The sequence below is a fragment of the Mesoplodon mirus genome (assembly GCF_964341445.2).
Source record: "Mesoplodon mirus genome assembly, contig: HAP1_SCAFFOLD_806, whole genome shotgun sequence".
Classification (NCBI taxonomy): Eukaryota; Metazoa; Chordata; class Mammalia; order Artiodactyla; family Ziphiidae; genus Mesoplodon; species Mesoplodon mirus.
Window position 1 is genome coordinate 58,641 of NW_028295230.1, and position 72,089 is coordinate 130,729.

Below are 72,089 nucleotides of genomic sequence, written 5' to 3' on the forward strand. Positions count from 1 at the left end.
AGTGATATATGCTAGATATCATTAATATAATAGAAACACAATGTACTAAAAGTGTTTTGCAACTAAAAATCACTATACATTGTATGGCTTTAAAAAGGAATGAAATGCTGCTACATGCTATAACATGGATAAACTTTGAAAACATTATGTTAAGTGAAAGAAGCCAGACACAAAAGGACAACTATTATATGATTCCACTTATATGAGGTAGTTAGAATAGGCAAATTATAAACCCAGAAAATAGAATAGAGTTAACCAGAGGCTAAGGGGAGGGGAGAAATAAGGGGTTATTGTTTAGTGCGTACAGTTTCTGTTTGGGATAACAAGAAAGGTCTTAAAATGGATAATGGTAATGGTTGCTCAACATTGTGAATGTACTTAATACCAATAAATGATACACTTAAAAATGGTTAAAATGGTAAATTTTACATTATGGGACATTTTACCAAAATAAAAAATAAAAATATACTATAAAATAAAGTACAAATTTACCTCATACTAGGCATACTATGAAGTTTGCATAAAATTGCACTTATTTTAGGAGCTTATATGGTTATTATCATATTTGGGGACATGTAAAGAAAGCAACAGCTTAAGTAGTCCTCTTGAGTTCTTTCTCTCCATCTTTCCAACCTGGTGTTTTCTAGATTAATGGTTTTGTCACGCCTCTCTTTGAATACTAGCATCAGTAGGAATGCTAGCTAGTACTGGTTTCCTTAAGTATCAGCTAAAAAGTTTAATGTATTTTTATGCTGGTAATTGTTTTAGAACCTGGGAGGGATGTCATTGTTTTCTTAACTTGCCAAAAGCAAATATAGTACTGTAGACAGCATTACTAGAAAGAAATAGTAACTTTGAAGTAGACATATGTCCATCCTAAGCAAACTGAATATATTTCAAAGCAGACCACACCACTCAACTGCTGGCAATGTTCTTCCACATACTTGGCAGTATACTACTCGAAGTCTGAGAACTGTTTCTTTTTTGTAAAACTGATTTTGATTGGAAAACCCTGAATAAATCCTTTGGAATGTGTAACGTTTAGAGCTCCTTCTGGGATTCCTTTTCCATGAATCAAGGTTCTTTGATTCACTATCCTCCTTGGCACTTGCTTCCTAGTCATCTCAGCAGCCTTTGTGCCAGTGCTAATGAAGAGCTCCCAGTTTAGGTCCTAAAGCAGGGAGAACAATAAAAGGAGAACCTCATTTCAAGTACCAGAAATGTCTGGGCTATAAAGGACACACATATTGTCAAAGTAAGCCCAGAGTGGGGTGACATCACCAAGGTCATTCCTGGCTCCACGTCCCCCACAGGAGGAACAACTAACAATTATTTGGAAACAAGACACTATTTGAGAGAATCCTAGAACATGGAGGTGAGGCTGAAGCACCCCCGGGCACCACAGAGACCAAGACAGACTGCATTAGAAGGGTGAGAAAAGGAGCTACACGTTGACCACACTGCCCCTCCCCCAAGCCAGTGGAGCACCATGGGTGAGGTCTCCCCTGAACCTCTGGTTCCTCCAGTAGGAGAAGAGAACTGGGGGACAGCAAGCACCACCACTAGCATTGGGGTTGCTTTGTGGGAGCCACTGCTCTAACCTGCTCCACTGGGATTGCAGGGGAATCTGCAGGGTTTGACCACTAAAAGTTGGACTGTGATGAAGGGGGAAGGGGCATGCAACAGCCAGCACATGGATTGCGACCGATGGAATTCATACCTGCAGTGCCCAAGTAGTGATCACAACTGGCACCTTTGCTTATCTACAGAGCCAGGTTGGTGGGACACTACAACCGGGGAACTCAGCAGGGTACAGATCCACCTGATACGCATCTGGCCCTTGAACCTGGTTTGCCCATACCCAGGGAAAGAGCAGAGTCACAGCCCACCCACTGTGGAGAGTGTCTTCTGGCCATCTGACCAAAAGGGCTGGCAATAAATCCTGGAAGCCATTTGGCCCAGTCGTGCTCCAGCCAAGAGGCAGGCAGCCAGAGCTCATCACTGGCTCTGGTACAAAGCAGAGCCAGTATCAGGTGTGGAGGGATCCTGTACCATGCACAGGCAGGGAGATTCATTCATATCCAAGGCTGAGAGGAGCTCCCAGCTCCTCCCAACTGGGGAGCCTGTTTGAGAAATTAAGAGTCGCCTGGAGTGGTCCCTCCTCATCCCACCCAGGCAAAGGAACTGGGACTAGCCCCATCCCATCTGCTGTGGAGAGTGTCTTCCTGGCCCATCTGACTAGAAGGATTGGTGACAACTCCTAGAAACTGTGCGGCCAAGCAGTGCTCAAGCCTAGAGAAGGGTAGACAGAGCTGATAGTCTGCAAAGCAAAGCCAGTGGCCTTGTTCAGCCACAGAACGTGGAGTGTGGATCAGCTTGAGTTAAGACAACAAAGAGCTTTACTGGCTTTAGAGTTGCTTCTCCTGCTGCACCCAGGCAGGAAATCTAATTCATAGCCCTACTCATCGCTGAATACAGCCTTCAGCACGTCCAACTGGGGAACCTAACCAGAGAACATGGGAAGCTGTACAGCCCATTAAACAGCCCTAGATACAGTGGCACTTGAACAGACAGCACAGCCTGTGGCCTCCCCCTTCTGCAGGGCAAAACCAGTGCCCTCACCTGACCAGGGAATTAAGTGCACACTCTGGCCTGATTTGGGTTCCCAAACAATGAACTATCCAGGCTCTGGGTCCTGTCCAGAGCCAGGTCCTATACAAGCTCTGATTCTCTGCCAGGAAACTAATTCATAGCCCCATGTACTACTACTACTGAATATAATACCCAGTTAAGTCTGGAGGAAAAGCCCAATTATTCAGATATGCAGATACCAATGTAAGGAATCAAGGATCACAAAAATTAGGCAAATAGGACACCACCAAAGGAAAGTAATAAAACTCCAATAACTGACCTTAAAAAAATGAAGATCTGGGCTTCCCTGGTGGCGCAGTGGTTGAGAGTCCGCCTGCCGATGCAGGGGATGCGGGTTCGTGCCCCGGTCCGGGAGGATCCCACATGCCACAGAGCGGGCTGGGCCCATGAGCCATGGCTGCTGAGCCTGCACGTCCGGAGCCTGTGCTCCTCAACGGGAGAGGCCACAACAGTGAGAGGCCCACACACCACAAAAAAAAAAAAAAAAGAATATCTATGAACTGTCAAAGAATTCAGAATAATCCTCCTAAGGAAGTTTAGTGAACTACAAGAAAACACAGACAGCTAAGTGAAATTAGGAAAACAATGCTTGAACAAGACAAGAAGTTTGACAAGGAAGTAGCAACATCAAAGAAACAGGAACACTAGATTTTAAAAATACAATAACTGAACTGAAGAATTCAATAGAAAGTTTCAAAGGTAGATTCGACCATGCAGAAGAAAGAATCAGCAAACTGGAGGACAGGACTTTAGAAATTACCCAGTGAAAGGAACAAAAAGGAAAAGAATAAAAAGAGTGAAGAAAGCCTATGGAAATTATGGGACACAATAAAGTAAACAATGTTCATGTATGGGAATCCCAGAAGAAGAAAAGAGAGAGAGAAAGGGAAAAAAAAGTATATTTAAAGCAATAGTGGATGAAACCTTCCCAAACCTAGGATGAGAAATGGACATCCATATCCATGAAGTCCAAACAAGCCCAAATAGGTTGAACTCAAATAGGGCTACTCTGAGACACATTGCAATTAAATCATCAAAAGTCAAAAACAAAGAAAGAATTTTAAGACCAGCAAGAGAAAAGAGAGAAGTTACATACAAGGGAACCCTGGGATAATTGGATATTCACATGTAAAAGAATGAAATTGGACCAATATCTTATACCACTCACAAAACTAACTTGAATTGGATTAAAGACTCAAATGTAAGACCTGAAACTATGCAACTGCCAGAAGAAAACATAGGAATAAAGCTCATTACATGGGTTTGGTAATGACTTTTTGGATATGACACTGAAAACACAAACGACAAAATAAAAAATAAACAAATGGAACTACATCAAACTAAAAAGCTTCTGCACAGCAAACGAAAACAAAAACAAATCAACAAAGTGATTGAAAAGACAACCTATAGAATGCGAAAAACATATTTGTAAACCATATATCTGATAAGGGTTAATATCCAAAATAAATTAAAAATTCATACAAATCAATAGCAAAAAAAAATTACCCAATTAAAAAAAATGAGCAAAGGACCCGATTAGACATTCCTCCAAAGAAGACACACGAAAAGCCAACAGGTACATGAAAAGATGCTCAATACCACTAGTCATTAGGGAAATGCACATTAAAACCACATTGAGATATTACCTCACACCTGTTAGAACAGTCATCCTCAAAAATGTCAAGAGATAACAAATGCTCGTGAGGATGTGGAGAAAAGGGAAGCCTTGTGCTGTTGGTGGGATTGTAGATTGGTAAAGCCAGTATGGAAAACAGTATGGAGGATCCTCAAAAATTAAGACTAGAACTCCATATATCTAGCAACTCCACTTCTGGGAATATATCCAAAGAAAATGAAAACACTAACTCAAAAAGATATCTGCACCCCCATGTTCATAGCAGCATTATTTATAATAGCCAAGACAGGGAAACAATCTAAGTGCCCATTGATGGACAAATGGGTAAAGAGGTTGTTTTATATATTTATAGATATATACGTATGATATGTATATACACACACACACACTGAAATATTATTCATCTGTAAGAAAACAAAGAAATGCTACCATTTGAGACAACAGAAATGGACCTTGAAGGCTTTATGCTAAGTTAAATAAGTCAGAGAAAGAAAGGCAAACACTATATGATCTCACTTATATGTGGAACCTAAAAAAAAAGAAAACAATCATAGAAAAAGAGATCAGACCTGTGGTTACAGGAGACAGAGGGTCAGGGGAGGGGAAATTGGAGGAAGATGGTCAAAGGTACAAGCTTCCAATTGTAAGATAAATACATACTATGGACATAATGTACAACATGATGACTATAGCTAACACTGATGTGTGATATATAGAAAAATCGTTAAGAATAAATTCTAAGCATTCTCTTCACAGGAAAGTATTATTTGATCTCATTTATATAAATTTGTGTGTTTGTGTGAGAGAGAAGGACAGAATACAAAAATGCAAAAAGAAAAGTTGTAAAGTACGAAGCTGCTTAGGTTTATATCTCAACTATAACAGATAACAATGTGTTTAATTTTAATAGGTACAAATATAAATATTAAGCATAGAACAAGCAAAACGAAAAACTGAGCCCAGCGTAGATGTCCTTAAAGCACTTGCAAAGGAGGGCTTTATTAGGCCCGCGAACACCTGCAATTACAGGCAAAATTCTATGTGTGTGTGTTGTGTATGTACTTGGGGAGTGGACGCATAGCCTTTATTGAATTATTAAAGGGGATGTTAAGACCCAAAAGTTTAAAAAGCACTGGAAAGCCTGACCACAAAACCATTTTAAACTACTCTGATTATGTTTTTATAGTTTTCCTTCACTCGTTAACACTTCAAAGAACAGCATGTGAATGTGGAAAGAATCTCTGCCATTTAGGTAAGATCTCTGAGTCTCAGTGTAAAATTAGCATATAGTAGAAGGATGAAATTATACACCATAGATGAAAGTACCTAGCAGAGCGCTTTAAGACTAGTACTTATTTATGCAAGACATCTTCCCCTGCTTACTTGTTTTCCGTAGAATGAAAGCATACTGAAAGCTGGTACAATGTCTTCTTTAAAGTTTTCTTTTGTAATGCTTACTATGCTTTTTGATACGGATGAGCCAATATCCACTTAAGGGCATGTAAGCTCACAATAACTTTTGTTGAATATAACTGTTTGAATGTACTTTCACTATATTATTATATAGGGATTTTAAACTAAAATGTACCTGCACACACTATTTAGAGCCTAACTTGGATATTAGAGTAGCTGGATATACACCCCTGGAAAATAATAGCTAATTTCTTCACTAAAATCAAATTGCTGAACGTCTACTTTGCATATACATAGCTGGGCACTGTATTATGAGTTTCAGGTAATAAAAAGTTGTTAGTCAAAGACTCTGCTCCCTAGGGTTATTTTACAACAGCAAATCATTTTCAAACTAAAGGATAGACCAAAATAGAAAGTGCCACAGGCATTTAGACAAGGGAGAAACACATCTGAAATGAGAAGGAAGGTGGGTATGGGGAAGGGTTCATGGAAGAGGCAGTGTATGCTGTGAGCAAGGTTTCAACGTGTAGCAGGGTGAGTGAAAGGAACAAATGAAGACATATAGTCGTGATATCATGAGGCACAAACTAGAAATAAACAGCACTTGTTCTAGGCTGGTCATGAGGTAATTTAAGGGGATTAGTGAGAAACTAGATAAAGAGATATCTCTTTATGTATTACTTATTAATAATACTTTTGAACACAAGTATTTAATTTAAAAAAAAAGAACAATATAGGGACAGGAGACTAGGAGGTACAAACTATTATTATAAAATGAGCTATAAGGATATACTGCATAGCACAGAAAATATAGCCAATATTTTATAACTATAAATGGAGTATAACCTTTAAGAATTGTGAGTCACTATATTTTACACCTGTAACTTATATAATATTACACATCAACTATACTTCAATTAAAAATGCTATTTTAGTGAATAAAACACTAAGCAGTAAATTTTTTAAAAAAGAACTTAGAAGAGAACTTAAAAATAAAGGCATAAAGAGCAGGTTGAAACAGCGCAGAAATCTGGCAATTAAGAGGCCATTGATAACTTTCAAAATAGCACTTTTTCTACCCATTCTCAGTGGAGGCAAAGCCTTATGAATCCTACTATTTCTTTTTCTGTTTTTCAAAATCTCAGGATAAGTCTATTTCAATTGTAGCTAATGGCAGTAATGCAGCACCAGAAAATGCCTTTTGTAAAGAGAGGGCAACTTTGTGAATCCTAAGTGGGTACTCAAGTCTTAAATTACTGATAACACTGACCACCCACCAGACTACATGTTTTTTTTTTACGTGATTGGAAAGCAACAGATTGATTTCAATTCTATCTTGTCATATCTACAAAAAAGTTCCTACAGTTCATTTAGCAACTAATAGAATACATCCTTCTATTTGGTATTACTCCTCCTTAACACGGGGCAATTAATTTTTCCTTTCTCTGGGAAACGTTTTTAACAAAGGCAATAGAGTCATAAATTAGTTTCGGTTAGGAAATCATACAACTATTTCTACCTAGGGCTTTGAATTTAGAAACTTTCCTCAGAAATTGTTTAAATATAACGAAGTCCAAATTCAGAAATACCTTAAATTTAATTATCTTAGTTGCACTAAAATAACAAATTCTATTTTCTATCTTGTTTTCTTTCTTCCCCAGAAGGCTTCTCCAACCCTAATCCATAACTTAATGCATTCATCTCACCTATACAATCACTGGCAGGTATGATGCCGGCTTTGGCGGCTCCAGTCCCCTAATCCTGACCCATTTCTTGCCAAAGAACTCAGTTTCTTCAGAAACCAAGTAACAGACATTTCAATTTCTAACCATCATTAGCATATTTTCATGTACTAATACTCAACATAAAAACACCTTTCAAAATTACAGAAATTTTTACTGTACTTAAGATCAATTGCACTAACCTGTATTTCATAAACCTTGGGCTACTTTCTAAAAAATGAATTATTATTTTAATATGTTTTTCACTTATTATTCAGAATAATTATTCATATAATTAAATATTTTACAATTAGGTAAGAAAGGTGGAAAATAGTTTTGCTATTCTTGTTCTTTGTTCTCTCTTCTAGTCGGTGTGCCTGAGCCAAAATTTTAGAATATTGAAAATTTACTATTTCAAACCCAAACCACATTTAAAGATAATAATAACAACCAGCCAAAACAATATCGGTCCAGAGGTTTGCATGGTCCGGGGAACAGTTCTCTGAGGGGGCCATTTGGAGTGGGATTTGCCCACCCCCCTCCACTCCTTCTGCCTCATATACTGAAGATAGAGACAAAGAAACCAACTCAACTCTTTCCAAAGTGTATCTATAAATAGAGAATTTGTAATCAGAAAAACAATAACGATATATAATAGAAGTAACATGATTTTTCAGAACCAGTATCTTGTTCTAAAGCAATATTTATAAAAGAAGGTAAGAAGGTTAGCTATAAACCCTGGACCTCTTTTTCATTGGTCTCCTATTTTAATTTGTTAAAATAAAACCCATGGCCTTTTGAGTCAAACTGTCTCTTTAATTTCAGATTTAAAGATAACAAATCTCTTTTTAAATGGAATATTGGCACACAGACACCACACAGTCTGGCTTATTGCAACTGTTCTCTGTTGGTGAAGTGGCACATTTGTAATCCCCACCATAGCAATCTTCACCATTTCACAGAATATCATTCAATTGTACATCCCTAGGTGGGCAACAAGAATGGGCACTTGAGCTCAGCAGCAAAGCGTTTGTGGGGAAATCCTAGGTCAGAACCCCCAAAAGGGGAGACTAACTTGAGGATGCCCAAATAACCTGAGGTTTACCTTGGCCACCTCCCCTGGCTTTCTGACTGCCTGTGGGAAAAGCCTCTCTGGAATCTCTTTTGAGGTTATTGGGGGAATCCTAGGACAAACACACTGCTTGCTTTTGCAGGAGGACTTGCCCCATACCCTACCCAGCTAGGTGTCTCACAACCTAGCTGGACTAAAAAAGCTTCAAGAAAAACGGGACAGACTGACATTTGCATTTCTACTTCCACCTAGTCTTATGCACGTGGAGCAAAATATGTAGGTATAGCCCTCTTTCTCACACCCCAACAGATTCTGCTGTCCTCGAAACCCATCTGGTAGCTGCAGTGACTACAACGAAGGGAGTTATCGGAAACCATGTTGGTACTGGGTTTAAAGGATTTTTCATGCCATGCATTTTGGGGAAGGACACAGATAATAGTCCAAGCATGGTATAAGGCAATGTCCTTTCTGGGTCCTTGAAAAATCAGTCACGGAACAGAGGTGGTGGACAGGAGCTGACAAGAGCTGGCTTGTTAATGAGCACAGCATCCCCGGGGTGGGGGGTGGGGGAATCAATGAAATGATTGACAAGAGAAGATGGTAAATGAAGGGAGAAGTGGGGACAAGTGCTGCTCAACCCAAGCTGAACTCCAGGAGGTAAGTTTCTCCTCTAATTTGAGATTCTTTCTAAAGATTCAGTATTGAAGTGGGTGTTTGACGTTGAAATGTGCAGACCCATTCTAATAACTGGAAAGGGAGAAGACTGAGGAAGGCAAAAGGAGAGGGAAGATTTCCGATTACTTCTCTAGGCTGCTGACAAGAACCTGCTGCTCGCAAACCAGAAATTAACCAAGCGAAGGTTGAAGGTAGCAACGTAAAAGTGAAACTCAAATTATTTTCCATTCTGAATCCTCTTCAATATCGAAGCGAGTGTGGCACAGCAATGGTTGATTATCTTAAGATTACAGAGGCTGACCGCCTTCTTTGTTTGCCCAGTAACACCGCTCCTCCAATCATCTCAAGCACTTGGCTGATTAATATTTCAATTCCAGTTGCTGCTCCTTTTCCCATTGCAGAAGGCGGCAGGGATATTCCCCTTCTTCCCTCTGTATTACAAACCCCATTACTAACCAAGCAGAAAGCACCGCGCAGTGTGGCCGAGGCTAATAATAGCCGGGCTGCTTACCTTCTCCGGAGGGATCGAATCAGCGCATGTCCCCGCGCCGGCTGCCCCGGGGCCGCAGTGCCGCCGCGCCGGGTCTGTGCTTGGTCAGTTCGGCCGGCCCCCACCCCACCTGCCAGCTGCAGCAGCTGCTCCCGCCGCTCCCGCCGCCGAGCTCCGGCCGCAGGAAGTCATCCCCCGCGCCGGGCCGGATCGCCACATTCCGCGCCAGCCGCGGGGGGAGAGGGGCCTCTCCCTGCTGCGGGGACCGGCTCCTGGAAACTGCGCTCAAAGATCGCTACCCTTCCCGGTTGTAGGGTTATTTTCTAGGAATGCTTTTACAGAAGAAGCGTCGCCGGCTGGTGGACCGAGAGAGAAGAGCCAGAGTGACTTTCTCTGCAGAGCGCCTTACCTCTGAGTGCTCCCCTGTCACTCCCGCGGCATGGACAGCTCCATTCCGCTGTGTGGGTTTTCCACCCTCTTCATCTTCCTTGTCTGTATTGTTCATTTCGCTGAATTTGAGAGTGGGATTAGCTTTGAAGATATCATTCAAACACTCCGAAAATATTTTAAATTGGCGACTAGTTTTTCTAAGCCCCTGTAGCAAGCTCCACTTTCCCTCAACACACACACACACACACACACACACACACACACACACAGTTACTCGCACGAACACACCCAGCCAAACCACTCACAATTAGGAAAGCTGGGACCTCTCGCCCTCTTGCCTACGTAATGGAACAGGAAACTCCCAAAGGAGTGGGGAAGTAGGACCGGCTAGCGAAAGCACTCGAGGAAAGAGAGAGGGGTCGCCCCAAGATTTTGTTGCTGTTCAGTAGTGTCCTTAGTGGACAGATGTTCCCCCTCTAACCCCCGGGCCCCGCCCCAAGTGGAATGGCTGGTCTGGTGACCGCTGTAACATTTGGAAACAAAGAAGCTGAAGCCACATTAACAGGTGGCTGCATCTCTTTCTTTCCCGAAGGATTTATCAGAATTGGCTTTAGGAATAATATTAGCATATACGTATATAATAAACCCTTTCCTTCTCTCTTTAAATTGGCACCAGCTATTAACAGGTTTCTCTCTCTCTCTCATTTTCCTCCCTCCCTCCTTCCCTCCCTCCCTCTCCTAAGCTGACCAGATCATCAGTTTCCGGACTTAAGGGGGAAAAAAGGCCAAGGATGTGCTCTCTTTACAGCTGAACCAGGGCTTATTTTCCCGGTGTTCAGCCATTCCCAAGTAGAGAGGCTTTTTGACACTAGGGTTCTCTGTGAGTGAACTTCTCACATTCAGCTTGCTTTTGGAATTGCCCATCACTAGGTCCAGGCCAGTTTTATCCTTGGATTTGTCCAGCAACCTAAACAGTATAATTGCACAAGGCCAAGGCAGTACTTTTAATCTAGGAAGAGTTCCCAGCTCTCTGTTTAGCAGTTCCAAAATTAGGAGGTAGTGTAGCAAACAGTTTCAACAAGGCTCAGTAAGAATTCTTGACCCTAGAATGCGGGCTTTTTAAAAGCTGGAACAACCTAATTCATCTCTCTGAGTTTCACTTTCATAAAATTAGACCTCACCAAAGAGCAGGGGATTCTTAATATGTATCAAAGTGTATGTGGAATCTGGATGGGAATATTACATCTTTAATTTCACTAACCTCTAGCTGCAATTTAGTATTTAGCATGTCCTTTAAATCTAAATGCAGACAATAAACCACAATAATATTAGGAGTACCCGTGACTATATCCCCAGCAGATACCACAGACAATTTCCTAAGGCAGTTTTTATAGTTATCTCAAAGTATCACTAGTCTGATGTTACAATCAAATCATCATTACCTTTTTTTGTTTTATCTAATAGACTATATCTATTTTAGAATGGTTTTAGATATACAGAAAAATTAAGGGGATAATACAGAGTTCTTATATATCTCATTCCCAATTTCCTCGATTATTGACACCGTACACTCGTGTGGTACCTTTTTTACAATTAACGAGCCAATATTAATACAATAATATTAACCAGAGTCTGTACTTTATTCAGATTTCCTTGGCTTTTGCCTAGTGTCCTTAATTCCATTTCAGGCTTCCATCCAGGACACCACATTACATTTAGTTATCAAGCCCCCTTAGGCTCCTCTGAGCTGTGGTAGTTTCTCAGGCTTTTCTTGTTTTTGATAACCTTGACAGTTTCTTTTTTAAATGTATTTATTTAATTTATTTATTTTTGGCTGTGTTGGGTGTTCGTTGCTGCGCGTGGGCTTTCTCTAGTTGCGGAAAACAGGGGCTACTCTTGGTTGCAGTGCGCAGGCCTCTCATTTCAGTGGCCTCTCTCGTTGTGGAGCACGGGCTGTAGGCACGTGGGCCTCCGTAGTTGCAGCACATGGGCTCAGTAGTTGTGGTTCACGGTCTCTAGAGCGCAGGCTCAGTACTTGTGGCGCACGGGTTTAGTTGCTCCCTGGCATGTGGGATCTGCCCAGGCCAGGGCTCGAACCCGTGTCCCCTGCATTGGCAGGCGGACTCTCAACCACTGCGCCACCAGGGAAGCCCCAACCTTGACGGTTTTGAGGAGCAGTGATCAAGTGTTTTGTAGCATACCTCACTAATGTAAACTGTCCAATGCTTTTCTCATGGTAAGACTGGGATTATGGTTTATTGGGAGGACAACCAGATAAAGTGCCTTTTTTATAACATCTTATCAAGGGTCCATGCTATCAACGTGATTTGCCTGTTGATGTTGACCTTGATAACCTGGCTGAGGTCGTGTCTCAGATTTCTCCACTGTAAAGTTACTCCTCCACCCCTTCCACACTACACTTGTTGGAAGGAAGTCACTATGTGAAGCACAAACCCAAAGAGTGGAGAGTTATGATCCACCTCCTTGAGGACAGAGTATGTACATAAAGTATTTGGAATTCTTCCACACAGATTTGTCTATTTTCCCCTAAACATTAATTTATTCAATTATTGATATTTATTTATATCAGTATAGACTCATGGATATCTATTTTATCCTTTGGGTTATAATCCAATACTACTTTATTTTGTTGTTTGAATTGTTCCAGCTTTGGCCATTGGGAGCGTTTGCTTTTGGCGCCTGTGCTCCTTTGACATACTCCCTTTGGGGTGTGTGAGTTTGTGTGTGTGTGTGTGTATCTGTGTTTAGCATGCATGTTTGTGTGTGTGTTTAACACTTCCTGACTTTCTGGTACCACAAGATGCTCCAGGCTCATTTTGTGTATTTCCTGCCCCAGTCCTAGAATCAGTCATTTCTCTGAGGAGCCCTGATTCCTTTAATTGGAGAGTAGTAATAGAAACCAAGATCTGGGCTCTAGATGTGCTGTTGCTAATGGGCTATTATTTGATTAGGCTCTCTTGACTGAGAGAACAAAGAAATATATATGTACACTAACCCATGTATATACACATATCAGTAAATATTTCTATATATAACTATCTATATCTATATTGAGCTGAGTGTATACTGATGTCTGCAACTATAATGCATTAACGCTGAGATTAGTTTAGCCTCCTCCTCTTGTTTATCTGTAAATTCATACTTCAATATTGAGAAATGTGGCTACCACCATCCACCATCTATTTATTTAATTGTTCAATTTCAGTACACATGTATCAGAGTTGTGAACCCATCTCCCCAACATCACTATTTTTAAGTATAGTAGTTAATAGAGTCTCTGTTGTATCTCGTTATTTAATGAGTTTAAATACCCATTCGTTTCTATATCACAAATTTGGTTTTTAAAATATTCTAATGACTGCACTTAAAGCATAGTAACTAGTTTCTTTTGAGATTCTATGTATTATATTTTATGAATTTAAAAGTGTTATTTTAAGACTCTTTAAATGGGCCACTCCATATTGTCAAAGGGATCCACAGTAAAAAGAAGGTTAGGACCCCAACCTCACAAAGATTATTGTCAGTTTATAATGAGATGATGTGAAATTGTCTGGTGCAAATGTTGGGAGCTCATGCTTGATAAGTGTTAGCTTTGTCCACTTGGGCAGGCTTCTTTCTCCTTTAAAGTTCTAAATACCTTGGAAGAGAGAACATGCTAAACCTTATGGTTAATAATTTATAATGTAGTGGAAGGATTTGCTAGGTATCAGGGTTGGAGGTAAAGGTCCATATAAGGTTGACGGAGGATGAGTGATTCCACTGCAGAAGTTTGTACTTGATATAAATTAATATAAGTGCAAGCAATGTATTTTAAGTTCATTCTAGAGGAGTAGTTCAGAATAGCTTCACAGAGGAGAAGACCTGAGCTATCTTGGGAGATGTTTAAACAGATGAGGAGTGGAGCCGGAGTTGGGAAGGCAAAGGCAGTGTAGCCTTAGAATGCAAATGTTCACAGACATGATCTTGTGGCTTATTCACCATCCTTACCAACCTAATAAGGACACCTGCTGGTAGCTGCATCATCATCATCATCACCATCAACATCATCACCATCATGTTAATAAAGAATGGATATATTTGCCAGGTAGTCAAACAAGCTCTTTGCACGTAGCACCTAGATGTTTTCTACGATCCGCCTTATGAGTTCAATCATTGTAATTATTCTCATTTTTCACATACAAAAATGAAGACTTAGAGAGATTAAGTAATTTGTTCAAATCTTGGTGTGTGCCCTCTCAACTCCATGCTCTTTACCTCTGTGCTTAACAGGCTAGGATGATTTGCCCATATTAAGGGCTCAAATATTGGTTGATAAGTATAATAATCTCATAAAAGGAAAAGTGAAGTAATCTACTTTGATGTTTATGATGCAGTTTGGTGAATGCACTTAAGTGCCAATAGATGAATAATAAAAGTTAGAAACACACAAACATAGAGAAGAAAAATTCATATGTGTATGTCTGCTGGGAACAAAAAATCCTCCTGAATGTCTAACTTCTTAGTAAATATCAGGATATCACATACACATCATTAGGCAGCATCAATGGAGGATCCTCTGTACCCTGCAAGAGGGCACTGTTATAGATACACAGAAAGAAAATTCATATTTCCTGTACATTATAAATAAGGACATACTATGATCACTCTTCAAGAATGAAGTAATTTGAGTTTTTAAATTTTCCTTATCAATTGGTGTATATGAATCATGTTAGGTGAAGAATTATTGGTTGATTGGACATTTTATGTTTTAATTCTTTACAGAAAACAGTAAACAAATCCTTTTAGGCTTAAAATATCACATTCAGCAAATGAGTTATTATACTGAAGAAAGTGATGAATTCAGTAAAGTGTCTGGAATCTAAAATAAGAAGTAATTGAAGGAACTGGGAATAGATGACATGAAGCAAGACCAGGAGAGAAGTAGGTGGTCGCTCTAAACGATTTTAGGAGTTGTCCTATGAAAAAGGGTTTAGACTGTCCCACACTGAAGATTTTAGACCAAGTAGACAGGTTTAGGTTGATAAAAGGATGAATATTTTGACAAGTAGAACCTTTCAACTATAAAATGGACCGACTGCATTTTAAACTCAAGAACTCCCTGTTACTGAAGTGCTTTAACAGAGGTTGAAGTTAAGCAGTTGGAAAAGTAAGAGCCTTTACAGTGAGGAAATTCTATGATTCTATGGTTTTCAACTCATAAATTTGTGTAGTTCATCCATTTTACTCATTGTATACACTTAAGTATATTGTTCCTTGAAATGGCCATTCAAAGTTGTTTCCTGTGCCACACACTATGAATGTTAGGGTTGGTCCTGTGTAAATCTTACCCCCATTGAATTAGTATTAACCCTAAACAAGCAGCTTTCTTCCATAAGGAAACAAAAAAAGAGGTTCAGAAATGTCCAAACTAAGTTTTTATAAAACTGTGTTATCAAATCTAATTTATCAAAAAACTTCAAACAGGGGCTTCCCTGGTGGCGCAGTGGTTGCGAGTCCACCTGCTGATGCAGGGGACACGGGTTCGTGCCCCAGTCCGGGAAGATCCCAAATGCCGTGGAGCGGCTGGGCCCGTGAGCCACGGCCGCTGAGCCTGCGCCTCCGGAGCCTGTGCTCCACAACGGGAGAGGCCACAATGGTGAGAGGCCCGCGTACCGCAAAAAAATAAAAATAAAAGGAAGATGCAGACCTGTATGCTTCAGGATTTTCTCACCAAAACCCCACACAATTTCTTTACTATTCCAGCCAAGTATGGCCTAGCCCTACCCTCATCCCTGTTTTTCTTGGTTTAGTAATAAAGAAAGAGATGGGAATAAAGAAGAGATATCAGGTAGAAAGATATAAAATAGTGGGGAAAATAATATAAGTGAAGTCAAGTACCACCATCATTTACTAGAAGTGAACTTTCAGCACCAGCATTAATATTTTTTCCTGTTATATCTGTAAATGATAATAACTAATATGTACATAACAATTTTCAATTTAAACAAATCTCATTTTTATAACTAACTACTTCGCAACAAGTAACATGCTAAGGCAACATCAATAGATGAAAAACGGTAGTCCCTGGCCCCAAGGAATGTTGCCCAGGAGAACACAGATATATGTAAACAACACAATCACAATACAGTGTAGCGAGTGCAACAATCAGGCATGCAGAAGTGCAAGGGTAGCAAAAAGGAGCATGTGATCACAACACTAAAAAGAAGCCTGCACAAAAGACATAATATGTAAACTGAGGTTTGAAAAATGAAGTGGGTTTCCCAGGTGCCCCATAGGGAGAAAGGAATTCTTGGAGGAGGGAAAAGCATAAATGAAGACAGTGAATTGTTCATATAATCCAGAAGTGAAGTAGGCAATGGCAGGAGAAATGATTGGACACAGGCGTCATGAATACTTGCATGTCTGCATTTTAGCAAGTCCATTCTAAAGGAAACTTTGAGGATCAACTCGGGTGTGGGGGGCTGCAGGGGGGACAGAACTAGTCATTGCTGCCAGAAACACGGGAACCACTTTCTACCAACCCACCAAAATAACGACTTCAAAGGCAACATGGTATCACAGAAAAGGTTTGTTTTTTTGTTTGTTTGTTTTTAGTTCATTAGGTCTCACTTAAAATTCTGATTCCACGATGCACTTGCTTTGGGATCTTGAACAACACTCATAAGCTCTGCAAGTTTCAGTGTAGTAAGTTTATGTGATTACCTTCATCTGTAATATCCCTGTGTTGCAATCTTAATGGAAACTCAAGTTCAGGTCAAAGACAAGTTTCTCTGTGACCTCTCCTCTGAATTGATTCAAAAGCCGTCTCGCCCGTCCTCATTTGGCTTCTCTTATGGAATCTCATAAAAACTTCTATGACCTCTTTCGGGTTTTTTTGTTGTTGTTGTTGTCTGTTTGTTTGTTTTTTAATTTAAGTATAGTTGATTTACAATGTTGTGTTACTTTCAGGTGTACAGCACAGTGATTCCTTTTTCACATTCTTTTCCCTTATAAGTTATTACAAAATATTGAGTAGAGTTCCCTGTGCCAATAAGGAGATCCTTGTTGTATCTATTCTATGCCTTATTTGAATGACCGTAGCACTCGTTGTCTGTATCATTTTTATGTCTCTGGTTGCTTTGTGACTGAAAATGAAAAATGTCTATTTGTTCATTCCCTGGCCCTTCCTTAAAAATGTGTTCATTTATGTATTTCATATTTATTGACTACATCTTAGACACCGTGTTAACTGCTGGTTCTAGATGTTAGTAAAATATAGACCTTCCTGCTCAAAAGGTCACAGTATTTGTGGGAAAACGAAAAAATGAACAACCTATATCTCAAAGAGCTTTGTACTTCCCAAAGAGAACACACCTAGTAGGTACAATAAATACATGTATCATACATAAATGTATAAATAGTTAATGGGATTAAAAACTAGAGATAACTGCTTTTCGATTCTGAGGAAATGATGATTATATTTCACCAGGAGCTCAATACCACTCTGAGAATGAGGGCTTAACCCCCGTCCTGACTCACTGCATTGCTTTTCTGTATAAAAATACACAAGTCTGTATATGCGCTCTAGAAAAAGGCTTATCTGGCATGAATTTCAGAGAGCAAGAAGAAAACTTCAAAAAGTTCAGAGAAGCATCCAGAAGCTCAGATGATTGGCACTAATACAACTTGCTTGACAGGAAAATAGAGCTGTAAATCTCACAAAATTAGATGATCTTTGAAGAATTTCAAAACCTCCTGCTATTAATTGGAAATCCTAGAAGAACCGCTTCTTTTAAAGCATACTGATAATATGGTTTACAGCTTAATATTCAGAAGGCTATGTTTTGGCTAAGTGAGCTTCAGGAAAGAAGGAAACTTGTGGTTCAGTTCCATCTACTCTGCAACCTCTGGTCAAGACATCTACTTCTGTGCTCAGCCATCTTATCATCTTTGAAATGGAGGCAACTCTAAGAAAACATAGTTACAGAGATGTGGCACAGTTTCATGTGTCATTGTCTTCATTTGTTTCAGAAAACCAATAACATCTAAGCTACTACTGCAAAGAGTACAATGTTACCTGGGGTCATCTAGTGCAGCTCTGTCAAAGTAAAGAAAAGGAAAGGGGCCTAGAATAACTATAATTTTCCCAAGAGGACACTATTATTTTATGGTAACTCTGGGACAAGAACCCTGATCTCTTTGATGCCATTCCATTGTTCTTTCGTTGGGTTCTGAACAACCCAGAGAAAGAAAGAGAAATGAAACTCCTATGTGCTGTGTCACTGGTACAGGACGTGGCAAGATTGGAATTGGAGCACTACATATTAACAGGTATTTGGGGAATTCTTCAAACTAATTAAGATATATACCAGGTCCATAAAAAACAGTATGTTTTCTGAAGATGATTCTGTGGCATGAACAGAACTGGTAACTGAAGGTGTCTGTGTGCTGCAGTTCCAAACAGCATGGATGAATGCTTGTTTTCTGGCACCTTGAAGACTCCATCCCAACATACACATTAAAATAAAATTAACATTTCAACTGGGTCATATTTAATTATGCATGCTCTTGTAAGTCAGCAAAATATTCCATATATCATTTAAGTTGTCACTCATTTTCTTTTTTTTTTTTTTTGCAGTACACGGGCCTCTCACTGTTGTGGCCTCTCCCGTTGCTGAGCAGAGGTTCTGGACGCGCAGGCTCAGCGGCCATGGCTCACGGGCCCAGCCACTCCACGGCCTGTGGGATCTTCCCGGTCCGGGGCACGAATCTGTGTCCCCTGCATCGGCAGGCGGACTCTCAACCACTGCGCCACCAGGGAAGCCCCATATCTGATTTTCGTATTAGGACTCTTCTAATTTTTTATATATATTGGAAAATAACTGATGTCTTTCTAAGGTGTATATCTTTGATTATGTTTTCTATTTTCATAAAGCTTCTTGTATTCTCTACTCAAAACAGGAGTAAATAATGGCTGCATATAACTAATAATGATCAGCCATTTTGTCCAGATTTTTAGATGTGTTGGTATAAAGCTACCATAGTATTCTTTTGTAATTAAAAAAAAATTCTCTCTGTTTTATAGCTAGTCCCATCTCTATCATATTTGCCAAATATGGCTTATTTTATTGGTGTTTGTAAAGAGCAAGCTTTTGGTTTTCTTTGTCACGTTTACTGCTTTTCTTCTCTATTTTTGACTTTTCTCTTGATTAATTTTGTCCTTCCACTCTTTGGCATTTACCTTGTTCTTTTTCTATGTCTACTGTCCATTTCCTGTAGCTTCAAGAGCCATTTTCCAAAACTCAACGAGCTCTGCCGGCTGTGTCATGGCCACTTCATCATATGCCATTAAAACTTAATCTCATACACTGGGTGAAGACTCAGCAGACTTATTTTGCTTTCAAAATTGTTCTATAGCCTTGGATCCTTCTTCTTCTCCTAAATTAGCACTATCATCAGGGAAAATTCTAGTGGGCCTAGAATTCTAGGCTTCCTTTCCTGCAGTTTCATAATCAAAGAAAAAAACATTTCCACCCTTTTTTTGATGTTGATCAAAAATTTAGCAACACTTCTTTGCACTGTATTCAAATCCCCAAATATAAGCAAGCCTTCATGTACACAGGCTCACTGAAATGTCATAACTTTAAACTATGTATGACCTTGAACAATGACCTTTCCAGATACTCCACACTCTTTCTAGGTGTTCAGACTTTTTCATTCCTACAACATCTTTTACATATGGTCGATTTGTGTCATAAGTTCTTCCTCACTCCCACTTCTGAGTATATATCCAAAGGAAATATCATCATAATTTGAAGAGATATCTGTACTCCCATGTTTATTGTAGCATTATGCACAAGAGCCAAGGTATGGAAACCACCCAAGTGTCCATAGTAGATTAATGGAGAAAGGAAATATGGTATATATATAGAATAGAATATTATTCAACCTTAAAAAAGAAGAAAATCCTATCATTTAAGTCAACATGGATAAAACTGGAGGCCACGATGCTAAGTGAAATAAGACAAAGACAAATAGTGCATGATGTCACTTTTATGTGGACTCTAAAAAAATAATGAAATAAATCAACTCTTCCCTCCCTGGACATTTTCCTCAGCAGAATCTAGCAGCCTCTACTATGAGTCTTATCTCTTTTCTTTTTATTGTTTGTACCAGATCACAACCCCAGGGAACCTATGTATTTACTGATGTATATCTACATTACAGTTTACCATTGTTCTTTTCCTTTGTAATTCATTCCTTCCACTTCTGGCCTCAGAACCTCATTTTTACTTTGGAGAAGTCCTTGTGATTCAGGTAGGCTGTGTGTCTCCTTCCTAGGCTGTGTGACTTGGGGCTGGCTAGACACAGTGTTTCACATATACTCTATATGTCTTAAGTACTTATTTCTCTGTTTTCCATCATTTTCCCTCCAAATTTTTGTGTAGTTATTTTTTAATTGACATTTGTATTCCTTTCTTTTGTTTGACTAAGGTACTGTTCAACCAATCTTCTGAGTGCTTAATTTCAACTTTTTTTAATTCTAGAAGTTTCTTTTGGTGGCATTTCACAGATAATTTTTGCTTAAATTGTACATGTTGCCCTTCTTTTAATACATTAATCATAATTTTAAATAATAGTTTCATTGAGATATAATTTACTTTCCATATTATTTAAAGTGTACAATTTCATGTGTTATGCATCTACCACCACAATCAATTTTAGAACTTTCATCCACCCACCAAAAGAAAAAGAATCTATTATAGGTCACTCACTCCCCCATTTCTCCAAACCCTAGGCAGCCACTAATATACTTTGTCTCTACAGATTTGTCTAGACTGGACATTGCATACAAATGGAATCATACAATTACTTAGCATGTTTTCAAGGTTCATCCATGTTGTAGCATGCATCAGTACTTGATGTCTTTTTATGGCTGAATAATATTCCATGGTGTGGATATTACTATGTTTCATTTATCCATTCACAGTAAATGGCCATTTGGTTATTTCCACTTTGGGGCTCTTATGAATAATGCTGCTGTGGTTGGATTTACGTGCAAGTTATGTATGCAGGTCTAGATTTGTTTTTTCAATTAACAGACTATTTCGGAGCAGTTTCTGGTTTACAGAAAAATTAAGCAGAAAGGACAGAGTTCTCGTACCTCCTTAGCTCTCTAGCCAGTTTCCCCTATTATTAACATCTTACATTAGCGTAAGATGTTTGTGATAGTTAATGAACCCATATTGATACATTATTACTAACTAATGTCCATGGTTTACATTAGACTTCACTCTTTGTTTTGTACATTATATGATTTTTGATAAATGTGCAATAACCTGTATCCACCATTACAGAACCATACACAGGAAGTCTCTTTGCCTTTAAAATTCCACGCTTCACCCATCCTTTTCTCCCTCCCCGCAACCTCTGGCAACCATTGATCTTTTGACTGTCTCCACACTTTGGCCTTTTCCTAAATTTCATATAGCTGCAATCATATAATATGCATGTAGCCTTTGCAGATTGGCTTTTTTTCACTTAGCAATATGCATGTAAGCTTCTTCCATGTCTTTTCATGGCTTCATAGCATTTTCTCTTTATTGCTCAATGCTATTCCTTTGTACCGATATACCATAGTTTGTTTATCCATTCACCTATTGAAAAACATCTTGGTTGATGTCAAGTTTTGGCAATTATGAAAGAAACTGTTATAAACATCCATGTGCAGGTTTTTATGCGGACATAACTTTTCAGTTCCTATGGGTAAATACCAAAGAGCATGATTACTAGATCACTGTATGGTAAAAGTATGTTTAGTTTTGTAAGAAACTGCCAAGTACCCTGCTAGCAGCAAATGAGAATTTCAGTTGTTCTGCATCATCAACAACTTTGGTATTTCATTATTTGGATTTTAGCTATTTGAATAGGTGTGTAGTGGTATCTCGTTATTCTAATTTAAAATTCCCTGATGACATGGAATGTGTAGCATCTTTTCATATGCTTATTTGCCATGTGTCTATTTTCTTTGTTTAATCATAGTTGTTTTCTTTTGTTTTTTACCCAATGCCTACTCACTCTTGTCCTCCTGTGTCTATTTATATTGTCTTTTTTCTTTCTTTCTTTCTTTCTTTTTTGAGCTTTTGATCAGTTAGTCTTTTTCCTGGTATGTCCAATTATTTTTTCTATTAAAATTGGGCTTAACTTATTTTAGGAAACTATAAAGATACCTCCACATTCTGGATGTTGTTATTGTTCTCTTGAAAAGATTTCCTTTTGCCCATGGCAGACAGTTACTATAGGGACTGGAAACCTTAGTCCATTCTCAGTTTGAGCTCATTCAAAGCCTTTTTTTCCATCTGTGTGAAGGGTGCTCTATTTCTGTCTTGTCCTTCCTCTACGGGTGTTGCCCTTTGGGCTTAACCGTGTGAAAGTTTGGATTCTCCCTATTCCCAACTACCCTTGTATTTGTTAGGCTTTAAATGTAATGGTTCCCGCAGCCCTGTGAGACTAAGGATACGTGTAGCTTGTCATTCCATTAGTTGTTGCCTTTAGCTTGAGCTCTTGCCGTTTGGCTTCTGTGGTTACAGTCTTTTGAACTCCTTGGCTTTTCAGCTCCTAGGCTGTAACATTTGAATCAGCAAATGCCCCAAGGAGAAAAGCTGCACCAAATGTCAAGCTTGCATCTGTGTTTCCCTTCTCTCCAGAACTTGGCCCACATGTCTTGGTGTCTCTCTAACATTCGGATGCTGGCGAACAGATGTTTTCTTACTGTATCCAGGTTTTCTAAAATTTCTTTAGACCTCACCTGATCTTATGTTATTATTGAAGTATCATCTCAATTAGCCCTAGGAAGAAAGTTTACAATTTTATGTTTTTTTAAATTTTCTATATTACCTCAGTTTCTGTAGAGACCTTTTACCTGATAGTTCAGTCTAGTTCCTGTGTTACCAGTAAGATGGAGATAGGTGGAGGCTAAGAATATTGGGGGGAAAATCACTGATGAATGATATGGCTCGTTCTTTTGTTTTTCCTCTCCTTATTTACTCTGGCAGCCTACATTTGCCCTTCTTGATTTGACCCAGTTGCCCAGATAAGCAACCCACTCTGGCAAAGACATGACTTTACTCTCATAAATGTCTGCATGTTAGGATAAGTTAGATGATGAACACCATGCCAAAGTTCTTTCTGTGACCAGTCAGAATGGCCATCATCAAAAAATCTACAAACACTAAATGCTGGAGAGGGTGTGGAGAAAAGGGAACCCTCTTGCACTGTTGGTGGGAATGTACATTGATACAGCCACTATTGAGTACAGTATGGAGGTTCCCTAAAAAACTAAAAATAGAACTACCGTACGACCCAGCAATCCCACTACTGGGCATATACCCTAATAAAACCATAATTCGAAAAGAGACATGTACCACCATGTTCATTGTGGCAGTATTTACAATCGCCAGGACATGGAAACAACCTAAGTGTCCATCGACAGATGAATGATAAAGAAGATGTGGCACATATATACAGTAGAATATTACTCAGCCATAAAAAGAAATGAAATTGAGTTATTTGCAGTGAGGTGGATGGACCTAGAGACTGTCATACAGAGTGAAGTAAGTCAGAAAGAGAAAAACAAATACCGTATGCTAACACAGATATATGGAATCTGAAAAAAAAAATTCTTCTGAAGAACCTAGGGGCAGGACAGGAATAAAGACGCAGACGTAGAGAATGGACTTGAGGACACGGGGAGGGGGAAGGGTAAGGTGGGATGAAGTGACAGAGTGGCTTGGACATATATACACTCCCAAATGTAAAACACAAACTAGTGGGAGGCAGCCACATAGCACAGGGAGATCAGCTCGGTGCTTTGTGACCACCTAGAGGGGTGGGGTAGGGAGGGTGGGAGGGAGACGCAAGAGGGAGGAGATATGGGGATATATGTATATGTATAGCTGATTCACTTTGTTATAAAGCAGAAACTAACACAGCATTGTAAAGCAATTCTACTCCAATAAAGATGTTAAAAAAACAAAAAGTTAGAGAGTAAAAAAATTCAAAAGAATTGGCCACACTCCTCCAATAGATTCTCTAACCTTTAGCAGAACAGAATTCACACTGAATCTGGTTTATGAGTAAAAGACAAGTCAACTTTAAAGTGGATCAGAGATGACAACATTTCTTTTCCATGTGGCTGCTTTGGAGCCATATTTCTGCTGACCACTCAAAACCTTCCTCTTGCGTATTCTGTGATATATTAGAACCAGGAATAAGGGGTGTTAGTGCTGGAAGCGTCAGACAGTGGTCTGCGATTTAATTCACATAGCCTTTCTGCACCAGACTCTTTAAGATCATTGAGTTATCCTAAGAATTCTGAAGCTGTAGAATTCACGACAGTACATTACAATATGCCAATATTACTATTCTCCTGCTCTGACATTCTCCACTGATGGACAGATGAAGGAGAAGGAAGGGCAGTCAGCAGTAACTGAGAGTAAATGAAACCGGAATATTATAATTCAGTATCATTTGAGTGACTGAATTGGCTGGCAGAGTGTTCTCCAGTTAAGGGTGAGGGAAGATTAATTCTGCACATGACACCACTACTGTATTTATACAAGTCTACTGGGACAGTTGTTTGCCTTGATTTGTTTTCTTCATTCATTTCAGTCAGACAGTTGTGTTGACTGATTTTCCTTTTTGATGTATGAAATGACTGTTTGACTGAATTTACCATTTACTTTACACTAGTGCACTGGAAAAATGATACATTCGTCAAATTGGATTGGCAGGTATGAAAATGTTTACCCCAGAACTAGACAGAAATATAATATTGCCTTCTACAGAAATGTAAGTCATATGCCCTGGATTTTGGGGAAATGTTCCAATTTTAACTATTTTGCCAAATTTCAAAAATGTAGGGTAACTGATCCCATAGTAAAAATAAGAAGATCTGTGAAGTCCAGGTAAAAATAGTTTGGTGTGACTCTGACAATCACATAACACAAAAGAAAAACGTATTATGAGATAAATTTTAGTGATTTTCATACTTATTAAGAGGTGTTTCTATGTTAAACTTTTGAGTCTTATTCTAGAAATTCTTTAGGAACAAACACTTCAAATATATTCATAGAAAACCCTCTTTATTTATAATTCCATTCTTCCAATATTTATAGTTACTATGACAGGCCATTTCTCCACATCCCATCCCATGATTCTCTGCTCCTATTGAACATTTGGAAATTGGTGGCATGAGCAGGAAAGTGAAGCAGTTTTTGAGAGTACTGAATAATGCTGATTTTATAAAGACTGCTTTCTTCCATTGTTGACAAACTTATTATGGTACCGATGGTTGGATACTACTCTTAGAGATGAAAAAGGTCTTAAGGAATCTTCCATATTCCATTCACCAATCTGTGTTCTTGTTCAAAGCAAAATTAATTCCTTTCAAAATTAACATATTAGCTTAATAATAATTTTTCATCTTAAAATAATCTATCTGTGAGAATGGGAATTTTTGGTGGGAAAACGTGACAGAAGATGGGACGAAAAGAGAGTTCATAGAAAGACAAAACAGCATTTTTTAAATGGTGGGTATGAACTTCTGTTTCCAACTATATCAGTTTACCTTAGGAAAACATACTAGAAAGGCCAGATAAATCATAAGCAACATTTGACTGTGAGCGTTAGAAAGCTACTGAGGTAGCCATGACCTAGAAAAGTAAAATAGAGAAAGAAACTCACTGAAGTGAGAACAATATTCTGCACATGCTTTTCTAGCCCAGTCATTTAGAAACTACTGATGAAGAGCAAAAGGCTGAGAAACCAAATGTGGCTCCTAAGAGGTAGAAAAGCCAGCAGATCTTAGGACAATGTCATAGGACTAAGGAAACCAGAATTGGAATTGAGAAATAACAAGGAAGCTAGAACTTTAAGGACCAAAATCACAGAGAGAGTAAAGATTCAGAGAGCGGAGCTGGATTCAGCAACAGTGTTCCCTTGCAGTATTTTCCATGTATAATAGGTAGACAAGGCAAGATGCTAAGAAGTCAAACAAAAGCTAACTGAAGTCAAAGCAAAGACTTAGTTGGTTCATAATGCTGAAGAGACAAAATTGGGGTTCAGAACCTATGAAAGATTTGTGGCCCAATGGTAAACTAATGATATGAATTAGGACATTGAAATCTCTACGTGTGTGTGTGTGTCTGTGTTTGTGTGTGTGTGTGTGTGTGTGTGTGTTAGGAAGGTTGAGGCAACATCTACATTGAACCTTATAAAGAAGGAAAATGAGTATGAAGTTGGTCCAGTGACTGAGGTGATCTTCCCCTCTGCTCCCTACCTAAGAATAGGAAATTCTCTCCTCAAGAAAATACAGTTGACCCTTGAACAATGTAGGGGTTAGAGACACTTACTCCCTGTGCAGTCAAAAATCCACATATAACTTTATGGTCGGCCCTTCTTATCTGTGGTTCTGAATCTGAGGATTCAACCAACCACACATCATGTAGTACTGTATTACTTATTGAAAAAAAATCCATGTATAAGTGCATCTGTGCAGTTCAAACCCAGGTTGTTCAAAGGGCAACTGTAATGTCATTCAGATTCTATACAACTTGTCATATCCCAAGTCTGGTATTCGCTGAAGAGCCACCAAGACTACCAAGAAAAGGAGAATTAGAATAAAAAAAAAACAGAATCAGAATCATAGATGACCTAAACATTAAAGTTCATACATATTTTGGTAAATATTATCAAGTTCAAGAAAATAGATGACAAGGTGGAGAACTTAACTTGACGACAAGAAACTATAAACTGATTGAAGTTGAACTGATAGAATTAAAAACTATACGAAATTTAAAACTCGGTACTGGATTGGACACAGGTAAAGAGAGGTAAGTGAACTGGAAGATAGAGTAGTAACAATATTAAGACTAAGGCATGCGAAACGAAAAGAATAAAAAGTAGACAAAAGCGCATTTGAGACACATGGGCCACAGTAAATATTTTTTATCATATGTGTAAACTGGAGTCCAAGGAAAAAAGGAGAGAGACATTGGGATGAAAACAATATTTCAGAAATATTAACAGCTGAGAGTTCTCTAAAACTAAAAAGAATATATGGAGCCATAAATTCAATAAGCATTAAAAAATGCAACAAGAACAAATCCAAAGAAAACCACACCTGAGATCACCACAGTACAATTCATGAATAGCAAAGAAAAACATGACATCTTAAAAGCTGCCCGACGAAAAAGAGAGAGATTACTTTCAAAGGAACAATAGGATTAAGATTACAGCTTTCTTCTCAACGAAACTGACTGGATACTAGAAAATAATGGAATAACATTTTTAAGTGCTAAAGAAAAGAACTGCCCATTGGGAATTCTAGAGGCAGAGAAAATGTTGTTTGGAAGGAAAGATGAAATAAGGAAAGTTGCAGACAAACAAAATTTAGAAAATATGTTCTCATCAGAACTGACTGAATTAAATTATACAGGGAGACCCGCAGGCTGAAGGAAGATTATCATAGACGAAAATAAGGACTTTATAAAGAATTATGTATAACAGAAGGAATAAATAAGTGGATAAACCTAAATAAAATCTAACAGCACAAAAAAGTAATAATAAAATATATCAAAAATTAAAATGCATTAAAACAAATGGAAGAGAAAAAGTAGTAAAAGATATTTAAGATCTCAGCATTGCTTGAGAAGCAGTAAAAGAGCTAATAAGTCATGGTACATGTGTAACTGCTACTTATGTAAAAATAACAAGCTAATACAAGGGAAAATGGAATTTGAAGAAATCTAAAAGGAAGAAAGAAGAGCAAAAGGAACATAACAAGGTGGGACAGAGAGTAAACGAGGAGTAAACGGTCTACAAGAAAATACCTTAACTGTAAATACTCAAATTAAAGGACAAGGATTATTAAAACAAAAAACGTAATTCTATGCCACCTACAAGAGACAAGAGTCAGATTGAAAATTAAAGGATTCAAAAATTATGTCCTAACAACAATAAGTAAAATTGAAGAAGATTTTTTAATGTTAACATAAATTTGAAAGCAAAAAGTATCACTGGCGATAAGGCAGGATAATAAAACCCACTGTTACTTTACAAGGAATATATTATAAATCTAAACTTCAATGCAATAGATGAAGGGAAATTCCAAAAAACTAAGTAGAAATAGAAAAATCTAAATTACCTAGATCAGTAACATAGAATCACAACAGCAAATCAGCAGATTAGAGAAGATCTGAATACCAACATTAAAAACTTTGGCCTAAATTTACAGAAAACACTGCAACAACAATGATGGAATATATATATTATGCAGAAAATTATAGGTGCACATGGCACATTTATAAAATTGACTATATTCCGGTTATAAAACAAGACTCCGAATAAGCAAGAAATTTAAAAATATATAACCAATATTTTACCAAATAGTTGGATATTAAAAACATACTTCTGATCATTATGTAGGTCAAAGATAAAGTCACAATGGGAATTAGAATTTTATTAATTGAATGATAATGAAAATATGCCATAACCAAACCTGTGGGTTGCAAATAAAGCTGTGGCCACAGAGAAGTTTATGTATTCAAATTATATTTTCTAAATGTAAAAGGGAAAGGAATAAAGCAACTAGAAGATAACCTATCACCCTGAGGTAGGCAGCTCCTGAACTGTACCTGGTGGGGAAGGCAGGGCAGAACTTCAGGAGGCCAGCTGAGAGCACGGTGAACACCACGTCAGGAGCAGTCTCCAAGAAAGAGCATTTAATGTACAAAGGGATGACTGAAATATTTTTAAGAGCTAGCACCCTGACTCCTCTTAAGGATGACTTAACTTTGCTGGGGAAAAAACAAGAAGTGCTCGATGTAGAAGGGGAATAGCTTTATAATTCCCAGGAGAATCTTGGTACCAGGACCACACAATGAAGAACTTGGAGTCCCCGTGGCTAATCCAGCAGAGAGAAAAGGAGAAACAGAGATGCGAGAGAAAATAAAGGGAACTCTTGGTGCAGTTTGGTGCTGCTGCAGGCCCAAGTCCAGGTATGTGCTCTCTAGCTCCCCATCTTAAATAAAAGCCACCATGTTCCTCAGTCTTTCAGGTACTTAGAATTTCTCTTTAGAACCTGAAAATGGGGTCAGGTTTCCTGTCTGCATTGCTACAGTCCAAAATAGAGGCAGGATGTTTGAAATAGTTCTCTATCTGGCAGAGGAGGCCTTGAAGCTGTGAGCCACTCACTGCAAACCAGCAGGACATGAAAGATTCTTGAGCAGACCTGAAGCTACTGGGAGGCCTTTCGGGAGTTAAATCCCATAGTAAATACTGTACCTTCATTGGCCCCTTCTCCCTCTCTGTCCAGTCTTCCTCCACTCCCATGGGGGCCCAAAGGGGTTAAATGTGCACTCTTTGACTTGTACTTGGTGGTCCCAGAACTTGACTTGGGCTTGGAGACTTCCATGAAAAGTCTGCCTTCCACCTACTGGCTTGGGTTTCTTGGTCTCTCTGCTCCAGGCTAATCCCTTCAACCTGCTTTTTCCATTTCTGCCAATAAGCCCCCTCTCCAGACCTTCCTAATGCTCTTCTGGGGCGGGAGGAGACTTACTGAGGGCAATGTTTATTTCTAGAGGGAGAGGTGACCACATGACCTCACAGTGGTCATCCCCTTGATTACTCAGTTTCTGTCTAGATTAGTCGTGGGTGTCTGTGCACCCCAGCCTCACCCCCAGGAGGCTTTAGATCACTGTCCTTATCTCAGCCCTGAGCCTCTCTCTATCCTCCTTCCCTCTCTCTCCTTACCCATCTTTACCCACAGACTCGCAGACTTTCTGGACCTCTGAGGATGACAAGCACTTCACAGAACCTCTGCTACAGAGCCAAACATACTGAAATGACTCTTTACAAAGCTATTGAAACAACAGAAAAAGAATACATGAGGATTGTTTCTCCTGAGCGTTCAATTACCTAGGGGGCCTTTAGTAAACTTTGATTGATAAATCTAACCTTTCCTTCCTTGGCAATAGTTGATCACACTGTGAGGAAAACAAGTTAGAGAAAGGAAAAATAATATTTGGATTTCAAGGAAATAATAAAGATGCAGGGACTATCTTTGACTTTTGCAAGCTGAGAAGAGGTTTACATTTTGATTATTTGATGGCAGGAATCCCTTTTAAAACAGGGCCAGTCTGCATGATGCATTGAAAAATCAACCTTTTCAAATAGAGCCATAACCCCCACAAGACTTCCTGGTTTCTCTGGGGTCAGATAAACCATCACATTTCACAGTGGTGCCCTGTATATGAAAGTGATAAACATAATCTGGAAGCACGGCAGTGGCTAAAAATATGGAGCTGGAAGGCATTCGTTGAAATGATTTTTTGCTTTTAATTCATTGCATAAAATGCTAATGTCCAAATTCAGGCAAGTAGATCTTACTAACCATCAAGAGCTTCAACCCTGCTAACAGCTAAGTGTGCACTTTTAAACCCTACTTTGACTGCTCTAGAAACTTACTGGGTTTCTTTACTGCCTCTGTTACTATTTCCTTTGTGTCATTTTGCTTTTCTTTAAAAACATAGCTGTATGACCTTGGGGAAGTTATATCATTTCCTTGAGACTTGGTTGCCTTCTCTGTGAATATCTGGGTATAATTTTAGTATTGCTCAATAGAATTTTTGGTGATAATGAAAATATTCTGTATCTGTACTATGCAAAGCAGTATTCAATAGCTACATGGAGCTAATAAACATCTTTGAAATATGGCAAATGCAACTGAGGAACTGAATTTTTAACCTTATTTTAAAATTTGTTTCCATATAAATAATGCCACGTGGCTAGCATCTGTTGACAGTACAGATCTACATAATATTTTAAGAACACTCTCCACTCAAAAACTCTATCATTCATTAAGTCAACCTAAATAATTTTGCCCTCTGACAAACAGAAAATAATTTATGCTTCCCTTGAAATTATCTGTCAAGACCTTTATCAGTTAGGGGACATTATATTCTTAAAATTGACTTTGCTTTATGAAACTTTAATAATGTTGGAGTTCTCTGCCCTTGGTACCACCTTTGTGATGATGGGAAATACTGTGGATGATCAAGGACTATTTCAAGAGATCATGGAGAGAAACCGTCTGGATTCAGTTTCATTATGAGGATGTTAAAATGTTAAACTACTTAAAATAAAACCCATACTGTTTTTATGCTAAGTTATATTCTACATGTAGCTGGAAAAATGTTAAAAATATTTTTAAAGAACTACACATCTGGGCTTCCCTGGTGGTGCAGTGGTTGAGAGTCTGCCTGCCGATGCAGGGGACACTGGTTCGTGCCCCGGTCCGGGAAGATCCCACATGCCGTGGAGTGGCTGGACCCATGAGCCATGGCCCTGGGCCTGCGTGTCCGAGCCTGTGCTCTGCAACGGGAGAGGCCACAACAGTGAGAGGCCTGCATACCACAAAAAAAAAAAAGAAAAAAAAAGAAAATTAGAAGTATCTGAAATAAGCCTAAATTCAGAGTTAATCAGATTGGCCTGCTTTCTCAGGGGGACTGGAATTCACTGCTCTTTCCCCTCAACTCCCTGATGTCAGTGGCACTTTCCACAGATGAGGTGGCCTTCTCTGCCTACTGCGGAAGCTCAGTTCCCCCAGGCCCACTCCCTGTCTGAATCCCACCCTCGAGGCCAGGTGCCACCCTTCCCAGAACATTCGTGGTCTCATTTCAGTTTTTGACCTGCTCAGATTGAGTCCCTGTAGACTCTTTCTCAGCTTGAAACCTGATCTTCAACCCCTTTCCCTGACCTCGATGGTTACCTTCCTACTTTAGGTCTCAGGTGCTTTAGCTATAAAATGATATAGTTGCCCTTAATTCTAAAGTCTTCTTTCTAAAGCTCTACAATGTGGTGGCTCCTTGAAAATGTTTCTCTTTGTTGGTTTTAATTTTGTAGAGAATTAAAACCACAGCTACTCTAAAAGACGGTATGTTACATTGGATAAGGAAAGTGTGTTTTTGTAGTTAGATTAACAGGGATGGAAGACGACTTAGCATGTTTTAAGATACTCATGATCCATTCTCGTGAGAGTCAGGAGAAGAAGGGGAAGAGAGTTAATAAAATACCAAACCATTGTGACAAATTAAGTTAACAAAGATGTAGCTGATTAGTTACTACTTGAATAAGCCACACATATCCAATTCAAGTTTTCCTTTATTTTTCTAAGGAGGGATCCCAGTGAACTGAGTCCCATGTTCAGGAACTCCACGTTCAATGGCTTAGTCTTTAAAAACTGTTATGTTGCTGGAAGAAGAAATATTTCCCATCAAGTCCTAATTGATGTTTAGCTATCACGCACATTTGAAATAAATTTATTACTTTGCCTGATCTCAGTGTAATACATTCCAAAGGGGCAAAGAGCACACGAAAATTTATGGAGTCTCCATCTTCTACACTAAAGTGTGCAATAAATTACATAATATTGGGCCGTGAAATTCACAAGCCATAGAAACCACACCATTAGCAATGTATACAGTGGTAAACAGCAGGTAATGATAATCATATAAAACAAAATAGACTGTGTGTGTTGGCACTGCTGCCAATAAAGCAATCATTAAATGCATTCATATGCATCTACGCTAGGTAAGCTCTTTGAGGGCAATTGCTATGAATTCTACATACCTGTCAGGATATTATATAGAGCCCAGTTTCTATGGCCTTTATTCAGAGAGGCTGAGAAACGGTTACTGTGGGTAAATTCAGACCTTTTCTCAATATAGAATTTGGTCAACATGCATTCTGAACAGCAAAATTTCACACTGCTTTCAATTTTCCTACAGTAATTGCCACCTCAACAAATGCAGGATTAAGTATAATGGATTATAAGAAGTTAGAAAGGAAAGATGGAAGAAAAGAAGGAAGGTAGAAAAAAGTTGCGTATGGAGTACATCAACATTTACGTAAAGACTGGACCTAAAACTAACCTGAGGTTACCCTAAACTATTAGCGTATGACATAGAAGCGTAAGTGAAAAAAAAAAAAAAAACAGCAAGGAAAACTCAAAGATTCTTTGTTTTTTCACTTTACTGCATATACACGTCCATCTTAAACAATCTATATGCTTATATCCAATAAGAGCATTGTTTTGCAAGGCTATTTGGGTTCTATCAGCATGTGAAGGTCGGACAACTCAACTTTAGCAGAGTTAGCCTTCAGGTGAATAATTGCTTCTTTCAGGTTGTGAGCATTTCAATTTTCCAGAAATGTTCCCCAAAAAATGAAAACTAAAAGAGTCCTAGGACAGCGTCCTTTAGAAGTTTTATAGTATCAAGGTTTTTGGAGGAAGAGTATCCTTGTCGATTATCAACACAATGATTCCAAGCAGGTCAATTTATGCTGAGAATATTATATAACAGACCCCACTTCACCTCCATTATACTGACAATGATCTTCCTTACTTCAACCTTGTGCTTCTTAGTAAAGTTGAAAATACTGAGCCAAGAACAGACAGTGACAATGCCAGAGACTCAGATGTACCTATAAGGTGCCTTCAGACAACATCAGCCACCCAGGCTAAAGTCCTGGTTTAAAACATCCCAACATGAATGAATCTCAAAAACCATATGCTGAGCAAGTGAAGCCAGATCAAAAGGGCACCTACTGTATTATTCAACTTACATGAAATTCTAAACTGGGCAAAATTCATCTCTAAAGATAAAAATCAGATCCGTGGTTGCCTTGGGGTGGGAGATGGGGATACTTTTGCAAAAGCCTAGGAGGAAACTTTCTAGGGTTTTAGAATTGTTATCGATCTTATGGGGGTGGTAGTTATACAAATGTGTACATTAATTAAAAGTCATTGAACCGTTGACTAAAAATGTCTGCATTTTATTGTGTGTAAATGATACCTTAATAAAGTTGATTACAAAATGAACCAAAAACAAAACAAAGAAGAAGAAAAACCTCTCAAGACCTCAAAGGAAATACACTGTTTTCTTCCAGCGTACCAGATTGGAAATGAGGCACTGGTCTGTTCTACCCTCAGATTATCCCGAGGATTATCTAGTCTATTTTAAAGCACTAGAGTCCCCTATCAGAAAAACTCACCGCATGTTTAATTACTTTGATTTCTTCTCTGCCTCTTCTCTCACACGGTGAAGTCATTTACGGAAGAAAAACCAGCTTTTTCCAACTTTGCATCATCACATGTTCTTTCCAAAGCTACTATTTATGAAACAAAATTTGGCTACACTTTGTAAAAATCTAGTTTTTTGAGCCTGACAAATCTTAACAGTTAACCTATTGCCTCCTTTGGAATTTGGAAAAAAAATTATTTTGAAAATGAATAGCTGAGATTTGACATTTTTGTTTTTTGTGATTTTCTCTTCCCCTAAGAGAGAAGTGAGTAGGAATGAGAAACACATACATAAAGAAAAAACAAGTTATCTTGCTGCCTTTGCATGGTTATAATTTATAGGAGGCCCTTTTCAACAATAATCTATTATCAGAATCAATAAAAATAATCTCCATGAAGGCCAGGCCAGGATATTTGTCTCTTTTTCAGCAGATTGCAATACAAACCACATTCATGGATATGCTTCTTCATGATCTTTGTAATACTGTAACAGCTGACCATTTCCTCATGCCTCTTCACCTTAACTTAAACCTGGTTTTTCATTAATGACCTCACATTTCCTTCTCTATCACTTGGTTGTCGGCCTCTTTTCCAACTCCAACTCCAACCCGCATTTCACTCTGGAACCAAAGGAAGACTCACACCTTCCTGCTTTTTAGTGGTACCTCAAGGTCATTACCATATTGTGATCACCCTGAAGAACAGCCAGACAATTGTTATTGCAGAGCCATCTGACAGTTTGTAGCTCTAAAAATTAACTAAGGACCGCATTTGTCAAAAATACCCTAGTTTAAGATTTTGGTAATATAGCAACAATAATTCCGAAGTCATTTATGACGATCAGTGTGGGAAGCACCTTCCTCTGGGAAGATCCTTTGCCATACAATACACTTACCCTGTCAGGTACTAAGGAAGCACGGCCGTGGAAATTAAACTTTTGTGGAAAGAAATACTTGGCTTCGAGAAGGTTTGAAGTTCATACATTTTTCTTGAATTAGATTCCCCATTAATTACATTATCCACAGAGAGGTAATTATCAGAATTATGTAAGCAATTAAGGAGATGCTACTCCACATTCTTTCAGCTTGTTGACCTTTCTCACTTTATTTCATGTGGCTATCTGAAACATCAGTGATTGACATGTCTTTCTTTTTTTTAACAGATTTCTGTGTGTGTGTGTGTGTGTGTGTGTGTGTCCCCATGATGAAAACATCATTAAAATAAAATATCATGAATAGCCTCTTAAGAAGCAGAGTCTACTTAAAGTCCTGGAAAATGTGAAAGCACTAATATTCATGGACAACTCTACGCTCTGAACGCTACTTCAAATTTTATTGATCTCTATTTTGTCTAGGAGTTTTTCAAATTTTCTACCATGATCATTTGTTAGTTTTATAATTACATAATAAAGGCATTACATCATACAATCTTTTGTTATCCATTGCAGTTTTAAAACTATTCCTTTCCTTGTCCTCAGCAGATGTGTCATAGATTATTAGTACACAAGCAAAGACTTTCAACGTAACAGTACTTTATAGTGAGAAGAACTATACTGAGCTATCTCTATCCTAAGACAATGCACTAGGAAAGCACTAGGAATTCTTAAGCACTAGGAATACAGAGACAATCAAGGGGCAAGTTCCTTGCCTTCGAGTATACATAATCATTATAGCAAATGCTTAAATAGCACTTAGTATATAACTCACCACAGCAGTCTTATTATACTCCTTTTAAATAGGTGAGCAGAGGAAGCCACAGGGAAGTCATAGGGTAAAGCCAGAATTTGAACCTAGGTAGACTAGTACACTGTCCACATTTTGGAGGAACATTTTGGCTCCCAAATCCTAAAGCCATTCTGATTATGCCTGGGTCATCATGGGGACATCATCGGAACTACCAGAGGACTGGCAGAAATACCAGTGGTCTGGCCAGCTTATAAATTAGAAATTATACAGAATCCAAGTTTATTTTTTTGTTAAGTAATTCCTATGAGGTTTTTGGGATGTCAATGTAAAGTCCTTTGATGTGTAATCTTTATCCATTAGATAGGGAACAATGCCAATCCCCATCATAAATACGTTCCCAATCTGACACTGAAAATCCACTGTAGGGCATAGGACCTGCAAATAGGATATGAATCACACACATCCATCCACTCATTCAGACAATCCACAAATATTCATTTTTAAGTCTACTATATGCCAATAATGTACCGGGCTCTAAGATGCTAAACCATGCTAAATGCTGAAACAGACATACTCAGTTCTGGCCCTCCTGGAACTTATGACCTACAGAAGTGCCTTCATTGTAAATAGTCAGGACTCAGCCAATGCTATTATCATCAGCAGGTGACCAAATGATAGAGCTTGCTTTCTAAACAAGCTCCACACTCTTTGCTTCCAACATTTTTGCTTTCCTTCAAGCCACATAATCCAGTGGTCAGTTTCTCCCAGTTAGTGAGGTTTGGGGAAAATGTACCCAGTGAACAATTCCTTGTGGCCTCACTCTTTCCTCACACTCTCCTCTGTGCTCTTGAGCTAAAGAGACCTGGATTCAAGTCACTTGCTCTAACCTTATTATTTTAAAATAGGGCTGCTCCTGCTTTGAGGATTTCCACGGGATCAACACAGTAGCAAAGCAGCACTGAATCAGAAGCAGGTACATTTCAAAATGACAGCTCTAAAAATATCCACTCTCCTTTTGTTCTCCTCCTATCCCTTTGCTCTGAACACCTCTGCTCTGAGGCTTTGCCTTTACCCTTCTCTGATTACTGCGCCAAAAGGGTTTCCAAGAACCGGGAGTATTTATGGTTTCACTTGCTCCCAAGTCCTTGGTGGAAAAGGATGCTTGCTTTCTGATTCTTACTAATTCCACACTCACATTGTTAACACAAAAATCATCATTTAAAAAAAAATTTCCCCAGCTTCATATTTCATCTGGGCCAACACTGAAAGAATATTTTCAAAGAAACAATATCCTCTCTCCTTTGCTCTTCTGAGTTTCACATTTTTACCTCCAGTCTCATTTTCAACCCTTATTACGGGATGCATCACCAAAATAGAAGAAAGTTCTTTCTGCTTTCCCTGTACCAGCCAATTATTCTACTTTGTTCTGTCTCTAACGAACAGAATGCGAAATCAACACAAAGCCTGATTATGCGACCTCTTCCAAGGGAAAGGTCTGAGAGTTGTCTATTTACTAATGAAGCTCAGTGTGTATTAAGGGTTGACTGAAGCAATCATCAGGAATTTTCATCCCTTAAATTAGTGTTTTCCACCAGAGGCACATCGTTCATTTCAGATAATATAACTTTTAAGTTCAGGATACAACTGGACAAAAGAAAAGAAAAAAAAGTAACCAACACAACATTTGCAGTAATAACACAGTAACAGCTATCATCCTTCCCTGAGGAATTCAGCCTACTTTATGGACACAATTTAGTACAAACTCACAAGAAAGCTAACAAAGCCCAAAACTACTTCACAAGAGTGTAGAGAGGTAAAGGTCAAAACTTATTACTGCCAGGCCCAGCAGACAATGGCACCTACCGGAAAGAGCACAGGACGGGAAAACCTGGAAGCCTGTGTTCCAGTTTCGGTTATTCCTGTAAGCATTGGTATGATCTGAGTGAACTCAGCCTGCCCTGCTTTTTCCGTTTATAAAAACCTACATCATCCTCTCATTAGAATGAAATGCCGCATCTGAAAAGTTGCAGATCTCTTTAGGAAAGAAACAAAACTCATGTTTCTAACCAAAATGGAATAATTCAGTCAATGGAGACATAATAAAAATCTGCCATAAAGCAACTGTTTACTTGAAATCTATCTTTTGTGGTGTATTTATATGGGTAAGGAGTGTAAGGATATCATAAGTAGAGTTACCAATTCTTCCAGAAATCAAGGTCATTGAGTTCAGATTTCAACTTTGACCTTGACCCAGGCTTACAGAGATGTAACATGTGCCAATACCTCATATCCACCATACATGGGAGAAACAAGGTATGCAGACAGATCTTCTTCTAAGTATCCCATATGTAGTGGTTTTAATACAGGGTCTCAGATTCGTTGCCATTCTTCACATCCAGACGTGGGCCTTTCCCCTTGAATTTGGGCAGGCTTTCCATGGCTTCAAACAGTAGAGCAGGGGTCAGTAAATTATGGCTGGTGGGCCAAATCTAGGCCTCTACCGGCTTTTATAAATGAAGCTTGATTGGAACACAGCCATGTTCCTTAGTATATGTATTGTTTGTGTCTGTTTTCACATCACAGCAGCGGAGCTAAGTAGTTGCAAAAGAGACTGTATGGCGTGTAAAGCCTAAAATATTGACCGCCTGACACTTTATGGAAAAAGGTCTCCAATGCCTGCAATAGTATAAAGTGATGCTATGTAACATCTAAGACTAGGTCATAAAAGGTCATGCAGCTTTTGCATGATTCTCCTGGAATGCTTCAACCCTGAACGCTCATTCTTGGGATACTCTATCTTGAATCCTAACTACCACGTTATGAGAAGTCCAAGCCACATGGGCAGCCATCTATAGGCACTCCAGGCAACAGTGCTTGTTGGGCGCAGTGTTCAAGTCATCCCATCTCAAGGGCCAGACATGTGAATTAAAATTATCTAGATGATTGCAGCCCCAGCCATTTGAATCCTCATGAGCTGAGGTTTCAGACATCAGTCACAGAGTAGAGACAAGCCATCTCCTCTGCGTACTGTTTGAATTGCTGACCCACAGAATCTGGGCACATATTAAAATTTTTGTTTATTTCATCACTAAGTTTGGACTTCTTTATTATGTAGCAATAGATAACTACAGCACTGTGTCTGTACACAGGAGATCTACATTTCACAGAGCACATACTTTTATTTATTTATTTATTTATTTGCTTTAAAACAAATTTAATCAGTTATACATATACATATTTTCCCATATCCCCTCCCTTTTGCGTCTCCCTCCCTCCCCCCCATCCCACCCCTCCAGGCGGTCACAAAGCACCGAGCTGATCTCCCTGGAGCACATACTTTTAGATGTGAATGTTGACTGCTCAATTTCTAAGAAGAACGTATACACACATATAGGTACAAAATAGTTATGTATATGTAAATATTAGACCTATATAAACTAATCTATATTATCCATAAAATGAGGGGCCCTTGATAATGGCTAACATTTCTTTTCAGTATTTATTGTGTTCCAAGAACTGATAAATTCTTGCATTGTATGAATTTTCTCTTTTAACCCTCATAGCAACTCGCTGAGAGAAGTAATGTTATCTCTATATTATAGATGAGAAAACTGAGGCAGAAACAGATAACATGCTCAAGAGTACTCAACAAGTAAATTTTAGAGTCAAGATTGGAACCCAAGTTCTCAAGGTTTAGATCCCTTACTCTTAGTCACCAAGCTATATACTGAGTAAGGAGATGAAAGCTGAAGCCATTACCTCATGCTCAAGAAGTTAGACAGAAACTTAGCAGGCATGGTTGAAAGAAAACAGGACTTGGAGTCGTAAGTCCAGAGCCTGAGTTATGAAATGAATTCTCCTCTCATCTAGATATAGGTTTGTTTTTAGAAAATGAAAAAGATCACTGCATATTTTGATGGTTAATTTCTGTACTTAATGATTACAAAAGAATGGAATTTTACCAGGGAGCTATTTTGCAATGACATAACTTATTGATTCAAAATCAAACCTTTATTATAAATTCTTGATTCAAAAGCAAGTCTTTATTAAGTCTCCGTTGCATCAGAAGTCTTTCCCATTCTTCATTTCTTTTAAAACCCTTTCCTGTCTACTCTTGGCCAAAGCTTGAAGCCTAATTTAACATTTGGAAATAAAATAATGAAATAGTCATAACACAGCAATTCCAATGCCTACTGAAATGGAAGCTCTAAATAATTTTTCAGATAATTTAGGAAATTAAAAATATTTACATCATAGATGCAAAGAGATAAGTTACTTGTGTAATAAAATAAATGGTGAGACAAAAAGCTTCTGGTCAAGTAGGTTTGTTTAAATATGAACACTAATTTGAGCTCTATCCCGATGCTAAAACCCAGTGACAGGTTGCATACAGTTTCTAAAGGGATAGTTCAGTGCATTGGGTCAAATTCATGCCCTAAAATGTGGTATTATTAGTAGTACTAGAAGACAGAGTGTGACTGTCTTCTTTGGGACATAGATAAAGACCCCAAGTTAGACAATATCAAGGACAAGTTATGTAGAATAAGATATTGTCTCAGTCCTTGGAACATGTCATCCAGGATTGAACAAGAGGTAGATTTATTATGAAGTACATGAAGCCAGAGACAGTAAGCAATGAGTGGTAGTTGGTTAAAATAGACAGGTTTTAGAAGTAGAGGCAGGGATGTAGAAAACAAACTTAGGGTTACCAGGGGATTGTGGTGGGGAGGCTAAATTGGGAGATTGGGGCTGAAATATACACACTGCTATACATAAAATAGATAACTAATAAGAACCTGCTCTTCTTATTAGCACAGGGAACTCCACTCAATACTCTGTAACGGGCTATTTGGAAGTGACTCTAAAAAAAAATAAAAGTGGATATATGTATATGTATAACGGATTCACTTTGCTGTACACGTGAAATTAACACAACACTGTAAATCAACTATATTCCAATAAAAAATTTTTTAAAAATAGGTTTTAAGAACCATAGTCAGGGAGCAGTGTGGATTGGAAAGACCTGGCAAGAAATATTTCTGCATCCTCAGACAATGCTCCCCAAGCTGGCTATTGCAAGGGTGAGCATTTAAGAGATCTTTGACATAAGGAGGACAGGAGATTAACAATCAACCCCAATGTGCATGAATTATTCTCCTCTGTGTTATCAGAAATCAGATGGCATCCTAGAGCAAGGGTCAGCAGATCTTTTCTGTAAAGGGTCAGATAGTAAATATTTTGGATTTTGTGTACCATACCTCTCCGTTGCAACTGCCTATCTGCTGCTGTAGCACAGAAACAGCCATGCACCATACGTTAATGAATGGGTGTGGCTGTGTTCAAGCAAAATGTTATGTACAAAACCAGGAGTCAAGCGAGATCTGATCAGTGGGCCAGAGTTTGCAGACCCCAGCTCTGGGTCAGTGTTCACAGCTGAATGAGTCATGAGGCCTTAAGTTCCAGTTCTCATTGTACTACTTTCTACCTGGGTGAACTTGGGTTCATCCTTTTATTTATATGGGCCACTATATTAGTCAAGCTTCTCCAGGAAAACAGAACCAACAGCATGTGTATACAATGTGCCCATATATATTGATAGATCTAGATCTAGATATCAATATTGATACCTAGATCTATATCCATATCTATATAAAGATAGAGAAAGAGAGAGAGAGATTTTAAACAATTGGTTCACACAATAATAGAGGCTTGGTCAATTCAAAATCTGCAGGTTAGGCTGTCTAGAGACTCTAGGAAGAGTTGCAGTTCAATTTCTGTAAATCTTCTGGCAGAATTCCTTTTTGCGACAGGGAGGTCAGTCTTTGTTTTATTAAGAGCTTCAACTGATTGGATGAGGCGCACCCATACTATGGAGGATAATCTGCTGTACTCAAAGTCCAACACCAATTTAAATATGAATTTCATCCAAAAACACCATCACAGAGACTACCCTGGTGGCGCAGTGGTTAAGAATCCGCCTGCAAATGCAGGGGACACAGGTTTGAGCCCTGGTCTGGGAAGATCCCATGTGCCGTGGAGCAAATAAGCCCGTGGACCACAGCTACTGAGCCCGTGCACCTAGAGCCCATGCTCTGCAACAAGAGAAGCCACCGCAATGAGAAGCCTGCACACCACAACAAAGAGTAGCCCTCACTTGCTGCAAATAGAGAAAGCCCACGTGTGACAATGAAGACCCAACACAGCCAAAAATATAAATAAATAAATGAAATTGTAAAAAACACGAAAACACCATCACAGAAATATCCAGAATAATATCTGACCAAATAACTGGGCATGGTGGCCCAGACAAATTGACATAGAAAATTAACCACCTAAGCCATAGTTTTGTCATCTTTTACTGAGAAATTTGACTTATCTGAACTATTTTGATAACTAGAAGATACCTTCTAGAGGTAACACCCTCAGGTTTTTACATGGTAGGCAGCAGAGGGAAAGAGCCCATTTGTCCAGTCAGATGACACCTAAAGATAAAATTCTGTCTTCTCTTTCCAACCCACAAGGATGAATGCCAAAAATACATCACTTATATCTGCTTTAGCTAACATAGGATAGGTCTGGAACAGACCTATGCTCCCAGTAAGCCTCATGAAATGCTATTTCATGAAGGGGAGACTTTACTTGCTAAGATTAGAAGCAAAAGAGGGTGGTGGATGAAACACTGCCCAAGGATATAAGTTCATGCAAGGAAGCAGGAGAGAGAATGGGTATCCGAAGATGTGCGCTCTAAGCCAACACTAATTCCACAGCATCAGGTTATAATTCAGGGAGCACAACTGCTGGGGTTTATTTCCCCCTCTTTTTTTCCCCCAAAGAGGGACAAATCAAGCATACTGACAAAGGAAGAGCATTAGTCACCACAGATAAATTCCTTTTTAGAGGTGATCTTGCAAATAATTTGGCTCAGTGTAGACTATGATTTGGTTCCAAAAACCATAAGCTAGAGCATTTCATTCCAGGTCCCTCCTCAAATATCCATGATAGGTAGAAATTTGGCATCAGTAGTCCTTGAAATCTCCCCAGGTGATTATAATATGCAACCAGGGCCGAGAATCTGGAGACGTAGAGAGAATTTAAATTCAACTTTAGTTAAACAGTAAAACGAGCTCTGACTCTACTGGCTGGAGCTAGAAAAGGGATATGCATTTACTGGGATGAGAAGATAAAGAAAACCAGGGAGTAAATCAAATGCTTTACACCTGTGCTTAGCTAATTGTTACTCAGATAATTCAGACAATCTTACAGCACCTGAACCCTGAAATTCCTTAGTTCTGTTTAAAAAAAAAGTAACTCTTCAAGTAACTGAACTCTGAGAATCATGTAAATCATAAAGAAAAAGAAGAAATCTTATTTTTTGAATTAGTTGATTTCATATATACTGTTTCACTTTCATGATGTTAACTAGTTAGCTTTCTTTCCATTTTATGTTTGAGGAAAGTAAGGCTTTAAAAATCTCAGTAATTTTCTCAAGGTCACTTGTTAAGGGTGTGGTAGGGAGCATAATGGCTCCGAAAAATGCCCTCACCCTAATCCCTAGAACCTATTAATATGTTCCCTTACATGGTGAAGAGGACTTTGCAGATATGACTGAAGTTATAGACCTTGAGATAGAAAGATTATCCTGGATTACCTCATGGAACAAATCTAATTGCATGAGTCCTTAAAAGTAGAAAACCATTCCCAACTGTAGAAAGAGAAAGAGAGACATGTCCTAATAGAAGCAGAATCAGAGCGATTCAACATTTTGGGTTTTCTGGGTGGAGAAAGGGGACTCTGAGTCAAGGACTACAAGTGACCACTGGAAGCGGATAAAGTACAGGGAACAGAAACACCCCTAAGAGCCTCCAGAAAAGAATGTAGCTCTGCCAACACTTTTTTTTTCTTTTTAACCATCTATATTGGAGTATAACTGATTTACAATGGTGTGTTAGTTTCTGCTTCATAACAAAGTGAATCAGCTATACGTATACATATATCCCCATATCTCCTCCCTCTTGCATCTCCCTACCACCCTCCATTCCCGATCGCACCCCTGTAGGTGGACACAAAGCACAGAGCTGATCTCCCTGTGCTTTGCGGCTGCTTCCCACTAGCTATCTATTTTACATTTGGTAGTGTATATATGTCCATGACACTCTCTCACTTCATCCCAGATTACCCTTTCCCCTCCCTGTGTCCACAAGTCCACTCTCTATGGCTGCGTCTTTATTCCTGCCCTGCCCCCTAGGTTCCTCATAACCATTTTTTCTTTTTTTTAGATTCCATATATATGTGTTAGCATACCGTATTTGTTTTTCTCTTTCTGACTTACTTCACTCTGTATGACAGTCTCTAGGTCAATCCACCTCACTACAAATAAATCAATTTCATTTCTTTTTATGGCTAAGTAATATTCCATTGTATATATCTGCCACATCTTTATCCATTCATCTGTAGATCCTGCCAACACTTTTACTTTACTCAATTGAGACCAATGTCAGACTTGTAAGGTAATAAATCTACATTGTTTTGAGTCACTATATTTGTGGTCATTTGTATGAAAGCAATAAAAAACTATTACAGGGGTCCTACAGGAATCAGGCTATATATTTATACTTAAGTATTTCTGAAATGAATTTAACCTTGTGATTGACAGCAGCTTCCAAGGGATCCCACCACACACCTGAGGCAAAAGCAGCCTAATACAAAGCAGTGACAGCAGCAGGTCACTGCCCCACACTTGGGGTAGAGGGGGACTCGATCTACTGTAGCAGCAGCATAGCCTGAATGGGAACCCATCCTCCTGTGGCACTAGTCCCATCAACATTAGTCTAATCTGCTAGCACCTGCTGCACCAACAGACCCAACATATACAAACCCTCCAACTCAGCAGCATTAAGTGAGCCAGACTCAGTGTTTCCTGAAACTCATATCCAATGGCACTGGAAAGCCCAGATATCACCTAATGTTATGAAAACATAAAAAAAAAACAATAACAGAAGACTGGGAACTTCAGAAAGAAAAGGGGAACAATGGAATGGGTGAAAACAAATGGGGTATATATAAGAGACTATCATTAGCCTCATGAGTTTCTTAAATACTATCTGATGGTCAAAGCAAATATTATGACACCATCTGATGTGGTTCTCAATGTAGAGAAAGGAAATACTACAGAAAATCATACTTTAAAACTGGGGAAAGTAAGAGACTAAATGGAAGTAAAATTTTGAAACTTCACTTGAAGTAATAAAACACTGATTCCCGTAGGCTATGGTAAGTTACATATGTATACTGTGATGCCAAAAGCAACCACTAAGAAAACTATACAAACAGTATACACAAATGATTATAAATAAATTAAATTAAAATGGACTTATTAAAAAATGTTTAAGTAACCCACCAGGCAAAATAAGAGAAACACAGGATTGAGAAACTAAGGTAAAAGACAAAACAAAAAATAAAATGGTAGACCTAATCTTTAACATAGCAATAATTACCTTAACTGTACATGATCTAAATAACCAAGTCAAAGACAGAGATTGGAAGAGTAGATTAAAAATTCACAAGCATGATCCAACTATATACTGTCTATAAGAAGTTTACTTTAAACATCATGATATAGGTAGTTCAAAGTAAAAGGAAGATAATGATATATCATGTGAACGTTAATCAGAAAAAGTAGGAATGGCTATATTAATATCAGATAAAGTAGACTTCAGAGCAAAGGAAATTATTAGGGGCAAAGAGGGTCATTACATAAAGATAACAGGAATAATCCACCTAGATGACCTAATGATACTAAATGTGTGTGCACCAAACAACAGAACTTCAAAATACATGAAGCAAACACTGAAAAAGTAGTAAAAGGAGAAAATTTTAAATCCACAATTATTATTTGAGACTTCAGCACAGCAATTTATAGAACTACCAGAGAGAAAAATCAGCAAGAATATGGAAGAAATGAAAACATCATCAATCAATAGGATATAACTGACATTTAAAGAACACACTCAGTAACAGCAGAATACATATTCAAGTGTCCATGGAATATTCACTCATATACTATATACTGGGCAATAAAAAGAACCTTAGCAGATTTAAATTGTAATGTGCCTAAGTGTTGGATGCTAAGACTCAGAGGTTTTCTTATTTCTTTCATTTATATATTCATAAAAAAATTAGCAGATTTAAAAGAATTAAAATCATAGAGTATGTTCTCTAGCCATAATGGAATCAGACTAGAAATCAATAACAGAAAGACAACAGGAAAATCTTCAATCACGTGGAAACTAAACATCACAATTCCAAATAACTCATGGGTAAAAAAGACAGCAGCAAGGAAATATTTTTTAATGCATAGAATAAAAGAAAATGGAGATATAACAGATCAAAGTTTGCAGAATGAAGTGAAAGCAATGCTGAAAGGGAAGTTTATAGCACTAAATTGGGAAAGAAAGTATTTCAAAGCAATAATCTAATTTTCTATATTACAACAGTAAAAAAGGAAGAGGAAAAAACACTAAACAAGCAGAAAGAAGGAAATAATAAAGATGAAATAGAAATCCATGAAACTGAAAACAGGAAAATAGGGGGGAAAAATCAATGAAACAAAAGGCTGGTTCTTGGAAATAAACAATCTAATCAATAAAGATCTAGCAAGACTGATAAAGATAAAAAGATGGATGGCACAAATCACAGATATCAGAAATGCAACCAGGGATACCATGACATATCCTGCAGGTTAATAAGGGACAAGTTGCTTTGAACAAGTCTACACTATAAATTCAAAAATGTAGATGAAATGGGCCAATGCTTCTACACTCAAAACTACCAAAACTCAGCCAAGATGAAATAGATAATCTCAATTTTCCTGTAACCATTAGAAACACTGATTTTTCATTTAAAAACTCCCAAAAGGAATATTCAGGCTTAGATGTTTCACTTTTACCCAAGACATAAAGAATTAACACCAATTTTACATGATTTGATAAGAAAGAGAAGTAGAAGGAACAGTTCCTAATTAAATTTATGAAGCCAGTATTACCTTGATACCAAAACCGGACAGGGATAGGATAGAAAGAAGAAAACTACAGACCAATATTTTTTTATGAAATTGGCTGTAAAAATCCTCTGCCAAATATTAGAAAATTAAATCCAGAAATATATAAAAAGAATAATATACCATGACCAAGTGGTATTTATTCTAGTTATGCGAAGTTGGTTAAATATTTGAAAATCAAACAATGTTATCCACCATATCCAATAGATTAAAGGGAAAAGTCATGTGATCCTATCCAATAAGGCAGAGAAAGCACTTGACAAAATCCAATCCCATTCATGATTGTAAGAAAAGAAGAAAAAAGAACTCCAAGCAAACTAGGAATAGAAAAGGAACATACTGAAACTCATAAAGATGATCTACAAACAACCTATACCGACATTATATTTAACTGTGAAAGACTGAATGCTTTCTCTGTAAGATCAGAAACAAGGCACGGATATCTGCTCTCACCACTTTTATTAAATATATTACTGGAGGTTCTAGTAAGAAAATAAGCAAAAATAAATAAATACATAAATTTAAATGTTAAAGTTTTAAAAAGTTCATTTAAAAGATAAAAGGACTATTCCTACTATGTTGAATAGGAAGGAATATATCCTACTGAATGTTGAAGAGTAATATATCCTATTATATTGCCTAAGGAAAAGTAAAACTGTCTGTGTCTGAAGAGGAGATGATAATCTAAATGGAGAAAATACCAAGGAATCCACAAAAAGCTTGAGAAATAATATTAGTTTGTAAATGTTTTAGAGTACAAGATCAACACAATTTTATCACATTATATATTAATAACAAATGTGTAGAAGCTTAAATTAAAATATGTGATGCCATTTACAACTGACCTAAATAAATACTTAAATACAAGCCCAATAAGACATTTATAGGACCTCTATACTGAAAATTACAAAATGCTGATGAAGAAAAATTTTAAAGTCCCAAACAAATAGGGAGACATACCTTGTTCATGGATTAGAAAACACAACATAATAAAGATGTCAATTCTCCCCAAGTTAAGAGGCTTAACACAATTACTCTTAAAATGCCCTCAAGGTTTTTGCGGATATAGACAAGCTTTTTCTAAGATTTGTATGGTAAGAAGAGGCTGAAGAATAGCTAAAACAATTTGTAAAGGAAGATTAAAATGGGAGGAATTAATCCACCCAATTTCAAGACTTCGCAGTAATTTTGGAGGGTAGATACATAGATCAATGGAATGGAAGAGAGAACCCAGAAATAGACTGACATAAATACATTTAACCTGTTTTTGACAGCAGTGCAAAAGCTATCAAGGAAGAGTAGACATTTCAAAACATGGTACTGAAACAGTTGGACATCCCTCGACAAAAACAAACAAAAAATGAACCTTAACCTAAACCTCCACACCTTACACAAAAATTAAATCAAAGTGGATCATAATCTTAAATGTAAAAGCAGGACATTTTTAGAAAAAGAAATAGGAGAAAATCTTTGGCATCTAGAACTAGGTGAATAATTCTTAGACTTGACACCGAAAGTATGATCAATAAAAGCAAAAACTGATAAATTGGATCTCATCAAAATGAGTTAAAAATGCTTCATAGAAGATCCTTTTAAGTGGATGAAAACTCAAATTACACAGTGGGAAAACATATTGGAAAATCCCATATGAGACAGATGACTTGTATCTATAATATACAAAGAACTCTCCAAACAACTTAAAAAAATCCAACTAGAAAATAGGCAGAAGACAGGAACAGACATTTCATGGAAGAGAATATACACATGGCAAAGAAGCACATGAAAAGATGCTCAACATCATTAGCATTAGGGAAATGCAAATTAAGACCATAATGAGATATCAGAGAATAACTAAAATTATAGTGACAACATCAAATGCCGGCGAGTACGTAGAAAAGTTATATCACGTCACTGGTGGAAAAATAAAATGGTTTAGCCACTCTGAGAAACAGCTTGACAGTCTCTTTTAATCCTAAAAGTAGATTCACCCTACAACGCAGTACTTGTACTCTTGAGCATTTATCCAAAAGAAACAAAAACTTAATTAAGTTCCCACAGAAACTTACACATAAATGTTCAGAGCAGTTTTATTTATAATAGCCCAAAACTGGCAACTACCCAAATGTCTTTCAATGGATGAATGTTGAAACAAATTGTGATAAAATCTTATGATAGAATACTACGGAGCAACGAAAAGGAACAAATTATTAATATATGCAAAAATTAAAATGAACTTCAAGGGAATGATGCTGAAGAAAAAATTTTTAAAAGCCAATCTCCGAAGATTAAGTAATTCATGATTATGTTTACATATTATTCTTAAAATAACAAAACTGTGGAGATGGAGAACAGATTAGAAGTTGCCAAGGGTTAGAGATGGGGGTAGAAGGTACAGTGGGGAAACTTTGTGAGGTTTTTGTGGTCCCAGTACAAATAATACAGCACTCTTGGTTTTAATCCCTAAAGATGTTTAAAAACAATTCCTAATAAGAATTGTCCAGATATTTAGCAATGGCAGCAGATTACAGGTATAGCTCCCCAACATGACAACTTCAAAAGAGATTGTACTAATTCAATGCATATGTTAATTTTTAAAAGGCCAGTCACAGTACTTAAATGGTATATATCTTAACGATATTATTCTAAGTATCTAGTTATACCAGATGGACTAGCAGGATTTTCTGTACATTCAATCTTATTTAAGACAGTAAATCTTATAATAAGACAGTTAAAAAAAGAAAAAGAAAAAAAAACAAACCTCAACTACAGTTGGATATTCTCATAGGAAGATGAGGTGAAAATATGTAGCAGTGGTTCAAAAGCTTAAGCAGTGGCACCTAAATTTGGCTGCATATTAGAATCATCTGAAGCACTTTTTAAAAACCCTCACACTGACTGTTGGTCATCCTAGACCAATAAAATAACTTTAAATCTGCTCAGACGATGCCAGTGTCTAGCCAGAACTGAGAACCAGTGGACTAAGCAGAAGGGGATGTTTCTACAAAGATTTCTTAACAATAAGTCCTTTCACCCAATCAGATTTACCTTCCCACAAAGGGGTAAAGAAGGCTAGATGTTGTCCATACTTGCTTCGCTTTAATTAGCACTTGTGACTTGTCCAAATCCTAGATCATGTTTCCCCTAAATTTCATGTTATTCCCTAAGTTTTTCAAATCCAGGGCTAAGGGGTTTGCCAGGATGAGATTTTAAGTGTTCACACAGGGGAAGTCCCTGGCAAACCAGGACAGCGGTCACTCTACATTGAATTGTAAAGCATCCTAAATAACCCTGCCACTGCTCCCAGATACTAGTCTGTGCCAACCAGTGGAGAAAAGGCATTCTCCATTACTACCACGGCAAATGCTGCTGTACTTGCCTTGGCTACTCCCTATCTTTTCCAGGCGCCACTCCCCTTCACCTGCTGGTGGACGCTTTGGCCAGCTGACAATGCAGATATTTTCAAACTTTAAGGTGAATAAAAATCATATGGAGGGCCTGTTATAACAGAGATCACTGAGCCCCACTAGAGTTGCTGATTCCATAGGGCTGGGATAGGGCCCTAAAACTTGAATATCTGACACATTATCAGGGGACGCTGGTAAAGCTGGTCAGGTTGTTACCGAATGCAGGTTCATGTGTCTGAAGCACAGTGAGGCCAAACAAACCTAAAGGTTGGAGTCTGGAGAAGAGAAAGGTTTATTGCAGGATTGAGCAAGGAGAGGGGTGGTCCGTGTTCCAAAACCCCTGAAATCTCCAAAGGATTTCAGCAAAGCATTTTTAAAGGCCAGGTGAGGGAGGGACATCCCAGGGCATGTGATCAGCTCGTGCACAATCCTCTGACTGGCTGATGTTGAGGCCACAAGGCAGGTAACATTATCCATCCTTAGGTGCCAGAAGGTCTGGGGGCTACATGCTCATGATCATCAAAGAGTTCATTTCTTCCATTGGGTGGTGGTTTTTAGCATCTGAAAACTCAAGAAATATGCCTGAGATACTATTATCTGAGTACTTCAGAGAGAAACTACAATAGAGGATATGGGGGATGGGTCTGTCCTAGGAAGGCCCCATAGGGTACTGCTTGGTTACAAGGTGACCATACTTTGAGAACCACTGCTCTAGTGGCTTGGAATGTTAAGAAAGTAATGGAAGAATCCCTTCCCAGATCTAGATTCTAGTATCACCAGCTATTTTGGTGGGAGGAAGGGTAAGTTTTGTCCTTGCTTGGACTTCTTGTTCATTTATATCGAAGCCTATTTGAGGCAGTGCACTCGGCAGTCCTGCAGATCTGTCTTTTGCTTCAACAGTGTTTGGAATGAACAGACCCAGGGACGCTCCTTGCTCCAGCCCCCGACCACCCTCCAACCTTTCTTCCTTTTGCAACCTTTGGAATCAGACACTCAGCTATCCTCAGCCTCCAGGACAGGCCAACACCAGTTTTTGAGCTTAGCTCCTTATCACTGATCAACCACGAGTTCCCAGGTTCGTCAGAGTTATTCCACCGAGGTGGAGGCCGCCGCCCACTGCCTGTTCAACATGCATCTGTGGACACTTACCTCTCTCTGAGCATCTATTTCGACAGCAACAATGGGACTCTGGACAGTATGGGCCACATTTTTCGCCAACTGGCTGAGGAGAAGTGTGAGGGCGCCCAGCGCCTCTTGAAAATGCAAAACCAGTGCTGCGGCCGCGCCCTCTTCCAGGAGGCGCAGAAGCCTTCTCAGGATGAGTGGGGTAAAACCCAGGATGCTGTGGAAGCCGCCGTTCTTAGGGAGAAGAATCTGAACCAGGCACTATCGGATCTGTGCGCCCTGGGTCCTGCCCGTGCAGACTCCCAGCTCTGTGACTTCCTGGAGAGCCGCTTCCTGGAGGAGCAGGTGAAACTCATCCAGAAGATGGGCGACCACCTGACCAACCTCCGCAGGCTGGCTGGTCCGCAGGCTGTGCTGGGCGAGTATCTCTTTGAAAGGCTCACCCTTGAGCCAAACAGGAGTCTCTGAAGTCCAGCCGCGTCTGAGGAGACCCTCTGGCGTCAGAGCTTCTGCCTGAAGCCCCGCTCTGCAGCCACTAGGCAGCTTTGTAACCGCCCTGGAGCCCTCTCCCAAGCCTTGGACCAAATGGAAACAGTAACGTTTTTTGCAGAAGGAAAAAAAAGCCTATTTGAAATACAAACAGAACAAAGCGAAAAAAAGAAATATATACATATATTCACGTTCTTTTAACATATGAATTGCCCCACTTTATCTGTGTGAAATAAGTTTGTTCCCATTATTGGGCTGGTTCTCAAGCTTTGCTGCTCGTTTGAATTACCTAAAGAGCTTGGAAGAAAAACATTGGTGTCTGGGTCCCAGCCCCAGAGATTTTGATTCAGTAGGTCTAGGGAGGAGCCTGGGCACGGGGAGGTCTCAGAGTTCCCCAGGTGATTCTAATGTGCAGCAACTTTGTGAACCACCTCTTGGCTTCAATGCAGCTAGTCATCAGATATTAAATCTAAGACACATGGACTACTAGTGCGTGAGCTCTGTTGCTAGGTGTATTCCATTTTCTTCCTCCTGGAAGATTCGTGCCAGGGAAAATGATTGATAGTTGTGTTACTTCTCTGAAATGGATGGAAATTTCCAATTAGCGTGAACAGGGGAGGGTGAATGGGTGAATGCAATAAGGTGTATCATTTACGTATTGCCCTATGTGTATGGCTAGAAGCTTTTGCAACTGAGGTTTCATGCTAATGGTAATGCTTGTCCTCCTAATGCAGCTGTAAACTTTATAAGCCCATAGGTAGACAGCATCACAAAATATTTACCCCTCCCCACTGGCCCACTCTCAAGCTTCACTCCCGTTCCCCAATACACAAATGTGCATCAATGCGCTTGAGACCAATATCAACATACTGACCTTCAATTCTTCTACTTTGCAGCTTCCCTCTTATCAGGAGATGTCAGCATTTAGTGCAAGGACAAATGCTTGCCTCTTGAGGAGTAATGTAGACAAAGCCTCCAAGAGACAAATAGCCCTCAGGGAGGGGGAAAAAGTCTTTCAAAAAGGTTGATGCCCAGAGGAGGCATTTTCAGTCATCTCAGCTTAGAGGTCAAATATCCAAAATTAAAAAGGTTAAAAAAAAAAGAAGAAGAAAGCAAGGAAGAAAAGAAGGAAACAATTTTCTTATCTCATAGTAATAAGGCAGTTTTCCTTAAAAAAAAAAGACTTAAGCCTTAAATTCTCTTTCCTAATCAAAATGTGCTTTTCCATCTTTAGACTATTCCTCTTATATCCTGTATTATTCATGATGTTTAATTCTTGAAATAGCACATGGCTGAAAACAGAAGCTAACCTCTTGTTCACTATGAATTAAATCTTCTTTTCCTAGGACCCGTCTACAATGTACAATTTGGGGTTGGCCAACATTATTTTCTCTGAAATACGTTACAGCATTTTGCCTTTTCAATATATAGTTATACAATACATTGTTAACACAACATATTTAATATAGTCAATATAGTAAATGCAACTATAACACACATGATATGATGCCACTTTGGTGGTTTTCTTCATCCATGTAATTCTGAAATTTGACAGTATAGTTTTCATATTCTAATGAGCTGAGTATTACCTTTGCAAGGATAGAAAAATAAAATAAATTCATAATATTCTTGTGTGGTTTGCCCCTGGGGTGGATTACCCTAATGGGGGGATATTTGAGCCTTTCCCCAAGTCATTAAAAATCCTCCAGCGAGCAGCCCCTTGTCCTCTCCAGGGAGTGGGGGGAAAGGATCTTTAATCATAATAATCCTGGGGGGAGAAATCTCGCAAATAAGACATCTGCTTCTGTGCCTTGTTGTTTTGCAGAATAGCAATGATTGCCTTAGCAGCTTCTATTGCCATATGTATACAATAAGTAAATGAACAGAAAATTGAATGAACGCATAAAAGAAGGATAAACCCACCCAGCTTAACAAACCCACTCTCTCACCTGCTGTGCCCCGAAACATGAAAGAAAGAATCACGGGATCATAAGGATTAATAAAATAACAGTCTCTGTTAACAATATTGACAGGAGGTATAAGGATAATTTGTCTGATGTGGGACCAACAGCTTAACTAACTGCTTAATTCTTTTTTTTTAAGGGCAATTCATTCATTTATTGTTTAAAGATTGCAAGACAACATCTGAATTTTTGTAGCACAATTTAAATGTTTTACAGAGTAAAACAGAGTATAAGCAGAGTATAATAGCAAAAACAATTAGTTTCCAGTAATATCTATATCTCTATTCAGAATTAAGTCTTCCACAGACATGTAACCTGGAAACAAAAGCCTGTTACAATAAGCAAAGCTTCAACAGAGTGGCTACTTTTCAGGCCAGGGAAAGGTTCATCCCTATAGGAGGATGATGTGCTATGTAAAATGGCTGCAAGGTCACAGCCTTGAGAGCGTTGGAAGTCTAGTATCCTATTCCACATTAAGTAGTTCAGGGAACTTCAAACGTCCGTTCATCTGCAACCAAGCTGGCAACCTTTAACTGCTATTTCAAGCAGGTAAGAAATAAATGAAAAGAAATCCCTACATTGATGTTCCTTGATTTACACTGTTAAATGGTTCATTAACATGTAATTCTGGCTAAGAATTACATTTGAGACTCCTTGCCCAGATTTTGGTTAACAGTACAAATCTTTCAGAAATTCATGTTTTTATTAATCAATAATTTGTCAGCTAGGATACGTTCAGGCATCAGCTGCAACTTCAAAATAGGTGCACTGCCTCAGCGCTTTGGAAAGACATAATCTAAAACACTAATAGCAGACAAAATATCTGTTACTAGACAGCATGTGTGCAGGACAGCAAGACAGAAACATATTCATATGTGCCGCGGACCAGCCTCAGAAAGAGGATTTCACCGCCCAGGGTCAGAAGGGACGGGGTAAGGAACTGAAGTAGCACCGACGAATGGGGTCAGAAGGACCAAGACAACTGATGGTTGCAAGGCAAGTTTTATTATGCTACAGTTGCAGATTATATAGACTAGAAAAGGGAAGGTTGCCAGACGGTGGTTTATATTATCTAATGACTGTCTCGGCTCAAGGTTAACTTCCCTGGGAGAAAACCCATAAACCCAGAATCATCCAAAATAACCTGCACGTGCAGGGTGGAGACAGATTTGCTTGTCTCATTTTCCATTCTTTCTGATTTCTGGGCCCTGGTGATTTATCTCCCATGGAATGGAACAAGGAGGGGAACAAGTAGGGACAGTCCCTTCGAGCAGCGGCGGCATGCCTGGCATGTCTGTAGCCTGCTCTCAAGGCTGACTGCTTCCCACAGGTCCCCCTTTTTTATTTTTGAAGTTTTGCTGCAAAATAATTCCATGAACCTTAGTGCCGAGAGTAGTATACTGTTGCATGAGGATACGAAACAGACATGAGAAGATTATTATCAATAATAGGCAAATTATGGCCAGGGTAATAAATCCTGACAACCCTCTAGTAATCCACGACTAAGGGTTTAACCACTTTAAATGATCCAGTAAAGTTTGAATTACATCTTCTGGTGAAATATCATCAAGATGTGCATTTTGTATATCCTGAATTTCAGCATTTAATTTCTTAAGATCAAGACTAATATTATCTGACCAAACACTCAGCAGATGCATTTTTACTTCTTCCCATTCCCAAACACAGTCATTGTACTTGTAAGAAATAACACAAATCCACGTATACTTTGCATGACAAGCTAAACGCATCCTCAATTTTAATGCTGCCATCTGATCTCCAATCCTCAAAATTGCGTTTTTAAATTCATCTAACTTGTTATTAATCTGTAAATCTATGTGACTTTGTAAAGATTAAGCAAGACTGGTATTTTGAGATAATTGATTAGCAAAGTGAGCATGATTAATACTCTGTGAAAGAGCAAGACGGGCAGTAGCCGCGGTAGCAGACAGAGCAGCCAAGGCAAGTAAACTTATTATTAGCCACCCAATAAAGCGTCTCCTTCTCTGCAAGGCTTTGGAGAGTTCCACCCATGCCTGTACTCCAGTATCTTCATACCAAGGTTCTCTCAGATGTACAGGCACCATAACATATATGGGTTGCCTTAGTATAAGCACAGATTGTGTTCCTGCAGAAGGGAACATACAACTGCTAAAAATACAATGAACACAGCTAATATTATATCCTCCTTTGGAAGAATTACCAATGTTAATAGAACCAATCAAAAGTGTATATGGAGGAGCAACACAAGTTATAACAGGTGTATTGGAATAAGTTAGAGCTAGTTTCCATATATCCCAGTTCTTTTGAAATGTGATAAACCTATCTATGATGGGAATAGAAGAGAGAAGAATTGGCCCCTTGGTATGATCTGTAGTACACCATATTTGGTTATTATTCCAAGATGCATTGCAACATTCAAAATTGGATCCAGCAAAGTTAATGGTCATAAAAGGAGGAAATTGAGGTTTTGATTTTCTGTTAAGAATAGTAACCTTATGTCCAACTATAAGTATCCCTTGTCCTCCAAGTAAATGCTTCATACAGAAATAATTTCCTGAATCTTCACCTGGAACCTTGGCTATAGTAATAGCGGAATCCCGAAGTGGTGAGGCATATGAGATTCGACCTCTAATATTAATAGCTTGCCCATTTTTATACCAAATGATGGTATCCTTAAGATCCTCTCGTCGGCTGGTAGCCGGGCCTGTAAGAGTAATGTTGGTTCCTGTAAAATGAAGGTTCATGAAAGCAAAACAGTGTAATAAATGAGTGATAACATGTTTAGTAGCTTCTCGGGTCTGTGCTGTAGCACAGAGGAAACCAGAATAAGTATCAATAGTGACATGAACAAATTGTAATTTCCCAAAAGACGGGATATGAGTAACATCCATTTGCCATAAATGACTAGGTGATAATCCACGAGGATTAACACCATAATGTGGAACAGGAAGGTGAGGTAAGCACTGTGGGCATTGCTTAACAATTTGTCGGGCGGCTTCACGAGTAAGGGAAAATTCTTTGCGTAACGTAGCCGCCGACTGATGGTGTAAAGCATGCGATTGCTGTGCTGCTTGTGAAGCAGTTTGATCATAACTTACCATGATATGAGGGTGTCCAGGACATGGACCATGAGTATCAACAGTATGAAGATAATGAATGCAATACCTTAGCCATTCTTGACAGCATGACGAACGGAAAGGAGGAGGACGGTAAATTGGGATATGTCCTGCTTTAGGGAAAAGAGATTGAGGAGGAAGAGGAACTTTAACTTTATTTTTGGGAGGCAAACGCACAGGATAAAGATCACGTGTAGATCGAGTTAAAACATCTGCAGTCGCATTAAGTTTAGACAATGGACCAGTCAAGTTAGAATGAGCACGGATATCCAGAGCTGCAACACGACCATCGTGGGAACGAATAAGCTGTTGAAGCAAACGAAAAGAGGATGATAATTCAGGGTCATTAGTATGTCCTCTGGTCGCAGTCTCCAGAAGAAATAATAAGCTGATAAGATAGTTACTATCAGAAAACAAATTAAAAGATATAGAAGGCAAATGTTTAAAAGCCATAATGACAGCATACAGTTCAACACGTTGAGCTGAAGTCAAGGAAGTTTGTTTAATGAGTTTGGTTCCGTCGTCAATGATTACAGTAGCCACTCCTGAAGAAGAACCGTCTGTAAAAACCAAAGGTACATGAGGAATAGGCTGTTGCCTAATTATAGAAGGAAAGATATAACAGTTAAGTTTGTCGAATTGGATCAATTTATCAGCAGGGTAATGGCATTCCAAGGTACCTAAAAATCCTGCAAGAGCAAGACCCCATTTATTACTATGTTGAAAAAGCCAATTTTGTTGACTAACTGAATAAGGGATAATAATTTGAGAAGGTTCTATACCCAGAAGTTGTAAGCATCTAGTTCTACCTTGCATTATTAGCTTACTACTAAGTTCAAAATAAGGGTTAATAACCTTAGAGGATGTAGTTTTCATATGAATCCATTCAATAATTCCAACAGTTTGCCATAAGATGGCAGTAGGCACATGAGGTGTTGGACAAGCAATTAAAGAAATTGGCAGGTGAGTATGCATTCGAGTTAATTGTGCAGAGCTGATAGCTCTATTAACTATTTGTAAAGCTTGAAGTGCTTCTGGAGTCATAGAGCATGAAGTAGAAGGATCTGAGTCACCTTTAAGAATATCAAACAAAGGCTCTAATTGAGCAGTAGTAAGTTTTAAGGAAGGCCTTGGCCAATTAATATCTCCAAGTAATTTTTGAAAATCCTTTAATGTTTTTAAATTATCAACTCGAATTTGCAGTTTTTGAGGCCTAATGGTAGTGTTATCAATATATTTTCCCAAATAGAAAAATGGAGATTGTCTTTGAATTTTTTCTGAGGCAATGACCAAGCCAAATGATTGTAAGGATTGTTGTAAAAATTGAAAAGCAGTCTCTAATAAAGAAATATTATCTGTGGCTAAAAGTATATCATCCATATAATGTATGAGATATAACGTTGGAAACCTTTTTCTCACAGGAGTTAAGGCCTGAGCCACATAGTTTTGGCATAATGTAGGACTATTTGCCATGCCCTGAGGCAATACTTTCCATTGAAATCTCCTCATGGGTTCCTTAAAATTTAAGGAAGGCAAGCTAAAAGCAAAATGTTTTCTATCTTCAGGAAACAAAGGAATAGTGAAAAAAACAATCTTTTAAATCTATAACTAAAAGATGATAATTGTGTGGTATGGCTGTTGGAGAGGGTAGGCCTGCTTGAGGAGCTCCCATTATTAGCATAGTTTTATTAACAGCTCTTAGATCCGGTAATAACCTATATTTTCCAGATTTTTTCTTGGTAATAAAAATAGGAGTATTCCAAGGACTATTGGAAATTTCTAAATGCCCTAATTGTTCCAGTACTAATTGTTCTGCAGCTTCTAATTTCTCCTTTGTGAGGGGCCATTGGCCCACCCATACAGGGTCATCACTCAGCCAAGTAATTGGATCAGCAGTGAGTGGAGGAGAATCCAAGGCCCCTAAGAAAAACCCAAACCTTGTCTATCATTTTTTATTTTCACATCAATAGGATAGACAGTTCCTTGTTGATTTGTTCCCAGCCCTTTTGTGGGAAGAAATCCTTGATCCAACATCATATTAGAGACTTGAGAATTTGGACTATAAAGTAATACTCCCATTTCTTTTAATATATCTCGGCCCCAGAGGTTTAAAGGCAGCCTAGGCAAAACATAAGGCTGGAAGTATCCTGAATGGCCCTCACTATCTTGCCATAATAATAACTGACTACTTTGCATAGGAGAAGAACTCTGTCCTATTCCTTGAAATTCTGTAATAGTAGGACTAACGGGCCAATGTTTATGCCAGTGAATCTGTGTCATAACAGAGACATCAGCTCCAGTGTCTAACAAACCTGAAAAAACCTTTCCATTAATGGTTCATTTCCTTTCTGGACGTTCTTTCCCTACCTTCTGAATCCAGTAGGCAGCATTAGATGATCCAAAAGCCTTTGTGTCTCTCTTTTGATGTTGTAAAATTTGTCCATGAGGTACAAAGGGCAAAAGTAGCAATTGTGCAATTTTATCCCCAGGAGAAATCATTATTATATTTTTAATAGTTTGTGCCATGATTTTTATTTCTCCTTCGTAGTCACAATCTATGACTCCTGGCATAATAGTTAAACCCTTCATGGTGACACTACTTCTTCCCAATAATAGTCCCATCAAACCCTTGGGTAAAGGTCCATAGATGCCCGTAGAGAAGGCCTGAGGACCCATTTCAGGAGTTAATACATATCGGGCAGAGGTACTGTGGTCCAGTCCTGCACTTCCTGCTGTTTCTCTGGAGAGCAAATATATGGAATGTTTTTGTTTTTGGTTAATGTCTGATTGATAGTTTGAGGAGGATACACAGACATTGCCCCTATTATCTGTTGGGGCCGGGGAAGGCCCCGGGAGGAGTTTCCCGACAGTGGTGTTCCATCCTTGTGGGCCACTGAGCGACAATCTCATGCCCAACGTTTTCCCCTATTGCATTTAGGGCATAAACCAGGGATTTTCTGACCATCTGGAGGGTTTTGAGTAGGGAAGGAAGGACCAGGGTTACAGTGAAAAGATCTACATTCTCCAGCAAAATGACCTGCCTTTCCGCATTTAAAACTAGTCTTTGTTCTCTTTGGATTGTTTTTAAACCCCACTTTAGTTAATGCTGCAGCCATAGCAGCACCCTGTATACAAGCAGGCCCAATGTCTGCACAAAGGCGAATATAATCCTTCAATGTTCCCCGTTTTCTCCAAGGTCGAATCGCAGCCTGACATGCATTATTAGCGTTTTCAAAAGCAAGTTGCTTAACTACAATTGTACCAGTGAGTCCATCCACAATGAGCCTCCCCACCGGCTGTAACAATCTATCTACAAAATCAGCATATGGTTCATCAGGTCCCTGTCTAATTTTTGAAAGATCCTCAGTTTTGTGTGTAGAAGATAACTTCCTCCAGCCTTGTAATGCCAAATGATTTATTTGAGGATAAGCAACAAAGGGATAAGTTAATCGATCTTGTAAAGAAATATATGGTCCTTCCCCAATCAGCAGATGATAATCAACTGGAATATCATGGGTAGCATGCTTTTCTGCTTGTTCAGCAGCCCGTTCATAAAAATCAAACTTCCATATTAAATAATCTCCACCATTTAAACAAGCTCGTGCAATAGACTGCCAATCAGCAGGGGGAAGAGCTTCTCCTGTAATAGTGTCAACCATAGCAGTAGTAAAAGGAGCAGTGGGCCCATATTGAGCACAAGCAGATTTTAAATCTTTCAAAACTTTAAAAGGAAGAGCCTGATGCTCCCTAATAGCCTGTTGAGGATTATTAGGATCAGGTCTTTCCGTGACAGGACAACAGAAAATAGGATCTTCTCCTCGTTTTATTGCTGCTTGTACAGCACGTTGCAAGGGACTGAGCATTTTTAAAGATGGAGAATTTTGAGGAAGACAGTCCTTACTAATTTGCAGCTTTTGCACTGACTTATCTATTATAGCCATTAGAAAATCATCCTCAGGATATTTCTCTCTTTTATGTTTAAAAGCCTCATCTGTTAAGTCAAAATATTCCTCTTCATCTGAAATATTTAAATTGATTAGCTCTTTCGGTTTAGGAAGTGGCCACACAGTAGCTGATAATACAGTCTTTTCTTCTGTCAGAGGCTTATGTTTTTCTAACTTTACATTCAAATCAACACTATCATGAGAAGAACCTAAACATATTTTTATCAGATTCCACAAACTAAATGTAACAACGGCAGTATGAGTAGGCCCTCGAGACTCATAATAACTTTTTAAATCTTCTCCAACTTTCTGCCAGATTTCTATGTCACAGAGCCGCCATCAGGAAACCAGGGAGATACATCATGGATATGCTGCAAAAATTCAGTCAACTGTGAGGTAGAAACTTTATTACCCCGAGCTTGAAGCATCAAAAGTAAAACCGGAGCAAATAATTCACGCTCCTTTGAGCCCTTTTGCCCCATCTTATTTTACTTCTGACTGTTGCCTTATGCCTCTATTAGTTTCACTTTTACTCGTGTCCACACATATTTTGCATAAGGGTTCTCTTACCTGCACTTTCTTTCTCTTTTCATTGGCTTCACGCTTCAGGTCCCTGTTCGGGCGCCACTTGCCACGGACCAGCCTCAGAAAGAGGATTTCACCGCCCAGGGTCAGAAGGGACGGGGTAAGGAACTGAAGTAGCACCGACGAATGGGGTCAGAAGGACCAAGACAACTGATGGTTGCAAGGCAAGTTTTATTATGCTACAGTTGCAGATTATATAGACTAGAAAAGGGAAGGTTGCCAGACGGTGGTTTACATTATCTAATGACTGTCTCGGCTCAAGGTTAACTTCCCTGGGAGAAAACCCATAAACCCAGAATCATCCAAAATAACCTGCACGTGCAGGGTGGAGACAGATTGGCTTGTCTCATTTTCCATTCTTTCTGATTTCTGGGCCCTGGTGATTTATCTCCCGTGGAATGGAACAAGGAGGGGAACAAGTAGGGACAGTCCCTTCGAGCAGCGGCGGCATGCCTGGCATGTCCATAGCCTGCTCTCAAGGCTGACTGCTTCCCACACATATGTTGGCTTGTTTAAGCCTCAAGCCCTCGATCCTTTGATGAAATACAATAATTTCATTCCTATGGTTTTCAATACCAAAAACTCAACCTCCAGGAGGGCTAAAGTCTAATTTGTACTCCAAACCAAGTAGCAGTGCAGTTCGCTACTACTGAGGCTGAATCCATAAAGACTTCAAGACCACGACCAGAAGACAAGTTATTATATATAATACCCTAGAAGGCCTGAAACATAATTATCATATACATAGCTGGTCCTTCAGAGCTTTTCACCTATAACATGTTTTTTGATGAAAGTTATTTAATGTACTGGAGATAACTGTGACTTACTGATCAAATATTTGAATACTTATACTTACCTGGGATTTCATTTCTGCTGAAAGAAAAAGGAAGAACAGGACTCACCTAAAAAAAAACAATCTTTAGAAATGAAAGTAAAAATCTTATCACACACTCTCACTTTTGGAAGCAGCATAGAGGGGCAGTCAACGGTAAAACACTGGTGAAATAGGTCAAAACTCTAGGCCAAAAATCCATTATTATTATCGTCAGTGACAGTACCACAACTCTGCCCTTCATAATTAATAAGCACTCCTAAGAATCTTCATTTGGCACCAGATGATGTGTTGAAGAGAAACACTCTGGGAGGTTGTGAATCACACTTGGTATTTTGTTAGCCAAGTTACAGGAGAATTTTTAAAGTGGGGGGAAGGGAAGAAGGAAACGGACCAGAAAAAGAATTGAAGCCATCATCTACAGACCAACAAAGCACTGAGAGTTCCAAACATTATGTCAGACACTAAAGTGACTGATAGAGGCTCAAGTGGTTTATAAAACCTATAAAAAGACTACACCAGCAAAGTCCCCATTTATCGGTAGAGTTCAGAAACTAAAACAAGGAATATTTTAGCTTAAAACCTTATCTCAAGAGAATCATATACACTTCACATGAATAAAAATACCTGAAACCAAACATTTTTAAAAGCTCCAATACCCAAAATATAAAGAAAAAAAATTAATTCAGAAGACTCAATCAATCCGTGATAATCACAAAACGGCTGGGCAATCTCTATCTCCCTTCCACACTAACCATCCATCCCCTGGGAGACCAAGGGAGATCAGACCTTCCAGACTTACCTTCCAGACCCTCCAGACACCTGGCTGCTGCAAAATTCGATGGAGACTCCTTGTGGAACAGCAGTTTCGCATCTCTTGGGTCTCTCCCTATCGTGATCATGCAGGAAGCAAGTCTGGCTGTGCTATTTCTTATCATTGTCTGTCACCCATCTGCACCATGATATGGAAAAAGTAGTTCCCTTTCCCCCAGAAGGTTGAGGCTCAGCTACAGGGGTAATTCTCCTGGGCACACAGTCATTATTTAGGCCGACTCAGTGACTTCAACAGGCTTAATCATGTGATCAGGTTTGTTGCCAGCTGCATAATGCTCCCACATGTGTAGATAGAGCCGCTCTAGTTCCATTGTGTATTGTTTGGTGTTGAACAGAGGGCTAGATGTTCTCTGCTTCCAGACTTTGCCACGAATTTTCTTCAGGTATTCGAGATCAGTTCCCAGTTTCACAGCTATCTCTTCATATTCTTGCCTATTTTTAGCAATCAACTCAAGACAGCCTAAACAAGTGAGCTGGGAACCTGCAACTCGGGAAGCAAGAGTCTCTCCTGGCATAGTCACCATGGGGGTCCCTGCCCAAAGGACATCCATCCCTGTGGTGTGGCCATTACAGAGTGGAGTGTCCAAGCAGACATCAGCCAGCTGGCCTCTCCGAACATGTTCCTCTTTAGGAGCAACAGGGGAAAAAATGATACGGTTCGGGGGAAGGCCCATATTTTGTGTGTACTGTTGAATATTAGCTTCTCCTGCTGCTGGAAAATGCAACAGCCACAGTACACTATTGGGAAGAGTTGTATTACTGCTGTCTGCGTTGTCTTCTCCATCAGGACATTTCATCTTGACTATTTGCACATCTGATAGACTATCAAGAAATGCTTGGAGGCCGATGCCATTCAGCACAATCCGATTGTCATAAATGTGCCCATTGGACTTAAAATCGATGACGGCTTTTTTCTTCAGGTGAGGGAACATATTAGCATGATCACCAATAAAGAACGTATGGGGCATATAAGCCAGTTTCTCAGAATACTGCTCAGCAACTTCAGCAGGTGACGTTTCCTGATCAGTGATGATATAATCCATGAAAAGCATGCCACTAGTACCAGGGTACCCCATCCACATTGCCTGAATAGGAGCTGGCCTGAGAGCAAAGAGTTCATTTCGAGCACACCTGCTATAACCATTCATATTTACAAGGATGTGTATACCATCTTGATGGATGCGATCAGCTGCTTTCCCATTGCATGGAATCTGAGAAAGATCAGTGAAATGATTGGCTTCTGCCATCACCTTCGCTTGGAAGTTTGTGCCATCATGTGGGCTCAGGGCATAACAGAATATCTCAAATTTATCAGAATTGTGCATGCCTGGAATAGACTGCATAAGGTGAGAAGTAGGATGGTTCCCAAAGTCAGAACTCACGTATCCTACATGCAGTCGACCGTCACTGAGCTTCAAGTCTTTTGGATGTTCATACGGTGGTTTATGAAGGGCACTTATATTAGCCAAGCAGAGGTTCCCATGTCTCTCAGCAATAGCCTTTCTGAAGCCATGAGGAAGAGGATAGAGCATACTATGATGAGGCTGCACAGAAGGCAACCTATTCTTCTCCAACTGGTCAGCCACAATGCTGACCAACTTCTTCATTCGCTCATCATAGTCTGTCCAATCACAGACAACCTGCAGGCAATGAGCCAAATTACAATAAGCGTCAGGAAAATCAGGTTGAAGCTTCAGAACAGTGCGATAAGAAGCAATTGCTTCTGGAATATTCCCTGAATCCTGGTGAATGGAAGCCAGATTGCTGTGGGCATCCGCAAATGCAGGGTTGATCTGAACGGCACGAGTATAACACTGCAAGGCTCCCTGAACATCCTGCATCTCCCATAGAGTGTTTCCCATATTACAGTACTCATCAGCAAAGGTAGGACTGATCCGAATAGCCTCCTTATAATGCATCAGAGCTTCGTGCAGTTTTCCCTGCTGCTTCAATACACTTGCTAAATTTGAATGGGCATCAGCAAAGTCTGGGCAGAGCTCTAATGCTTTACGATACAAGCGAGCTGCCTCTTCACTGTTTCCCTGTTCTCCTTTGATATTGGCTAGGTTATTCAGAGAGTCTGCATGGGTGGGACACAGCCGGAGAGCTGTATGATAACAATCTTCTGCTCCAGCAACACTGCCCTTCTCTTTGAGAGCGTTGGCTAGGTTGCAGTAAGCATCAGGGAAATGTGGTTGCAATTCAATAGCTCGCCTGTAGGTGTCTATTGCCAGATCCATCAGGCCTTGCTCATAGTATACACAAGCCAGGTTGCCATGTACCACTGCATGATTTGGACTCAAGCTTAGGGCACGAAGGTAAGCTGCCACAGCTCTGTCAAAAATCCGTGCCTCATTGAAGACATTTCCTAAATTGATATAAGCATCCAGAAAATTGGGGTCAAGGGTGACAGCCTTTTCAAAGTGATGAATTGCAAGCCAAATCTCCCCTTGTGCATTGAAAACACAGCCAAGATTACTCCAAGCTACTGCAAAGTTCGGTTGCATCTCAATTGCTTTCAAATAACATGCCTTGGCTTCTTCTAAGCCACCCAGGGCTTTGAGCAGGTTCCCCAGGTCACTGCGAACACAGTACAAAGAAGGATTGTACTGAAGAGCAGAGACATAAGCTTGTACTGCCCCTTCCATGTCACCTGCTGCTACCAAAGTGGCTGCCAGGTTAATATAACCATCGATGAAATCTGGTTTGAGATGCAATGCATGCCGGTAATGCTCAGTTGCTTCCTGCAACTGCCCTCTTTCCTTGTACACATTCCCCAAATTCGAATAGGCTTCTGCCAGAAGAGGGTTCTGTTTAATTGCCAGAGTACTAAAGTGGGCAGATCTGTCCAGCCTTCGACACTGGAAGTGTATAGATGAAAGTAATAAAAGTACACCAGTATTGCCTGGCTCTTGTCTCCAGAGCTGCATGCAGTGTCTCTCAGATGTCTCAAAATCTCCTGCCTGATATTCTCGATGTGCCAGCTCAGCTAACCCTTGGAAGGAAAGCATACGTTTCGTTGGTTCTGTGCTGTCGGCCACGTTGCCCACGGAAGACGCCATCTGGAGCTTCTGGAGAGAGTGAAAAAAGGGGGTAATGGAGTCCCGCTGCCGCCACTACTGGCAAGAATGTTTCTAATGGTAGCAAACACGAGCGCAGCAGCCGTACCACTGCTTTGGCACGCGTAAGCGGCGGCAACAGTTACAGGCACCGAACCTTAGGAACTATGGTTGGCCATCTACCTCTCATGCTCTTGAAATCTTAATTCTTAACCCTGCCCTCTTCCACCATTTTTCTCCTAATCAGGGAATAAAAATTACCTATCCATTTGCCTTAGAAGAAATCAAAAGTCAGTAGGCCAAACACTTTTTAAAATATTGTTTTCTGTCCAGTTGGAAATGAAATACATGATTGACTTTTCTTCATCATTCATATAGTCAACGTGGAAAACATTAGGGCCGTGAATTTCAATACAGTAAGATGAGAAAATTTTAAATTGGCCTTCCCAAACCACTAATAAGTAACCGATGTTGTATAGAATGCTAAAATCTTAGAGACTGAGTTTGATATTTTAAAAGTTCTGCAAACATTAGCTAATTTCTCCTCATCAAACTTCTCATGCCTCAAACCTGAGTATTACTTTTTAAAAGATAAATTTATTTATTTTTATTTATTTATTTTTATCTTGGTTGCGTTGGGTCTTCAGTGCTGCGTGAAGGCTTTCTCTAGTTGCGGTGAGCGGGGGCTACTCCTTGTTGCGGTGCCCGGGCTTCTCATCACAGTAGCTACTATTGTTGTTCCACAACTCTATGGGTTCCTTTTGAGGTCCTACGAAGAACCCTAGAAATTAGTTCATGTAATTATAGGTTTTTGCAAAATTGTCAAAAGTGAGATATTTTAATTTCCATCAGGTAAGTCCAGCGTCTATTTCTTTGTCAATTTTCCTTCTATCATATTCTGCTATGTTGGATCATATTGGATTGGTCACAGGCTTTTTTGAAATCTGGATAAGGAGATGTTTTAAGTGAGGCTATTATGTGATTTTCAGACACCACCATATGTAATTGACTATATAATATCCCATTACAGGAATAACTTTCAGTACTCTTACTGACTACTCTACTGACTTAACTAGCACAAGACACAGAAGCATAAGGACAAAAACCACCTTACAATATAGCCATGTCTTGCACTTCACAGCTCTCAAAGCATGTGCGTGTGAAGAAGAAAAAAGAACTGAAAAGTATAAAACCAGAAGTTATTCTGTGGAAAATTATTTCAATCATCAGGCATGTGAAAGATAAGTCAAAGATTCAGTTTTCTTCAATGCTTAGTCAAAACGGAAATTTCCTTCTGTCAAGAATATACTCCAGGGCTTCCCTGGTGGTGTAGTGGTTGAGAGTCTGCCTGCCGATGCAGGGGACATGGGTTCGTGCCCCAGTCTGGGAAGATCCCAAATGCCACGTAGCGGCTAGGCCCGTGAGCCATGGCCACTGAGCCTGCATGTCCGGAGCCTTTGCCCCACAACGGGGAGAGGCCACAACAGTGAGAGGCCAGCATACTGCAAAAAAAAAAAAAACCCCAATATACTCCAGGGGCTTCCCTGATGGCACAGTGGTTAGGAAGCCACCTGCCAATGCAGGGGACACGGGTTCGAGCCCTGGTCCGGGAAGATCCCACATGGTGCAGAGCAACTAAGACCGTGTGCCACGACTATAGAGCCTTTGCTCTAGAGCCCGTGAGCCACAACTACTGAGCCTGCGAGCCACAACTACTGAAGCTTGTGTGCCTAGAGCCTGTGCTTTGCAACAAGAGAAGCCACCGCAATAAGAAGGCTGCACACCGCAACAAAGAGTATCCCCCGGTCGCTGCGCACAGCAACGAAGACACAACACAGTCAAAAATAAATAAAGAAAGAAATAAAAGAATATACCCCATCAATAATGTGTGTAATGGAATGGTGTCAATGAGTAGTTTATCAGAATTCCTGTAATGCACAAACCTATAGCAGTACTGAAATCAGTAATGCATTTATAATAGTAAATACTTATGAGGAAGTAATCCATAGAGGTTTTCTCAAAGTTAACATTGAACATTAATGCGACATTATCAATAATAAATTGTGACGCTGAAATAAACTTTTCTAAACTATTAATAACTAAAAGCAAACTCTAATCAACCATGTGAAAAGAAATCTATGTCTATAAACTACAAAGTTTATTTCTTAAAATTTTATTTCTAAAACACATAAACTGTCATATGAGGAGGCAGTTAAAGAATATATAGCTACAAGAGTGGGGAAAAAGTTTTATAGAGACACATCTGGCAGTAGTTAATTTTCAAATGTCATTTTTCTAGATTTTGTGACACCTATAGTATTGATATTTGAAAGCATTTAAAAAATTGTACTTTGAAGATTTGCTACTTCCAGGTAGAGTAAAATATTTTGAAGCAAAACAACATTTCCACTGAGAAAAATTTAAAAAGCCAAATAAAATAGTCAGCATTCAATCAAAAAGTTCTAGACATACCAAGACATAGAATCATATGACTAAAATTCTAAGAAAAGAACAGATAATACACAAATATTTATATAAGATATTGTGTATATTTATCAGGAAAAGTCTTTATCAAGAAAAGACTTTAAAATCATCAGAATTAATATTACATTTTATTTATTTGTATATTTTATTTATATATAGATATTTATATATTTATATAAAGAACTTAAAGATAAAGCCCTAGTTAAGGCAGTGACAAAAGCAGTAGCAGTGGCAGTGAAAAGAAATGGTTATATTCAAGGATATTTTGTCAGTAAAAGTCCAAGATCAAATGTCTGACTGCATACATGGGATGGATAGACGGAGTGGGAAAAATCAAAGTTAACTATAGAGGTTCTAGTGAAGATGGGGTTGCCATCACCCAACCCAAGGGGTTGCGATCATCCCCAAGGTCTAGGAGACTGAAAGGGAAGGTCATGGTCGAGGAAAAGTTAATTGCTGGGAAAATAACACTCCCAGTCTCTCCATCTCCTTATACTAGTTTTTTTTTAAACATCTTTATTGGAGTATAATTGCTTTACAATGGTGTGTTAGTTTCCGCTTTAAAACAAAGTAAATCAGTTATACATATACATATGTCCCCATATCTCTTCCCTCTTGCATCTCCCTCCCTCCCACCCTCCCTATGTCACCCCTCTAGGTGGTCACAAAGCACAGAGCTGATCTTCCTGGGCTATGTGGCTGCTTCCCACTAGCTATCTATTCCTTATACCAGTTTTGTTTTTCTGCTCATATACGTAGCAGCATTTCATTCAAGGGGAAAGTCATTGATCTGACTGGTCAAATTAAACACCATAGTTCAAGGCACATTTACAGTGGTTAGTTCCTCCACAATTTAGAAAGTAACGTTCACAGTTTCCCTCTTCCTACACTGTGGAACACATTGGCCATTCCTCCAAAGTTTCCACTCCATAGAGTGGACCAGAGATGACGTTAGCCCAGAACTGAGAGCTTGGCATGAGATGGTGTCAACCCCACCTAGAGCTCTGGCCTAAGTTATGACCCAACCCAGCTCTACAGAGAGTTCTGCATGGAATCTTGTCTCAGCCATAATAATGTGATTCTGTTTTTCATTTGGTTTTCTTCTTTGCTTAACTTTCCCTGGCCACTCTGACAAACAAAATTTCAGGCAATCCTGGGCCACTCACTAACTTTATTCCATCTAATGTTATCCAGATTCCCAAGAAAATGACTAACAATAAAGGGGGAAATTTGGAACATGGTGAGTTTTAGGTGCCTGAAATATACAGGTAACTGAATCCAGTTAAGTAGCAAATTATTTGGATCTCAAATATGCCAGTAGAAGAGCAGACTAAGCTCAATTTAATGTACTCTTACTGGAGACACATGTAAATTCTGGGTCAGTTTTGAAAATGTTAAAAGCACATAGCTGAGATTAAAAGAAAGAAAGGAACACCTGCATGTTTCAGAAAGTAACAGAGAAATTAAATCCAGAGAAATAAGAGCAGACTGATGTGTATGGGTTCCGTTCCTTAGTATAGGCCTTATGTACATAGGGGCTGGAGCTAGAAATCTAACATTACCTTGAGGCCAGGAATTTAGACTCAGGATGGAACAATATGGAGAAGTTAGTACAGATATCCTACAGAACTTTCATGAGGAACTGCTTAGTCCATTAAGAGGGCCAAGGGAGGTGGTGAGGAAGATTGATATTTCTTGAAATCCTTCAGGTACAGAAAACATCAACACCTCTGAAAAGTAGGCCTGTCCTTCCCAGAGTTGTGATGGCCAGGTTGTCACTAACCTGTAAGGCCCTGTATGAATCAGAAACTGCAAGGAGAGTAATTCAAAGAAAACCAGATGCAGGATGGGTGTGGCAATAAATCCTAGGACCCTATCAGAAACAAAATTAAAACCACTCTAGAGGGAAATTTTAACAAACCAGGGCAGAGAGTATCCTAACCAGAACAAAATAATAATTCTGAGGAAGTTACTTTACTTATTTAAGTAAGATTCAATGCATTCCCATGGCCAGGCCCTTTTGAAGAATTCTAAAACATATACAAACAATTCATTTACATCTTATATATCCCACCATCCAGAGCAAAATTCACTTAAGAACTGTACTGGTGGAAATTGGGCAGCACTATGGAGAAAATAAAATGTGTTTACCATCAAAAAACATGAAGGTAAGAAAGATAATGTCTAATTTTTTAATTATCTTGTGGTTTCTTGAAATCTTTTGGAAACCCAAACTAGAGAAACCTAGGAGGAAATGAAGATTTAAATATTTAGAGATTTATCAACTCATCTATAAAAGCTTTATTAATCTCTTCTTTTAATAACATTCCTGAGAGGTATAAATGTGTCCAGTGATAGGGTTGAATAAGCCTGAGAGAATTTCAATTGTTTACTATTCTTGGTCAGCTCTTAAGACCTTTCAGGAGCATTTTGATTTTCATGGCCTCATCCAACAAAAGCAGGATATTTTACAGAAAGTCCTGGGCCACTTTTCGGCTTGCTTTTGTGTTTATGCTTTTGGTTTTTTCACATCAGGCGGTACATTAGGCTACCTATTGCATACTCCCTCATTCATGCATGCATTCATTCAAACAATATTGACTGAGTTGAGACATTTAATTAACACTCAATAAATGATGTTTAGATGAATGAATGCGCTTTCTATCAAAGTAAGTGTAAGTACTGAGAAAAATTACAGAATGTATGATCCCAGCCCCACAAAAGCTTATAACTGTGTTGAGGATATAACATATGCGGATGAAATAACTAATATATCATATTGGACAGTGTCTAAGTTCAAAAATGAGTTTTTATAAATAATCAGAGCCTAAGGAGCACAAAGAAGGGACAGTTCATTATGGGTTGAATCTATCAATAAATGTACATTTCAGATGAGGTTTGAGATTGACCTCAAAGAAGAGGACTTAGATATATGAACAGAGAACAAAAAAGGCATGGTGATAGCATGTGCATAGATAGTGTGGCCAATATTTATATTCTTCATTAAAGATAGTCAGAGATAACCCAAATGTAACTGTTTCCATGGGTCCATTCTCAGTATCCAAAGAAAACGGCAAACCCTATCTTAGTAAAACTAATGAAAAACACAGTCTTTAACAAAGAGATTGTGAAGGAAAGGGGGAGAGAAAGGCTTGCATCCCACACCACACAACAAAACTTATTGAATTATTTGTTTATCTCCCTCTGAAAATTTCCTCTCCCTCTCTCTGTACGCGTCTCTTCTCCCACATCTGGCCACACTCTACCAGCCATCTTTCCAGATCTTTCCAGAACTCTCCATCCTAGTTTCATTAGGCCACA

General features: G+C 39.0%; 1 protein-coding gene across 1 annotated transcript; it reads left to right on the top strand.

Moving 5' to 3' along the window:
* Positions 1 to 9,706: 9,706 nt before the first annotated feature.
* Positions 9,707 to 51,929, top strand: LOC309797626 (ferritin light chain-like; the record flags this gene model as incomplete). The annotated part of the gene is made up of 2 exons (XM_082646094.1): positions 9,707 to 9,890; positions 51,412 to 51,929. The coding sequence occupies 2 exons, from the start codon at positions 9,707 to 9,709 to the stop codon at positions 51,927 to 51,929; spliced, it is 702 nt and encodes a 233-aa protein (XP_082502220.1).
* Positions 51,930 to 72,089: the final 20,160 nt, after the last annotated feature.